This window comes from Lepisma saccharinum, unplaced genomic scaffold (assembly GCF_977018435.1).
Source record: "Lepisma saccharinum unplaced genomic scaffold, izLepSacc3.1 HAP1_SCAFFOLD_376, whole genome shotgun sequence".
NCBI classification, from domain to species: Eukaryota; Metazoa; Arthropoda; class Insecta; order Zygentoma; family Lepismatidae; genus Lepisma; species Lepisma saccharinum.
The window spans coordinates 238,463-310,551 of NW_028143086.1; the positions used below are offsets into that span (position 1 = coordinate 238,463).

Below are 72,089 nucleotides of genomic sequence, written 5' to 3' on the forward strand. Positions count from 1 at the left end.
TACATTCAAAAAAAGAGGACAGAGCGTGGCGAAAAAGGAGGACAAAGTCATAAAAAAGAGGACACCGCAAAAAATGGCTATACATTTGCCATTACTCATAATTGAATCAATATACAAAAATCTTAGCAACATTTTTCTCACAGATGCTTTTCGGAAGATCTCTTTCAAGAACTTCATCTTATCTTTAAGCAAAGAAAGCAATCTCCTAGTCTATTTTTTTTAACAAATTACAAAGAATTTTCCAATTTTTGGATATTAGACTGAAATATCTCCACAAGTGAATGCAAATGTAACAAGTAAGATTAGCTTAACTTATTTCGAAAAGCCAAATTAAAATTTTAGGTAGTTTGGATTGGGTAGAGAAATATGATTTCAATGCCACGAACATTTCTAGCACTCTTTCAACAGCAGGGGAAAGTGGCAACCACCTTACACTTTACCCCATATTTGTTTCTTCCATCCTTTAAAACTGGATATTTTCTTTCGCTTCGTTATTTCATGAAAGTAAATATTACTTCATAATCAAAATTCTCACTACGCATTTCTGTATCGCGTATGTAGAACTCGAAAAGGAACTGGCCGACCTCTGTGTTGGAGTGGTTAGCACACAGTGCCACAATGCCAGAGGGCTCAGTTTCGAATCCCGGCCTGGGCATGTGGGTCCTTCATCAAAATCATGATATCATCGCGATTAGCCAAAAGTGGCAGAAAAGCGAAGTAAAATAAACCAAATCAATCAACCGAAAAGGAACTGCACAGACTACATGCGTTCGAGCAGTCTCAGCACTTAATACTAATGACTAGGGTGCGGAAATTTGCCTATTTTATTCCTTTGTAGTAAACCATAGGCTTTCATATTTAAACTTTAAAGTTCGTTTCATGGAGTTTCTATTCCAAAAACACATTTTTATAGTGCCTATAAATTCGTATTGTGATGGTTAGTGCCTATTTTGCTTAATCGTGCCAAAAAATGGATATTCTGCAATTTTTGCATACTTCAGCTTTTTCTTACGTGCATTTGGCTTTCCCTATATTGAAAGATGTAAGGCTTCGTTGACGTTGTACTGACTGAAATCTGGAATTCGCAAGATTTGATGGTCTGAATTGGAACATTGTTTTAAATATTTTTTTGTTGCAATAGTGCAAATTGTTTATTCATCATTTGTTCAAATTCGCAGTTGTTAGCACAAGCTCTTTTTGTGAGAATTACTTTAACAGACGATTCCCTGCAAATGTGAATTTCGATCAAAAGAGTATTATAATATGTTAATCGCTATCGCACTTTTATGTATAAACTGAAGTGCTAATACAGTATAACTGTGCATTGTAAGAAGAAAATTTAAATAAGTTCACATCCATTGCCTATTTTAATGTCTTTTTTAATTTTAGGGTGCCTTTTAAGTGCCTATTTTCATGCCTTTTCTTAGTTTATGGGGTTTTTAAGTGCCTATTTTCATCATTTTGGTGCCTATTTGACTGCCTATTTCAGAGGTTTTTAGTGCCTTAAATACGCCCCCCACTGACGACTCAGTCGGGAAAGTGATCGTATTGAGCTCCCAGATGCTAGGTGAGCATTGCTCGAATATTTAACGCTCACCAAATGAAGCATTCTGTATGCAGCACATTTGATATGGTCAATGCTATACTCTTTCCAAAAAAGGAGGACATTTACTAATTTCTAAAAAAAATCCGCCCGGACGCCGGACAGACACCTAAAAAGGAGGACATGTCCGGATAAAAGAGGACGTCTGGTCACCCTAAGCTTGATGCAACCATGCCTTGGCAAGCTTTCTGCAACTTCCAATTGTGGTAACTAGATTGCTTAATGCAAGCTTGCATCCAGCTAATAGCTTGCCATGGCAAGCTTGCTGCTAGCTACTTAGCTTGCCGGTAAGCTTGCTTCATCCTTGCAGCAAGCTGTCTGTGCTATCTGGGTATTTACACTCCATAAGATGCTTAGTGTAACCCGTATCGAACTACAAATTTTATCGCTTTCTAACCAAAATTATAAAATGTGAAACACTATCACATTTTCATCGTGTTTGATAATAATTTGAGTCAGTAAGCTGTCCTACATCTTTCACTAGCCGACCTCCATGGTGGGATGGTTACATGACACACTACGAAGCCAGGGGTTCCAGGTTCGAGCCTGGGCTAGACTGTTCTTTGTGAGCAGAGTCGAAACCACAAATTTTTATCTGGAGATGGAGGTCAAGTACCAGGACAAACGTGCCAATAATAATAATATTAATATAGTGGTGGTAGTGGTAGTAATAATAGTAGCATTAAAATACGTTATTATCGTCGTAAATCATGCAAAAGTGGGTAGAAGTCTGTGCTAAAGCATTTGTGTTTGAACAACTTCTTTGAAATATTTTTCCAACACCTTCAGTTTCATATTAGCTAATAATGGAAAACAAGCACATAAACTATATTTTTGAGATAGAATATGCATGACGAACATTATTCTTTTTGTACATGTGACACGTACAACTTCCATGTACACCGAACGGCGAAAGAAACAGTAGGCAAATTGTCCACCACCATTTTCATTCGGTCTGAACTACACACTGTGATGACAATGAATTGAAATAAATAAGTCAATAAGCAAAGAACAATGTCTGCTTCTAACAAACATGGTTTCACTCCTTAAAACAACACAGGATGTAGAATAAAAAAGTAATGAAAATAGATGTGGACAATTTGCTTACCATTATATCTGCCGTTGACTGTACAACATATATTTTACACATATGCAACATGTTAACGCTAAGTTGTGTACGTATTCAAAGTTTCTTTAATATATATAATTTAAATACATTACATGATCAATTCATCCGTCAAATTGTCTCTCAAACGTGCGTGCTCCTTTTCCTCAAAATAATTGTTCGTGCATTTAAGCAGCAACAATCTGAAGTATGTATCTGGCCTTACTTCTCTCTCGGGTAATTTAGAATGCATTACAGAAAATAATCATATTGGGAACGAAGCGAGCAGGAAAATCTTTAGATCCAAATATTTGCCAACTGAAAACATGATTGAATAGGGCGCAAATAAATTCACGGGGCACTCTCTTTAACCTTTTAATTTTTTATTCGGATCGTTTTGGCCCGTAGGGCTGACTCCCGCCGGCCCCTACCTGTGGCTCTGAACTTGGACTATAAAAATAGCAGACACTTCCGTTGCGAGCGAAGCGAGCAAAAAAAAATATTACGAAATGTACTTTTATTTGTATAAAATTTGAAATCGAGAGAGCAATGGCCCCTCTTGTTTTTCCTGCAAGTTTCTGGAAGAAAAATGCAAGAAAGACTTGGAAACTAATTTCATCTTGAGTAGCCATTTATCCTGCTATTCTTACATTCTGCTAGTCATGTTTCTTTACTTCAATGTTTGCATATCACTCTTTCATCTTCATCGTTGCTGTTAGCCAAAGGTTGCAGAATAGAAACTCTTAATAAAAATTAAACCAAAGAACATAAAAATTTCTCTGTAATATACAGAAGCTGTCATTTATTAGAGTTCAAAACGTGCAAATACTTTTCTCACAAAAACAGCTAAATTTAATAACTTGACCCTCATCATTATCATCTTGCTTCTTACCATGTTAATGAGAAGGGTGACACTCACTTTCAGCCACAATATTTGTTGGTAAATAGTTTGCCACAGATATTGAAACGAGTTGTGCACATGACCATCTATTGGCAAAAGCAGATCTTTCTGATAAAGTTTCACTCAAATATCGCACTCTTATCTGCAGTCTAAGCCAAACTCCTCAAGCAGTGGCAGCGATTAGGGGGGGCAGTTGCCCCCACCCCCAGTTTTCGCCACTTTTGCCCCCAGACGATGCTAAATCTTATCTACAAAGGAAAATATACTGTCTTTGCCCCCTAGTTTTGGGACCCAATTGCCGCCACTGTCCTCAAGAGATACTGGAAATGACCCTGCGAGCTACCGATAGCTCGCGATCGACTGTTTGGAGATCCCAGCACAAAGTCTATAGTGGTACAAGAGTATACTTTATAGCAAATAGGATCTGAGGTATAATCTGAGACCCACGCTTTAGCGAAGTATCTTTCGAATTTTATTTGCACACTCAGCAGAAAATGATGAAACTTGATTCTTTTACTTAATCAGTTCTGCATCCAAAATTGGAATCGCTGTCATTCCTTTTATTGGTTATTCGTATGTTAACATTATCGAGATCCAGAGGTCCTGGGTTCGAATCTCGGCCTGGGCAAGGTCAAGTCTTGAACGCATACTCTAAAGGTGGTTAATGCATTCTCCGAAGCAAACATGAATAGAAGAATTGCACGTCACTAATACATTCGTTGCTTCTAATACTTAAGGAAATTATTTTCTTCAGTGATGGTTATTTTGCAAGAAAATTACTCCTCGAAACATTTGATTTTCGTCATTTATATTATTGAAATTTGAATTATTATATCAATTGTTTCATCTCAAGAAAGACAATGAATTATGAAATTATAAATGGGAAAACTATTTTCGAACATTTTCTGTCTCCCAATACTTACTGAAATAGTCCACTAGAAACAATTACAGCAGTTTACACGAATAAAAAGAACTAATACCTTTAGTAAAACTAATCATATGGAGATAAACTCAAAATCAAGAATTAAATTTACGCATTAAACGCCCACCCTCCATCAAGGACAAAAGAACCTACATGAATAAATCACGTGTGTGTCACACCTTTGCTGCTATAACAGAAGCGACCCTCCGAGACATGTTGTTGACTACGTTGTGGAGGTCCTCTGGAATATTCTGCCATTCTTCATGCAAAATTTCAGACACGTCGACAAGGAACATCTCCAGAGATCTCACTCGTCGGTCCATCTTGTCCCAAAGGTGTTTGATGGGATTGAGGTCAGGGCAATGGGTAGGCCAATCCAAGCGTTGAAGATTGCAGCTTCATCCCACCGCAAAGTGGAAGCTGCAACATGGCACCTGGCAGGCGTGTTTAAAACAAGTGTTTTAAACATTTAAAATGCACGTTTTTTTAACAAATGCTTAAAACAAAGTGCTTTAAACATGTTTTTTTCAGACTTGTTTAAAACACATTTTGATACTTGATAGTTTGTGGTTATTTGAGTGTTTTGTAACTTTGCCTTTTCATTCAATGCGCGTCATTTTGTTTACTGTGCATAGAAATCTGAATTCAGTGGCTGAAAATGTATTGGGCGAGTCTGTTAAAAGAGGCCCCGTGGAAAATGTGCTCGTTGCATGTAGGCAACCCTGGTACACCGAAGAGAAGAGCAGGGTAGAGAACAGTCCAGGATATCGGTGCCAAGTAGTTTCGACAACATGACATAGAAGGGGATTGAAAAGAAAGTGTCTAGTAGTGACCGAGAGGCAGTTGAGTGTAGTTGAGCGGCGAGGAAAGTTGTGAGTGTGCTTCGGTGGGTCAGCATGGTGTTAATGGAGCAGACGCGCGTATCTTTGTTGTCGAGATGTATGCACGCTTCGATTCTTGGAAACAGTGTGCAGATTTGTTTACGATGGAGTTCACAGTGAATGGAGTTCCAGAGAACGCCCCAACCAAATCAGTAACGCAAAAACTGATTGCAAAATGGCGGGAAACCGGATCCGTACTGAATAGGCCAAAAGTGCATCCAAAGACTGTCCGCTCTGAGGCAAAGGTGGGCGACGCACCGCCGCTAATGATATGCAGTCCACGAAAATCATCTCGGCGTTTGGCACAACAGTTGCAGGTGTCCCAGTCAACTGCTATGCGGATCCTGAAGCAGGACTTGAACTTGCACGCATTCAAAGTTAACGTGATGCATCAGGTGTGGGATGTGGACAAGGCAGCTCGCATGCAGTTTTGCGAGTGGTTTCTGTCCAATATTGCTCTGAAGGTGCTGCAGGATGGTTCCTTGTTCATTTCCGATGAAGCATGGTTCCATCTGTCAGGCTACATAAACTCCCAGAACATGCGACACTGGTCAGGTGACAATCCACAAGTGTTCATGGAGGTTCCACTGCACGGCCAGAAACTCTGTGTCTGGTGTGTTGTGCCGTCACGCCGCATCATCCCTGCGTTCTTCCATGAGACTGTGAACTTGGCTCGTTACATCAGTAACATATTCAACGTGTTTGTTGAACAACTGACCGAGGATGAGCAGGATGGAGCCACGGCGCATACAGCATACGCAACGATCACGTGCATTGAGTCAGTGTTCCCAACTGATCGCGTCATCAGCCATGGCACGAACCAACCTTGGCTACCTCGTTCTCCAGATTTACACCCTGTGATTTCTTCTTGTGGCGAGCTCTAAAGGGACAGGTGTATAGCAACAACCCTCACACACTCGAAGAACTCTAGAACAACATTATCACAGCTATCCAGGCCATCCCACAGGATGTCCTCGCCTATGCTTTTCAGAACATGTGGTATCGTCTGCACACGTGCCTCGAGGTCAACGGAGGACATTTCCAGCACCTCCTCTAGGTAGGTTGTTGTCACACTGTACTCTATTTACATTCATTTACGTTTACATCAAGTTGTCTAAACTGCTTGGCACAGATATCCTGGACTGTTCTCTACGCCGCTCTTCGATTCGGTGTACCACGGTTGCCTACATGCAAGGAGCACATTTTCCGCGGGGCCTCTTTTAACAGACTCACCCAGTATATTGAATTAAGATTAACAAAGAAACATATCGTGATGAATACCCGTGGGTCACATTTAAAATGTTTTTTTTATTACAGGTGTTTAAAATATTTCTAAAATTGACTACTACATGGATGAATCCATATTGTTCCTCACTTAACATCCTGCAAAATGTGCACATTGTTGTTAATGTCAATATTTAGTTGCATTCCTGATAAAATGTCGTATTAAAAAAAAAAAAAAAGTAGCTACCACGTGGACTCGCTGAGACCTGGCAACTGTGGATTAGTTGAAGCTTCTTGAACACCCTACATGCGAGATTTAGGACTAACATAAATGTGTATTTTAAGAAGCTTGAGAGTTTACTTTATAATAGGAACACAGTCCATCCTTGGATGAATAACAGATTCCTTATTAATCATTATTCTTAGGAAATAAGTCTTCTTGGCATTATGTTTTAAAAGTTGTTTTTTTGTTGTTGTTCAGGCTTTTTTTCGGTTCTTGTTTAAAACATTTAAAACAAAAAAAGTGTTTATTTCTTTTTTTAAAAAATTGCCAACCCTGGAACAGGGGTCCATTCCATAAAAATGCCACAATGTTGGGAACACCTCATTGTTTAGAATTGTACAGTACAACTGAGTGTCTATACTGCCATGATCATCCACCAGTGGTTCCACACCACAGTATGTGAAAACCCCCCTTGCCATAATGCCACCACTACACAATTCTTGTGGACACTATGCGCTCCAGTAGATCATGTACTCTGGGTAGCCTCCATGCTCATACTCACTTGTCAAGACTGAAAGAGGGTGAACCTTGACCTGTCACTCCAGAAAACCAACTGCCACTGCTAGCATCCAGTTCCGACGGTCCAAACACCACTTGAGCCTCCGAGCTTCATTAATCATCTTGATATGGGGATTTTGTGCAGCTGCTCTGCCTGAATATCAGAGGTGATATGGCCTCTGTTTGCAATGTGCCAATGGAAATGGACACATTTAACTTAGTGGCTATTGCCCTGATGGACAATCCACCAAGGTGGAATCCGACACAGTCTAGCAATTAAGTAATGAGTCATTGTATATTGTCCCATGTATTCTATCTGTGAAGTAATGTATTCATGGTGTAGTGTGGTCCATAATCTACAACCTGGCAGCATCTCCTGAACTTGCGATGGGCATGCTGGGAATTATGGAGTAGCGAGTGAACGTCAAGTATCATGAAGACATTCTGAAAACTGCTTCAAGAAGAATATTTCTCGAATTCCATTGTTGTGGAGGATGAAACAGAGTATTTTCGTAACGAAGCTACAAATTGCAGAAAAGAAGTCGCTAAATTTACCAGGAGGCAAAAAAATTGCAGCTTCAAAAATCAAAGGTGAAGACAATGTGATTTTTTATGACAGCAAAGTCATTATTCATCATGTATTTGTCCCAGAGGGTGAAACTGTAATTGGATGTTACTATCTGAATGACTATGAAAGAACCGACTGTTTCTGACCTCAGTATCCTGAAATGGGCAGTTGTTCCCTGCTGCACGATGCCAGCAACAGCAAGTAGTGGTTGTCTAGATATTCCTGGGCCAAAAACTTGGCAAGCTGTGTATGTGGTGCAGACAGCTCTGAACAACATGCCATCTGGTTCTCTTGATTACGCACACACACGACGGCCAAATGAGTCAAATAACCTACAGTCACAGGGTGCCTATCAGGGTGGCCACTCTAGGACCATCATAAAATTGAAGTATAATTCCCAGTTTTCAAGGCGAACTTTCCAAAAATTCAAGGGTAATACAAGCAGATGATTTCTCTATTTCAACCTTACGTATTACTGCCTCTCACCACCCACACATATGCAAATATATTAACAAAACAAAGAGTCTATGCGATTTCAATGTGTCCAAAAATTCTAATTCAATTGAATAGTATATATATATATATATATATATATATATATATATATATATATATATATATATATATACACACACACATACATACACACACACTGGGTGTTTCAAAAAATTTGATATTTTGTAATCTAATAACATTACCAATTCTCGGGCAAATGATCTGAAAATTTAACAGTATGTGTAGAAACACCTCAAAAGTCAATGTGTAATGTGGTATGAAGACAACTTTGATGCATGTCTTGTTTTTAGTGATGAGGCCACATTCCACACAAAGGCAAAGTCAACAAGCATAATGTTCGCATTTGGGGCAAAGAAAATCCCCATATCACACACTAGCAACTGAGAGACTCGCCAAAATTGGCAGTCTTCTGTGCAATCTCCAAGAATCATCTTCATGACCAGTTTTTATTTGCGGGAAATGTGACGTGCAATGATTATCTGCAAATGCTTCAGACCTGGCTCATGAATACACTCATTGCAAACGAACATGAACACTTCATTTTGGAACAGGATAGGGCACCACATCACTGTGCAGGTGTATCTCAATGAGAGACTGCCAGGGCGTTGGATTGGGCATGCTAGAGATGAAGATACTGTGCTTTTGAAATGGCTGCCACTCTCACCAGACCTGACCCCTTCTAATTTTTATCTAGGGCTACGTGAAAGGCCTCTTCTATGTGCCCCCTCTTCCTACAAGCCTAGAGGAACTCCAGTAGAGAATCACCGTCCCACTGCAGACTGTTACCACAGACATGCTGCAGTGTGTTTGACAGGAGCTGGACTACAGACTTGACGTGTGCCATATCACAGGTGGTGTTTTGAACACTTGTGAACAATCATTTGTGACATCCACAAACCTTTGAATTTCTTATTCAAATTTTTAGGCATAAATCTTATTGAGTTGAGGATTACACATGTGTGGTTTCCTTTACCTTCACTATGTACTTACAGAGATATTTAAATCTGTAATGATATCAATTCTTTTTAAACACACTGTATATTTAAGATGTGTAGTTTAAATTTGCCATTTGGCATACTCAGACTAGAATAATAATAAAAGTATATTAAAAACTTATGTTTTGCGAGTATCTATGTTGCTTCTGCTACGTTTCGGGATGCAACTGCTCTCTTCTTCAGGCTGTTCACTTTTAGGTTATACTCGATTCATAACCGCGTCGACCTTTTATTAGGTATAGGATATGGGATTGGTTAAGTGTGTGTGGTTAAAAACAGTAAAAACCTAACACCCATAACAGGTGCACGTCATATTACCATGCTGTTTTCCTGATTAAAAACGGCTCCTTGAAACGTTAAAACTTTAAAACTAAATAGCCACGGCCCGCGTGTGCTGCAATTGCAATACTCCAAGGTTTCCTCGTAGAGCGTGAGGTCGGGTGCCTCCCCTCTCCTTCCCCTCCTCCTTTTCAGTTCACGGAAAGTCAAGTGAGAATTCCTCTTCCATTTGAGCTTGGCGTGCTACTTCCGGGGTTATGTTAAAACCTATTTCTAAGTATTCCTTCCCATCCCACTTCTTGAACATCTTCCCCCACATTTCGTCGATATTCCCATCGTCTCTGTTTAATTTATTCCCTCTTCCCTTGCATATATACGACCCTTCATATACATTCCTTCTTATAGGTTTTTCCTCTTCCATAAGCACTTTCCATTTGGCGATAACGTGGCCTTCGTCAAGGATATGTTCAGAGAGCCCCATCTTGGGAATCCCCTCCCTTATATCTTTGTCATGCTCTCCCCACCGAACATTCATGCTTCTTCCTGTTTGACCCATATATTCCTTCCCGCATTGGCAAACTATTCCATACACCCCCTTCATCCCTCCCTCATTTATTTCTTCCTCTTTTCCATCTTTCTTATACCCGGTAAAATGCTTTCCAAAGTTGGAGTATTGCAATTGCAGCACATGCGGGCCGTGGCTATTTAGTTTTAAAGTTTTAACGTTTCAAGGAGCCGTTTTTAATCAGGAAAACAGCGTGGTAATATGACGTGCACCTGTTATGGGTGTTAGGTTTTTACTGTTTTAATCACACACACTTAACCAATCCCATATCCTATACCTAATAAAAGGTCGACGCGGTTATGAATCGAGTATAACATAAAAGTGAACAGCCTGAAGAAGGGAGCAGTTGCGTCCCGAAACGTAGCAGTAGCAACATAGATACTCGCAAAACGTAAGTTTTTAATATACTTTTATTATTATAATTGTGAGTAATTCGCACAACTCTCATCATGAATCAGACTAGTAATACATCTACAAACACTTCACAAATGTTACAGGATGTAGTAATCTACGTTAAATTGTTAATTGTATAAGAATTTCAAATTTACCTAATCAACTTCAAGATAACTTATCTTGCAATAATCTTCTGAATGTCAGATAGATTGTTCTGCAAAGACACTAACAAACCAAATTGATTGAGAGAAATCTGTTTTGCTTTCCACACAGCTTTTTCTTTTCCTTCAATAAAAATTAAAGCTAAACTGTAAAAAACTTGCCTCAGGGCATTAACAAATATGAATAAATTCAATGGGATTCCCTGTGAGTAGCCACTCTGCTAAATGCTTTTTGGTACATAGTGTGTATTCTATTTGGCATTCACAATGAGTTTTAACCAGGTTAGAACATTAATTGTACAATCTTTCTCTCAACACAGAAATTAAATTTGAGGAAGAAAAAAAAAGGGGGGTTATACAATAATCTATTCTACAGAAGTACAGAAAGTAATGTGTAATAAAAATAATAATTAAACTATTTTTTATTCTCCCAAACACTTTGAAAAAGGGAATCCTCCTTTTCTGCACCAGTGAATTAAAAAAAAATGGGAGAGATTTAAAAAATCACACTTACCATCAAGAAAGGAAATATTTATTGATGAACTGTTACTTTGGATCCAGAAAAATCTCAATGGAAATACAGAATGCTTTGGTAAGGAAGTTACAATTCACAATCTACATCATTTGAATATAGTACTGAAAATAAATTACAATAGGAAAATAGTTCTATTTTTTCTTTGCACCTCATGACTTTGCAAAAGAAAGTACTTTGGGAATGCAGATTCATTTGTTTCCATATTATTGCATTAATTTGAATAAGATACCAACTAACTTACAACAGGATCCTCATGTAGAATTTAATACCTGCATTCCAAACAGGTAACTGTATTGTCATTCATTCAATCTATGAAAAAAAAAATCACACCAATATATTTTCTATTTTTTTTTTTTTTTAAATTTATGGATATGCTCAAGCTTCATTTCATACAAATAGTAACTAACATTCAACATGCACACACATACACATACTTTGAGATCAGTGTTCATTCATTTTTTTTTTTTTTTAGTATTCTCTCACGCAATAATTTCCTCTCTTGTATAAACTTCCCTATCTGACTGGTGCTCACAAAATGAAGGCAGAATTCTATTGAAATGATCTGCAAAAAATTAATTTTAACATTTTTGTGTACAATTTTATGGCAACCACTATGTAACATACCCGAAATTCCAAAAGGATCAATTTGCACCTTATTTACTTTCAATTACACCAGTTGCTTAGTTTCCTACTTTCCTGCTGATGGCAATGTTGGCTGTTACAAATAGTAATAAAATATATTACTCACGAGGTATTCAAGTAAAATTAGCAAATTTATACTACACCTATGCACTGAAAATAAACATGTTCAAAAAAGCTCAATACATTTTCAATTACAGAGTGGAAATATTAATGAATTCCTTCACCACACTGCATTTTTCATTCATATATTATTAATAATTATAATTGATTAAACATAAAATATCTGATAATATAAATTCTTGGAAGGAAAACTGAGTTTGCATTGATATGGAAATTACTAGTACAATATTTACAGGTATTGGTAGCTAATATTACAGTCAAATGAAATTCAATAAAATAACTATGTAAAACCATTCTTTAACATAACTCAAGATTAACTTCATGATATACATTCCACCTAAATTTTCTGGGTTAATATTTTTTAATGCTCACAGGTCAGCATAAAACATAATAAAATAGAGAATAGAGAAAAATGACTTTTATCTGTACCAAAATGATACACCAGTATTATTACAAATACATTTATAATAAAATGAAATTAATAAACATGCACTTTGTTCCCAGAGATGATCAAAATTAATTACTTAAGAGAAATGCCACATTTGAAACAATGCATTTCTCTGCTGAAGTGATTATTGCACTGCGGCACTGGGTAATATTTTGATAGAAACCAAGCTGGTTGGCTGGATGCCTGCAAGTCACTACAGTATACACTAGTGGAAAAGCCTGCGCTAGGTTTTATATCTTCATTAGAAGATAACATCCGCACAACTGATCAAAAATATTGTTTTTGTAAATGAAAAACTAGCAACCAATCTTAAATAACCAGTGAACTGTGATTTATATCATATTGATTTTCTTGGTGAACAACAGAACTAAAGTCCTTGATTCTCACATGAATATGATTCTATTTAAAGTATATTAAAGAAAATTTTCATGTACCAAGAGCGCTTAGAAAATATTTGAGAGTTTTTCTGCTGTGTATAGGATAATTCTTTTGAGGGGGACATCCCAATTATTTAGGTCTGAACAACAGGGTGCGTCTTATATGCCGATACTGTTTTTTATTAGTGAAAACCCAATTTTACGTTCCCAGATATTACATTTTCCTGCATTATACATTCAATCTTGATGGTCCCAACATACAAAATGCTATAAAATTTTCCTCTCATATTTTTTCAGCTCAGTCCCCTGAAAAACGTAAAATCGAGGTTTCACTGTACCTTCATTTCTGGAAACTATCTCTTGAGTTAGATGATTTTTCTTGCTTCCTTGTGGTGTGTGTGTGACGAAGATTAGAATGATTCTTTCCTAGATAGATTATATAAGTTATCTGTTGAAAGTAGACCTACATATTATTTTTTATTTGAAATACTGTAAATTAATTATAAATTCAGTGATAAAACTTTTTGCTCAAAAATGTGTAAAAAAAATGGGGTGTGTGTTATACACTGGCAAATACGGTACTTGTTATAATTTACATGTGGACATAAAAAACAAAAAATAGACAATCCATGGCCATATTAGCTACCAATCCTTCCATGCTCTAGTAAATTACGGCTGATTATTATATTCAGATTTCTTGATTTTATTATACATTTTTACAATAGAAAATTCTGTCCTCATTCATACTTAACATCATACTCTTAAAAAAGGATGTGAAAAAAAAAAGTCCAACATCTGCAGGTACACCTTGTTCAGATACAATATCAGTCTTTACCTATTACGGATGCCTCATCTGCTTCCGAGAAGTGGCATCAATGTTACAGTAACTATTTGTTGCTGCTTCTTTTCACAGAAAGTAAAATAAATGAATTCTTTTTATACCATTACTTAGGACGGAAGAGGGAACATGGGGATTTATGTTTTGCATTTCACTATCAGATACGACCATTGTACGGGATCTAATGTTAACATTACATAATCGGTATGACCTGTTCACACCATTAAAAAAACGAGGAAGTTTTAGGAGGGTAAAAATTTATCAGATTTTGAGCTAAAATTCTTCTGCACGTTAAAAAATGCCCTGCATATTTTCTAAGCTGTACATTAGTCTTTGCGTAAGACATACAATATTCAAAACATAGCAGTTAAACCACTTAATACTAACAAACATGGCACACATGTATGTATAGAAGGACTGGCTAGGTAAATTTTAAACAAGAGCAATGCATTTATCTATTTGCATTATCAATACACTGTATAGTATACTCGACTATGTCATCTTTTTTGTTAAAATTGGCAATAAACTAATACCAGTATACATAGCTACCTAAATGATAGCTAACATACCTCTTCTTTATACTAATAACCGTTAGTAAAGTTGTATTTTTATTAAGAATGCACAATCTAGATACAAAATTGTCACTAATCAATACAATAAAATTAAACTTGTATTACAAGAATATAACCAGGGTGGTATTTGAAGAAGGGGATGTTCCTCTCCTCTCTAGGTGTTAAGTTTTGGTACTGGCGGTATATACACATTTTATACAATATCTCAATGCTTCAAGAGGAGTCATTCAAATCTGCTCCCCCCAATGGATTTTGTTTCAAATACCACACTGAATATAACTATGGAAAATACAACGTTGTTGCACATGTGATATGTAAGATAATTTATCCTTCACACACTTCCATTCCTTTTTTCTAAAACGAAAGAAAATATGAAACAGAACACCTTGGCAAGGGAGTAAACAGTATACAAGTTCAATGCAGCCATAACATAATAATTCAAAGGGCAAACTTTGACACTCATTACAAAATTAAAGAATATATTGTCTATCTCCTACTTATACACTACATGTTACGCTGAGACACATTATTCAGACTTGCTTGTGAGTATAAGGTATGAATGCAAGCTTTGAAATAGAATAAGCACAACTTCGACCACGCACATGTGCGTCCATGTTTGTTCCACACTACTTAAAGGCATAGCAGCGACATGAATAATGTCCTCAACTATCATATCAAAAACAAATATGAGCGATTTTCTTTCAATACATTAGTTCAGCATTGAAATTAGATGAGTAATATGAAAACTCCATATGTAAGAATAACTAATTTTTTTATAAAGACGAGATATCCTATTTTTGAAAACAGTCCATTAACTTTTCTCAATGAAAAAAAATTGTTACATTGAGTAAATAGTTCTGAATAGCTTCAGAGGTTGATACTAGATTCAGAACAATTATTTGCTTTTCCAAACTGTAGCAAAATCACATTCTCACAACAAATTCTCATTCATAATCACATTTTTGACTGTATTGAGCATTCATTTGGTTGTATTTGATGATGAATAACCAACCACACATGATTGCAAACCTCAAATTTCAACAGGTGGTGGATCAAGTTGAAATATTGTGATGTAAATGAAAATTTGTGCGAAAAATGTGAAAGTATAAAATTTTGAATTTAAAGAAAAATTACAATCTGACAAAAAAAAGCTGGAACTAAACATTTGAAGTTATAAAAATACAGAGAATATAAATGGCAAAAAGAATTTGTGAACTCGTGAGAAAAGAGTTAATGTGTCAAGAAAATTTCTCTTTTCTCACTAACCAGGTGACAAGGTTACATTTGCAAATTTGAAACCATAAAATGCTGCTACCAACTTAATATAATCATAGAATTTTTGAGTCTCATTAATAACCAAGCTAGATTTTATTTTCAAATTTCATTTTCGAAAGTTTTAAATTTATCCTTTAAAGACACTATATTTTAAAAAATAAATTTTCAAGGTTCTTTCCTCTGTTTACACCAGCTTCACCATAGCACAAAAGAACAGACGTAAATAATATAAAAATGCGTAACCCCCTTTCAAAAATCCTGGGCATGCCATTGGTCACATCTAAATTACAAGTTATGCAATATCCAAAAGAGCACAGTAATAGGGCAGCAGAAAGAGATATCAGTCACCACCAATGCAGAAAATAACAAACATGCCTTGTCCGTTAAAGTTAGTCGAGAATAAAGTGCGACCCAATTTTTATTCTAAATTTTCATCTCAAAATTAAGCATGCATCTTATGGGCCAAAAAATATGGTAACAAATCTTAAGTTGTACAATATCATCCACCATCCATATTGTAAAAAAGAAATTACAGCAGTTCTTATAACAGGAAGCACCGATTTGTCCTTATGATAAAACAGATGTTCTTCAAAGTGATGGAAAGAAAAATATACTCAATGTTTATTTACCAATTACTAGTGCACTCCTGTTCAGATAAAGTGACAAGTCACATGTTTGCAAGTGAAAAGGAGTGTACGTAGATAATATCCTGTACGAGAAAAAGTATAAAAAAGTATTGAGCATTAGGAAGAGGAAGGGAAATGCTTATTTTATTGTTGCAGAGATTATTCTGAATTGATCACAGTGGTGGAAAAAAAATCATACCCTACAATATTTTTCTATTACAACACACCTAAGTTCAAAATTGTACATTTCTTTCAAAGCATGAAATTCTAGGTTTTGCATCTAATAATGAAAGTATCATAATTTACATGAACCCATATAATACACATACATGCATAGCATTCAAAAGTTTCCCTGTTTCTTACTTTGTGCTATGTTAAGTTGAAATTTTGGTTCTTAAGTAATGTCCGTAGCTTATATATCGTACATCTACTGTGGCTGCAACTTATACATAGCTTACTTATTTAAAACAAAACTTGGCTCATGTAAATGCACACAAGGTTCCAACTATGTTTTTTTTTTTAAGTAAAACGAAATGGCTCATGATTACACATCAAAGATGTCAACTCGAAATTTAGTTTTCTGTAATTGAAATATGCCTTTCCTAATTTGTAATTGAAACCTACACATATAAGTAACATGTGCGATAAGTCTTGGACATTTTCTGCTAATCATCTTGCTACACAAACATCAACACACATTGCAATTTGCAGTAAAGGAGAGTGAAAAATAAAAATAAAATGTTTCAGGAGTGTTGCTATGCTATATATAAAAAGGGGAGATCACTGCAGTCATATATTGTCATAACATCTGACATACAGTTTGGGAAAGATGTAACAGAACAACTACCATGGCTGAAGCTTAAAGTTTTGAACTTTTCAAATATCATGTCAATATTGATAAACTGCTAAAACTATCACCATTGATCCTACACATTATCTGGCTTATCTCATGAACAATCAGACATAAAATGAAATCAAAATTCTCTTAATATGTATTAAAATATTCATATATTTACACATTTCCTTTAAAAACTCAAGTAAAGGTACTATGATTCTTTTCCTATTAGCCGATGTACATCCAAGTTTAAAAGAAAAGTGAAAAATACAGAAAAACCCACTTACAAGAGAACCATCACCTGTACTATAACATTATAAAAAAATGCAAAAAAATATATATATATATATGTATCAGATAATCATGAAAAGTGAATTAACCTCCACAGATCAGAAACTGATATTGAATCAAAAATACACAATCAAATCCAAACAAGAATCAACACAATCAAATCTAAACAAGAATCAATCTTAGGGCTCATTGTTATCTATCACTAGCTAATGAGACTCTCCCCTCCTTGTCTGCAAATGTTCACAATAGCAGAATTTTATCATGCAGTCGAGGATAACATCCAACTCTATCTAGTATTTGATGTACACTCCTGTTCACAAAGTGGCGCATAGTAGAGTTCATCCCTTTAAAATGTGCCATTTTATGTGAACAGGAGTGGACAATACATTTTACAAATCTTAGTGTAAATACGAGGGTTATCCAGAAAAAAGGGAACGTTTTGGTGTAAATGACAAATGATGTGTGCAAAAAATGAATGGTACAGAAACTACATACCATATTTACTCATGTATAATGAACACTTTTTTCCAAAATTTTTGTCCCCAAAAACTGTGGTGCATATTATGCACAGAATAATTCGAACAGCCAACATGAAAACATACAGGGTCATTCATGATTTTATGACACTTGCATTGATTTTTCATGTTTACGAATCCCTATCATGTTATATATCGTTGGAACGCTTAAATTCTGCAGTTTCTGAATATGGCAACAGTATTCCATTCAAGATGGAATGGATGAGACACTAATGTACAATGCGGTTGAAATAAGCTCATTACAAAATGAAGGAACGTTCTGCTTTTTATGGTACTTTGGATAAAACAAAAGATAAGAAAAAAAAATAAAATGTATTACTGGCCAAATAATATGACATATACGGAGTGTGTAAATGCCTAATAGAAGAAATCTTGTGCTGCTAACTACTACTTTGAGGGTCCTGAATGTGCCTCATATAAATGTTACGTTAATCATGGACATTTCCCCCGATTTTTCACTTTGTAATGCAATCTTCTGTGACACCAAGAAAAGTAGCGCCGTTCTGGCAGAATTCGAGCATGCACCTCCCATCACATAGGATGGACATCAGCAGTATTTGTTGGGCGATAAATAATAGAAAATAACTTCCTGGGTACTGGAAATCCATAAGGTAATTTTGATCTCACTTTCTACTATTACAGAATAACGAAGGTGGTAAAGAGTGAAAGCTTTGGGATGCAAAACACAGTGGGGGGAGAGGGGGGTGGTGACTTTTTTACACAAAAGGATATTCTCGTCTTGGTCCACATACCAACAGGTGACTCATTGAATAGGGATGAGGTCATTCACTCTTGATCGGTATAGCAACAGCTTTACAAACTACTAATAAGAAAGCAATTTCTTCAACTGGGATCGTACTGTAAATTATATAAGAGATATAATTTTTTTGTCACTTTTTCGCATAAAAAACAAGGGTGCACATTATAAAGGGTCTTCCAATAAGGGCGGGTCGATGTTGGCAGCCTGTGGCGGCCATGTTTTTTTGGTGGCGTTTGTCTAATCTGCTGTTTCTTTTTCAGGCACTGATGCAAAATCACCATGACAAGTTACACGATTGAGCAGCGCATCCAAATGATAAAACTTTATTATCAAAATGAGTGTAGTCGTTGCACCCATTTTACGGCAGACACGGTGGCCCTTCAAAGTTGACTCTGCAACGTTTGGTGGCCAAATTCGAGACAACCGGTTCGGTAAACAATCAGCCAACACCCGTACGTCAAAGGAATGCCAGATCGACTGAGAACATCGCCGCGGTCTGTGAAAGTGTGCAGGAGAACCCGAGGCAGTCAATTCCTCGCCGTGCACAAGAACTTGGCCTTTCGCAGATTTCAACTTGGCGAATTTTGCATTGGGACTTGGGCCTACACCCGTACAAGATCCAACTGACCCAGGAGCTCAAAGTTAATGACCATAGACAACACCGTTTGTTCGCTGACTGGGCTTCGGAGCATTTGGAAGAGGACCCCAATTTTGGCCGAAAAATAATCTTTAGCGACGAGGCGCATTTTTGGATGAATGGCTATGTTAATAAGCAAAATTGCCGTATATGGGACGACGCCAACCCACACGAGGTTCACCAGGTGGCATTGCATCCACAAAAAGTTACTGTTTGGTGCGGATTTTGGGCCGGCGGCATCATTGTTCCGTACTTTTTTGAAAACGACGTTGGTGAGGCCATCACCGTCAACGGTGACCGCTACAGAACGATGATAACCAATTTCTCTTGGCCCAAATTGAACGATATGGACGTAGATGACATGTGGTTCCAGCAGGACGGCGCTACGTGCCACACAGCGGATGCCACGATGGACATTCTGCATGAACGATTTGAGGGTATGGTTATCTCTCGCAGAGGTGACGTGAATTGGCCAACAAGATCGTGCGATTTGACCCTGCTAGACTTTTTTATGTGGGGTTTCCTGAAGTCGCAGGTCTATGCCAATAAGCTGCAATCGACCGATGCCCTTAAAGTCAACATCACCCAGGCCATCGCTCAAATTCAGCTGGATCTATGCGGCAGAGTCATTGAAAATTGGACCACTCGGATACGTGCAACCGTGAGAAGCCACAGTGGACATTTGAATGATGTAATATTCCATACATAATGGCATATATGGGTCTTTCAAATAAAAAAAATAATTTCGTTCATACCTCACACACAGCTTGTTTTATTCCATTTCAATATCGACCCGCCCTTATTGGAAAACCCTTTACAAGCATGTGCATTACACCAGTGACGTGCAGTGACGTCGACACTTGGGGTAGCAGTCAGTGGCGTGCTCAAATTGAGCAATCAATCAATGATTTGATTTCATTTTTGTTACTTAGCGTCGCTTTTTTGTCACATTTGGTTAATTGTAAAGATGATACGATGAAACTGATGAAGGGACGAGCACAGGGAACGCCCATGCCCGGGTCGGGGTTCGAACCCGGAATTCCTGGTGTCGTAGCGCACTGTGATAACCACTCCCCCACGCTTGGTTGAATTGGTGACAGGTAACAAAACACAACACACTTTTTTGTAGTTTCTTCAATGATATTCATTTGACTTTTTGAGTTCTGAGATACATTTTTCATTTCAAATTATTTCATTATTCACTGCAACACATAGGACAAGAATGCGCACTCATCACGGGTTCGAATCCTGGCCTGGATTGTTCATATGAGGTCCCTTCACCAATTTCATCATATCATCACTTAATCCTCATTTTCGCGATAACCAAATGTGGCAGAAAAGCGAAGTAAAATAAACCAAACCAACAACAATATGAACACGCGTTCTCTTGCCCAAATAAATACATCCGTATTTATGACTGTTAGAGACCAAGAGTAGTATATTTAAATAAAACACTACTAAAACGAGAGTCAGAGAGAGCCTAAGCACATATTTGTAATTTAATCATTATATATTCCATATTTGAAAAAGAAAAAGAAAGAAAGCATAACATTATTGTCTGCACATAACACATTCCCATTTCATAAATAATAAAAACTACATCCCATATTATACATACACACATATTGTACAACGTGTAAAAGGTTGTGTAAATACAGAGAACATAAGTACTGCAGAAAATTTTACCCTGTGTTCTTTAGAGGATTTACAAAAAAAATATGAGAAACCAATCCCATATCTGTCCTATAGGAGATAGACTGGGGGACCTGAAAGCCTGGGCTTTCAACCATTGCAGCGAGGGGCGAGGGGACAAGAGAGGTAGAAGTAGAAATCTTCCTTTTTCATTCGGGGGCCGTTTCTACCTGGAAACTGGTCTGGCGGAAGAAGAGCGAGCTAGGGTATCCAGCCAGCTTTGCCCGCGGAGAACACCGATGGACGAGAAGAGCGTGGAAAAGAAGGTGTTGCATATGAGCTGTGGTGGTTTTAACAAGACAATAAATATTGTGATTTGAATATAATTCGAGATGTGAGATTGATTGATCTATCTCTGCTAGACTAGCTACTCCTCAGTGCACGTCACTGCATTACACACATGTAAATACAGTATTTGCCATAACCATTTAAGTATTTATCTTAGCGTGACGATACCATCATTGTACTCGGTTGCTGCCAATGTATTTAACCATGTAGTGACATAGTGTTTTGAGTTCATCAGCTGTGGCAAATTGGCATTCATCATGTTACTACCATATACTTCCGTTATTTGCTCATGAATGTCACTGGCACGAACTTTTCTCGCATTCAGAAACCTTATCACACTCTGCACCTCACATGTAGCAGGATTCTCAATTTTGTCACACATGTTTAAGGCTCACAGCTAGATACTATACATGTATGCATACACATCAGCATCACCTTGCTGCTTGGCTCAAACTTTTTCCGGAAAGCACTTTGCCACGGCAGATGAACTCAAAGATGCTGCTGTCACTACATGGTTGAAATATTGGCGGAAACCGAGTACAGCGATGATTGAGTACAATGATGTAAATTGTTTGGATAAATCATTTGTCGATTGTTTTTTTACACCAAAATATTCATTTTTTTCTGGATGACCCTCATAGCATTAACACTAACCATGGACAGGTTAGGTTAGCTGCTTCTACATTAATATTTCTTCTTCCCAGGTCGAGGGGGTGTGATGTCTTGGTGATCATAATTTTTACAGGCCACCATAAATTATTTCCATCATGGAGTGCCAGCGAAACACGGTTTAAGTTGACGAGGTGAAGGACTTTCTGACAACGTAGACATGAAGGGATTGATACAAGGCCTGGAGTTTGAAGAAGCCAGATATCTATTTTATAGATAAGATGCTCAACTTGACTGTCATTCAGAGCTGTGTTGCTGCACAGAAAGAAGCTGACTTGAAAGAACCGAAATTTCAGATCAGATAAAACAAACCGCTCTTGCAATATGTGCTCAGTCAGCAAGATCTTCAGTTGAATTCTGATTTGCTTTTGAAGTAGTAATGAGTCAGGAGTCTTCAGTATTGAGTCTTCAAGATCTATACCAGCAGAAAGGTCAAGAGGAAAAAAAACTGCTTCTCATAAGGCAAGACAGAAAACAGCTATACCTTGATCTCCTGTATTCCGGAGCTTTAATATGTGGTAATTTGCCTTTTGGCAATAATGCACTGGACAAGACTTTCAGGGTTCTGGAGGATCCAGATTCAACTCTGATGCCTAATCATCCAGCACCAGAGTGCTCCTGGATCCTTGAAAAATATGGTCAGCAAACCATGGCAGTTTATATGTATGTCACATTTGTTGCATCAACTTTTATTTAAATTGCAGTATAGAGGTGAGCATGTCTTCTGACCAGAGCTTATTCAGTGATGTGTTCAATGCTACTTGCTAGTCATCCTTAATTTGCTGTACCCTTTGACTATCATTGCACTCACATGTCTATACTCTGTCCCTTTTATCTCTGGAGCAAGGCAGTGCATAGTGGCAGAAAGGAGGGGGGATCAAGAGTGCAGAGCAGAGCAGTACACACTGCCATGAAGGCTGGTAACTGCAGTCGCTTCCCCTCCATGCAATCCCATTCCCTCTCACGTGTTCATTGGTGGAGCCATCTTGCATCACTACTTCCAGACTTGTTTTCGTTCACTTGCTCCAGAGATAACAACACGGTGTTGCCTACATTAGCTCCATCTAGCTACACTTTCTGACACTATGTGTAGTGTAGGTGTATCCCAGGGTCAGGCTGCTGGTGCAAGCTCCTGAACATAGTGCAAATGGTGCAGACACCAAGTCAATGATGTAGACAACAGTGTTGCACTCTGTAACCAACTAGACACAAGAGTGTGCAAAGAAAGCCAAACAGTGAAGGGAACTAGATGGTACAGTGTGGTGTACTGCAGTTTTTTGTAAAAAAAATATGGCTACTGATTCAAGGAAACTACAGGCTTATGAAATGACATTGAAGATGATGAAATAAAAAAATAAAACAGAAAAAGGAAACCAAGAAGGAAAACTAGATTTAAAAAAAGTGAAATAAAGATCAAAATCTTTATTCTTGTTTCTTAAATTATTTATAATCTGCCCATTCTAATTATTATTATTTAAATAACTCTTCATGAACAGGAATGTTTTTTTAAAATATTTCTCATGAATTATGTAAAAGCAGGAGATCTGCAACAACATAATCTGACAAATCTGTAATGTTATTCTACTAAAAAACTACCCAACACTGAGTGTACTTGGTTGAATGGAAATTCCTTGCACTAGGTTGCCACTGAGGTGCACCTGCAAAAGGCTAGAATGGGCTACTTTGTTGGTGCCTAATTTTTGTTCCTTCAATTATTTTTTTTTTGGATACTATAGTATCTAATGACTGTGCCTTCCCTTGCAGTGCAGACTTCTTTAACGGAATATTCTCATAAGAGTTGAGAAATAGTTTCCAAATTAGCAAATTCTGTTGGAACAAAATCTGTACCATTTTAACATCTGCCTTAACATTATTTAATTGTTGAATTGAGCATTATCTATTCATTCGGAACCTCAGGTTACTCTAAAACCTGATTCTGAACAACGAAGCTTTCATTATATGTTTGACTCAATAATAAAGATCTATCAGATGATCTGTTTGAGATATTAGAAAAAGAAAACCAATTGTATACAAACAGGTAACGTATATACTATCTCCGAGCTGGAAGGATGTCCCTGTAGGGTGACGAGAGGGTCTATAGTTGGTTCTGCTGTGTTGCAATGCTACCTCATGAGAGGTAAACATGGCAGTAAATTCCCTGGACTTGACACTTCCAAACTTCTCCATGTGGGGATTTTTGTAATTTTGTGGACGGACATAGACCACAGAATAAAGCTGATATCCAACAAAAGATCACCGTGGCCTGTGCACAGATCAATCAGAAATGGAGCAACTTGTCTGCTAAATATGAACTGTGCCACATATGGATAATGACAAAGCGTTACCAGCAATGTGTACCGATTTACGGAAAAAGTGGTGTCCCTCCTACATATTACCAACAACTGTGGATTCTTGTCTGCAATGTTTCGGTTTCTTTTTGCGACATCTCAAGTGGATCACACTGTAATTTAGGAACAAAAGTTCCTGTAAGAACATTTATATTCAACAAGTTATTTTTGTTTTCAAATTATAAGTGGGTTTTTCTGTCCAAACACATCTTTACCTTATATAATACACCTATGATTACATATCCTATGAACAAAAAAGGGGGAAAATATATATTTTACAAGACAGGAGAAGAAAATAAAATACAAATGCTTACTTCTATAACCTAACTTATCAAAATGACAAATGCTATGGAACAGAAGGGAACATCAGATAAGCATTTTCTTTAAAACATCAAAATAATAAAGCTGTAGGTTAATTTGTTTAAAAAAAAATTAAGGCAAGTAACACAAACACTACATCTCTGTTGCTTCACTGCTGCGGTCCACAGCGTCACCAAATGAGGTTCCTGCCATTAAAGGCAAGTCTTTAGTTTCACCTGAATCGATGGCAGGACTGGTCCTTCCATCCTCTATTACTAAAGTCTTTGGTAATGGATAAAAGGCAGAGCCTAGACTTGGTTTCAATTCAAATTTTACACAAGGCTTGAGGGGGCAGTAGTCTATCTTACTCAGATCAATCATTGGTCTCCTACAAAAACAAATTTAAAAAATTACACCTACAATTAATCATTATGAATTCCGAAACATTTTCCTAATTCTATTAGGAAGATTTCACACCGAAGCAACAAATAACATGTGTCGTTGAGGATTTCACTGACTGAACACAGGCCTGTGCGGTCTCATACTGCTACGGTGTAAAAACGTTGTTGACTGGCTCGTTCTGAAACAACATGTCGCGCTTCAGTATGAAATCCCCCTTACAGCTAACAACATAACTGCAATTATATAAAAGTTGTCCCTATAATTTTCAGTTGCAGAAGCTTTCATATTTTATTAAAATGTTTATAGTATATGTATTATTAAGTCAACTTCTTCAGGTGAAAAACCTCTGGGCCACAGCAAAAAAAAATATCATCCCTGGCAGTTTATATAAAAAAACAAGTCTTACCAAAACCACACGATGACATAAATAAATAATAATCATCCCAGGCACTCGGTTATATTACAGCTTACACTATAATCATTCATATTGACACACACTGGATGTGTTTGGGGACTACTGAGAGATGACAAGTTAGAGACAAATACATCACCCTGAGGATGGAGTCACTAAAACGTCGATACAAACAGAAACAAAAAAAAACAAAATAGTGGTTGAAAGTCGAACAATTCAATATGCATCAATCACAGCACTGATCAGATACAAAGAAGCTCTAATTTACTGCATTTCCATTATGTTGTCAAGTGCTTTTTGAAACCCTATATTATACCATCTCTGTTGACAAGCACATTAAACGACTGATTTTCAATCTCACCACCAAAGGTCCCAGACTGGGCAGGGATGTTCTTTGTTAATGTTCCTTCATGGACTTCATCTAACCAATCAGTCTCATCAATGCAATTATCCAAATGTCAGATAATCATCATAAATAATAATAAGAAAAATGAGCTGTATGAATTGTACCAATGACAACGAATGATAAACAGACAACAAATCCAGCAAAATAACATCCAAATAATACAAGAATTGCAGAGCACACCAGTATCAAAGTCCAGAGTGATGTTGGAGATAATGCTTCGGACATCATCTCCTTGCTGTCAAATAATCACACTTTACCTTATAGTTGAACCACAAGTAAAAGAACCTGCGCAGAATCCCAAGTCCTGTGCATTGTACTTGCACCTGGAGGAGGGGGGGGGGGGGGCAGATGCAGGAAGGTATCTGCCCAAAGGATTTTTGTTTGTGATCGCTCTATAACAATAAGCTAATGCTTTTATCAATATATAACAATATACCCTATAGACAGATGCAGATCTATGGAGTGGGCAATAGGTGTGATCACCCCTCCCAACTGCCACGATTTGGATATATTATTATGCCTAATATTTTTGAAGAATCAAATGTTTTGTCTTTTATCACCAAGTTTAATATGTATAGAACATATTTATTTAAAGTTTGATCAAGCCGGACCCTGTGGCCGAGTGGTTAGCACATCATGCTGCGATGCCAAGGGTCCCGGGGTCAAATCCCACTTGGGCTTGGTTGCTTGTGAATGTCCATTCATCAATTTCATCATTTCATCACTCATCCCCCTCTTCGCAAATTAGTCAAGAGGCACAAAACGCAAAATGAAATAAACTAAATCAATCAATTAAAGTTTGATCAAAGTCCACTTTATGCTCACATTAGGTTGATCGGAATTTGACTTGCAGTCTAAATATGGATCCGAAACACTGTACAATGTGTCTCAAATGGGGATCGAACCAGAGACCCCTTGAGAGAATAAGTTTTTGTCTCCATTTATTCACATTACTTTTCATCTTACAGTTCAGTTTACTGTGGCAATGGAACTGTGATAAGACATCTATTCCAGCCCTGAAACCTTATTCTTGGAAGACAATATTGTAATGCCTGGAAAATGGAAGTCAGCTTTGTTCCTGTCAAAAGTATTGTTAACACAAAAAAATGCCAGTGTATGTTACACCTGCCTGTTAGTGAAATGAGGTACCCAACTGAAATTCACCCTTCCCAACTGTTAACTTCTGGATCCACCACTGCCTAAAGAAGAAGGTGTCTCCAGTATATTTGGCTTGCCACATTCTCCATCCTCCTGGAAATATGAAAGGCACACACGATTCAGGATAAATTCAATAATATCAAACTATGCAAAACATATTACCTTGTCTCTTCCACAAATTTTAGGTTTACTTTCTCGCATCCATCAGGAGGTTCCCGGGCTAGAAATTTGTTAATATGAGGAGAAGTTCCTAGTTTTCCTGGTTCTTGGTCTGGTGAAGGGCTACGGCTTCCTACTGAAAATCATGAAGAGTGACAATTATTTATGAGCAACATTAATAACACCTAATATTAGGTTGAAGCAAGTACCAACGCACTAGTATCAATACTAGAAAGTATAATTACAGAGAAACTTAGTCCTTATGTTTTCCGCGAAGCTGTTTTTAGTTTGTTTTATTGCATTGTTGCTTGGCAGGTTTCTGTTTTTTTTATTCCTAGATTGCCTCAACAGCGCACCTAGCAGCAATCAAGAAACAAAAGCCAACTAAAACGTGCCAAGTAAGAAACTTCTAACAAGTATGGAGGCAATAGACAATGAAATTAATAGAACAAAGTATAAAACAGATTCTTGGAAAACATGAGTACTAAGTTTCTCTGTAATTATTTACTACATCTCTCATTTCTCAAAATATGAATAGAAAGTATAGTTTCAAATATGATTACTGATAATAGTTAGTCTCCAGGCACATATCTACAGGGAGGTTATTACAGCATGCCACCGCTTCAGCGTCGGCCGCTTGCCGGCCCAGTCATGCAACAGGTGCCGGCAAATTGCGTAACAGATAGCCCGTTACACAAACCGCTTGTTTTGTAATGTTTCCACTTTTCACAATTATAGTTACAATTACAACTTAAATAAGCACGTACCTTGCCGCAAGGATGCTGGAAAAGGTGTCCTCTAAAATACAAATATTTCTGGCACTTTATTTCTGCCCATATCGCTTCTGACAGCAATAACTCATCCAACATAAAGGATTCAATTTTTCATTCTTGTCTTGCCTTCGAATAAACAAAACCGTGACTCTTATTTTGCAGATAACACAAGATTAATCCTTTTGAACACTAGAGTCAGTGGCGTGCCCAAGATTTTCGAGGGGGGAGGTTACGTATACATTATTATGCAAAACGAAAGCGCAGATAAACGAATTATTTAACAGTGTCACTTAATTTTAACGTGTGAATATTTTTGAAGTAAAGTAGCGATCATACACTGTGTGCGTTTTTCTTTCTGAGAGCGCCATTTGAAATAAGCACTTTTCCCCTTTTGCTACTATGGGATAAACTGAATATAAAAGGCTATAACTGCTCAACAACTGCATCTTTTTAAGAAATTTAAATTCTAAATGTAAGAATGAACAAAAAGCAACATTTTATGTAAATTCCGACAATTGTGAGTCCAGGGGGAAACGGGGGCCAAATCCCAAAGTTCTATTTTCCCCGTAATTACGCAAAATTTCTGAACGTCGTAATTTCCATATTTTTTTTTTTTTTCAAAGTTGCGGCAGGAGCATTACATATCCTCATAGAGTAGTCTTTTGTTGTGCTTCCCTCAAAATTTGGTCCATCCAGTGTCTATAGAGCCGACGCTAGAAGCGAAATTCCTCAGATGTCGCAAGAGCGTCAGCGGCTTATCGGAGTAGTGGTAAGCCGCGAGAAGCCTCTCGATACTACGCGAATGCGACAGCTGTCGGCTACCAGTTGTTTAGACGTGTTCACTTCGGTTTGCGTTTATCAGTACTCGTGTTGTTCAGTGCTAGTGCTTTATCGTGTGTTAATTGTTATTCATTCATTAGTTATGCCGCCAAACAAATATAGTCTTGAACAAAGAGTTTTTATGTACGATACTTACGTGAAAACGAACTCTTGCAGAAAAGTTGTCAGGCGATTCGCAAGAAAATTTCCTGGCAATCCTGTTCCGGACAGACATACTGTTTACAACCTCGTTAAAAGATTACGAGAGACAGGATCTCTTGAACCTAAGAAACGTGTTTCCAGACGACGTGTTCTTACGGAAGAAAAGCTAGACGAAATTAGTGAACGACTTGAACATACTCCAAAAAAATCCCTCCGTCGGCTTGCTCAGGAAACAGGCATTTCAAAATCCTCAGCACGAAATGCCACTAAATTACTTAGATTAAAACCCTACAAAATTACAGTGGTTCATGAATTGCAACCGCGCGATCACGCGACTAGAGTTCGATTCTGTAACTGGATGCTGGATAATATTGTTGCTGGCAGAGTAAATCCAGAATTAATCATATTTTCAGACGAAGCTTGGTTCGAATTGAATGGCCGAGTTATTTCACAAAACAATCGCTATTGGAGCGCAGAAAAACCTGACCTTGTGCATGAAGTTCCGCTCCATCCTGCAAAAATTGGTGTGTGGTGTGGTTTGAATGCGCACAGAATAATAGGGCCTATTTTTTATGAAGGTACTATCAATGGTGAAAGGTATCGAAGAGACATACTACAACCATTTTTTGAACAATTAACGGACATTGAATGCCAGCAGTCATTTTTTCAGCAGGACTCTGCTACTGCTCACACTGCTTATGAATCACTTAATTTTATTGCCGAGATTTTTGAGGACAGAATTATCAGTACTGAGTTGTGGCCCTCTCGTAGCCCCGATCTTACTCCTTGTGATTATTATTTATGGGGAACATTAAAAAACAAAGTGTATCAGAATAACCCGCATACAATAGAGGATTTAAAAGAAAATATAAGAAGAGAAATTGCCAGAATCACACCTGAGGAGCTTATGGATGTTCAGAGGAATTTCATACGCAGATGCCGGAAATGTATTGGTGTTGAAGGAGGTCATTTTCAACATCATTTATAACACAGAAGGTTAGTGATCATCATTATTATTAGTTTTAAATATAATTTTACACTTTCGGTTTGCTTTATGCGCCGCGATGCTGTTTCTGTTACGGACTATCTGTTACGCAATTTGGCGGCACCTGATGCATGACAAGGCCGGTAAGCGGCCGACGCTGAAGCGGTGTCTAAGAAAGATTACATGTCAAAAATAAAGTGCCAGAAATATTTGTATTTTAGAGGACACCTTTTCCAGCATCCTTGCGGCAAGGTACGTGCTTATTTAAGTTGTAATTGTAACTATAATTGTGAAAAGTGGAAACATTACAAAACAAGCGGTTTGTGTAACGGGCTATCTGTTACGCAATTTGCCGGCACCTGTTGCATGACTGGGCCGGCAAGCGGCCGACGCTGAAGCGGTGGCATGCTGCAAGAACCTCCCTGTAGAAATATATTTCAGGAAGGCGAAAGGTCTGAACCAAGTGACTCAGAAATGATAATATAAATGTTTAAATCAATATGTTAACAGGTCTATTCATCGTAATATGTAAATTAATTAATACTGCATGTTTATTATTACATGAATAGGTAAAAAGACAGTATAAGAATAGATATATTATATATTTTACATGTACTTAAGGTCAGCAAAATTTGTACAAAAACAGCTGTCCTGGCAAGGAAAATTAATGTCAAAAAGATAAATTAAATATTTACTGAATAACAAAAAGGGATGATAGTTTCAGTTGACGAAAAGCATAATTCCTGATTAATATTTAATGCATAATATTACAACAAGGTGTCTTCAATTTCACAAAAACAAAATTACCTGACTTTTCCAGAACAAGAACAAAAATTTTCCAGACCGTCATTTGGGCAATTAATGTAAGAAAGTCATTTAATTTTACCAAAACACCATTCTTAGAGTTCCACGCATGGCCGTATTTAGAGGGGGGGTTTCTAGGGTTCAAACTCCCCCCGAAACTTCTGACATGTTGGATTAATGGAAGTTCAGAAACCAAAATCTGTAACAAATTTTCAATTTTTTTTCGAAGCATCACAAAAATACATGGAGACAATGTTGAAACGATCGAGCTAGAATTTTCATACATTTGGAATTCTGAAACTTGAGTGAAACAGGATTCATTCTCAGAATCGTAGCCCACCCGCGACCCCTCCATTATCACTTCTGTTGTCAACTTTCCAGTGTTGCTCCTGCGTCACAAAGAATATAGACTGAAGATTCCCTTATGATTGTCCCAAAATTCCCTGTCCAATAAAGTCGAAAATCCCTCTTGATAGGAGTTCAAACCTAGGATCTCCAGTTTTGTAGCGCATTACGTTCGCGATTGAGGTTACAATCCATGCACCAGGCTAAGTTTTTAAAAAGAATAACTGGTTTCACACTTTTCAAAATTCCAAAAATTTAGTTTTAAAGTCAAACAACAAAAACTTTCCATCTAACTTTTAAAGCTTTTCTCTTGAAGGTATCTAAAGTTTAATGATGAAGTATAATAATTGTGCATTTCAATACACACTGTATGAAACGTAAAAGAAACAAAAAGAAACTTGTGCTGGATATTCACTCATCTGCTGGATTGAGTAAGCCCCCTCAAGGATATAACAATAATATAATAATAATTATTATTAGTATTATTATTATGGAATAAAATTGTTTTATTATGAAATTTTAATTATTATTGTACAATTATTGTTATTATTTCTATTATTCAAATTTCTGGCGACACCCATGGGAACAATTATGAATGAACCCCCCCCCCCCCCCGAAATTTTTTCCTGCCTACGGCCATGGTTCCACGTAACCAAGTTATTAGAATATACGTACACTTCACACGTTAAAAGTAATTATGAGAAGAAAAACTGAACAGAAATTGAGTTTTAACTATCTAATGGTTGGTTAGTTACATTAACTAATGGTTAACAAATAATGTTTTTTTTTAAATAAGAAAATCAAAATTATACAGTGCATTTTTCTGTCCCTTGTGCGCCTGTCGGCAGCCCGCTTGGTGGCCGCCCAGATGGCAACTTCCTTCCAATTGCGTGTGATATCTCTGCTATGAAAACAGTTTGCTTCAAAACTTTCAGATAGGAATTTAGCTATCCTGGCCATGTGATTCGAACAAGTGTTCTGAAGTTACCAGCCAGGTAAATTGGTGTTAGCAACGTTTGGAGTGCATACCTCTAAAGGGATTACATACTTGAATTACAAAACAATATATCCATTGTTACTATTATTAACAAGGGCGTTTAAAAAAAGTAATTTTCTTCCAGTTTTTTACTGTGGTTTACATTTTAGGAAAAGGGCTATAACTCCTCAACTACTGTATTTCTTTTGAAAAATTTAAATTTTACATGTAATAATGAGTAAAAAGCAATAATTTAAGCAATGTGTGACAAATAATGGTCAAGAAGGGATGCGGGGGCAAAGGCCCAAAGTTCAAGATTTGATGGGACACAGACATTACATTCCTCAAAGGGTGGTCTCTTGTCGTACGTTCCTCCGAATATGGTCCATTAAGCATCCATAGAGCGGACGCTAGAAGCGAAATTCTGGAAATTGTTCTGAAAGCTAACAAAACTGCCGCTCTTATATATTATTAATCAGTCTATTCTCAACGAAACTTTGCATGGTTGTGGGAATGTACTACTACTACATAGTACATTTTTCATTCACTTCCGCCTATTGGAAGGGGAAGGCACAGGGGCATGCCATATGGGTCATTCCACGCCATTTCAACGAGGTCATGTCACCCATTTCATTTTACAGCACTTTGAAATGTCATTAAATCAGTGTTGTCTGTCACTCTTGAGACCCACGACACAAGATACCCTTGCTTACATTTTATTTCTTTTCTCCTTAACCAATGATCAGATATCTCTGAAATTTTACACAAAGTTCAATGAAATAATGAGGATTTCAGAAAAAAAATACATCAGCACTCAAAAATTTTTACAAATGCCCATAAAAAGACTAATAATGGACTTGTAGCCTAATTTTTGTGGTGGAAAAACTAGGTTACGAAAATGCGAATTTTCATCATGTGGGTATGATGGAACCAAAAGATCTTGATGTTGAAAATCATTGCCAAGACATGCTCTTTCTCTACACAAAATATTTTTTTTTGTTTTTTTAATCCTTCTAATAAAAATTTTACATTTTTTGGACATTGCGTAAAACTTCAGGGTCAATCCGTACCAAATAGTCCAGCACTGGTCATTTGAACATTTTTAAAATTATGTTTCACTGTTTTGTGATATTATTCAATATATATCCCGTTTTGTTGGATTCTTCTTGATATCTAAGAATAGTGCAATGTCATTGTAAACTTATGTTAACTTGTGCGAAACCAGTAATAAGTCAGGATGATGAAAGAAAACCTTCGTAAGCACTGCTACATTAAATAAGGTGAAGTGAGCCAGAAGAGTAATTAAATTTCAGTAGCATATTTGCAGTCTAAAGATCTTCTTAATGCATGCGATTTTTGTTGGATCTTGCAGTCCGAAGACATCCAACAAGAATCAATTCCATACGAGTGCCATGCATGCAATTCCTGTTGCATGTTGTAGTGAGATACTTTGTCGGGTGGCGATATTCGACAAAAATCGTATGTATCAATGGAGCCTATTCGTTTCCATGTTCCTTCAGTTTGTCCAACAAAATGCCTTACTACGACGTCCGACAACTATCGGATGGCGCCACCCACTCCCATCCCCTCCATCTGTTGACAGTTCTATCTCCTTACTACTCCCATATGAACAAGAAAAAATGATAATTTATTTTCCACATAATATTTAGAGGCTTAACACATTTTTCTGCCCCTCTGGAAATTTCTCTCTCTCTCTCTCTCTCTTCTCCTACAATCACTGGTTTCTGGTGCAGTGGCTGTGTTGTGCATAAAAGGGACCTAAAAGTTTGAGGCCGAAACTTAGCAACAAGATTTCCTGTTCCCGTGCAGAGTTCCATAACGAAAGATGATTGGGGGGGGGGGGGGAAGAAGAAAAAAAAGTCAAGTCAAGACAAAATTCCCGGACATTTCCCTGACTTTTCCCAGGTCTGTTGCCACCCTGTTTTGGTTCTCCATCATACGCACATGATGAAAATTCAGATTTTGTAACCTAGTTTTTCCATCACAAAAATTAGGCTACAAGTCCATTATTAGTCTTTTTATAGGCATTTGTAAAAATATTTGAGTGCTGATGTATTTTCTTCTGAAATCCTCATTATTTCATTGAACTTTGTGTAAAATTTCAAAGAGATCTGATGATTGGTTAAGGAGAAAAGAAATAAAAAAGAAATAAAATGTAAGCAAGGGTATCTTGTGTCGAGCGTCTCAAGAGTGAGACAATGCTGATTTAATGACATTTCAAAGTGCTGTAAAATGAAAACCGTTTGAGATAGAGTGAAAAAAAATTTAGGGGGTTTCTTTCAGCTATAAATCTCATCGAAATCTGAGTTGGTGGTTGTCAAAATCTTAGTTTTTTGCATTGATTTGATGTGGAATGACCCATATGTCAATTTTTTTAAATGTCAGTTTTCTTCTTTTAACATTACTTATTGGGAGGCACAATTTTACCTCCACTAAAATCTCTGTATTTAAGAAAGAAAACGAATTTCATCTCTCTACCATTACTTCTCAAACTATGATTTTTTTGTACTTTGTGGCACGTTTGAAAGCATGCGCTTGAAAAAATCCCGTCTGCAGAGGCTTTCCAAGCATGCGAGACTCCATCCACTAAAGGACAACCTCCAGGAACACAGAAGCAGCAAAGAGGTTCCTAAAGGCATTTGCCTGGAGGAAAGTATAGAGACGCAAAACGTAAGACAGCCGAAAGGTAGCCATCAAAATCTGATGCTAGAAGAGAATGTTAAAAATCAAATGGACAGAGAAACAAACTAAACTGTTTTGAGACATTCACATTGCAAGAGAAGGCTGCAGAAATACATCATCCAGGAAGAAAAGAATGGCAATACCAGGACAGAGTATATCAAATAAATTGTTAAGATGTGAATTGCGAAAGCTTCAGACAAAATGAAGATAGGAATGAAACAAGTGATACAATAAAGTAAAAGCATAAGAGCTCAAACCTCGTGTTGGTTTCCTCAAGATATTTTTTTTCATTTAAAAAAATTCTTCCCCTGTTCACTTCTTACCTTCTTCCCATGCAACTGGTTTAAGAAGTGCAGTAAATTAAAGATTTTTTTAAATATGGAATAATATATCCGGTGGCTGAAAAAAAATTCAAAAATATAAATAAAAGCTAGTAAATTTATCTCATTTCATTCGTTCCTCTTGCATTGTAAACATTAAATGCATAGTCTGCATATCACTACTGTACCTTGTAAATCACTGGGAGGTCGTGAAGTGTCCATTATCCCAGGTATAGGTGGAGAAACTGATTCACGAGATGGGGGTCCTATAAAAAAATATAAATATGTACCAACATGAAGTTATTGCAGGATTCACTCAAATACATAATGGTTAACATTCCATGAAGTCATGAGTAATGCATTTGGTTCATTCCATGTGAAGTCAACCAATGAAGAAGCACTTTTCAACCTCACATATTTTAGTTAGTTTGGAATTTGAACAGGCCACCTGAGATAGGATAATTTGCAAAATTACAGATCCATATACTGTATTTTATATTTCCGAAATTACAGGGGTGCAAAATGTATGATTTTGACCATTTTTTCAACATCCTGTTAACTTTAAATTGCAATATTTGGGCAATCAGGGCATCTATAGAAGTGATTCAGAAGGCAATCTGTCAGGGTTAAAAACAATTGCAGGTGGTGTAATCAACATTTTGGTAGCCATTTTCTCAAAAATGAGTCTTAATATCTTTTAAAAAATTATGTCCTACCTACATTTTTACTCCAAAACTGTAAAATTTAAAAAAGGGATGCCAATGGGATTCGGAGTTACGATAGATTTAGGTTTGGTTATGGTAGGTTAGGTAAAGCATGCTAACATATTTTGATAGTCAAATTAATATAATTCAAAAGTAAAAGTATAACAGAAATGGAAAATTAAATATAACCGCAATATTGTTTGAACCGTACATGAAGCCAATATTTATATTCATAGTTCTTAGAAATATAAGGTAATTCGAAGTCCGTTCCCATGAGCAACTCTGTTATTAGTGCACATAGCGAAAAATGGAAACAGGGGAAAGTTGTTGGAAATAGGCAAGTTGCGATGTAAAGTGCTTGGATTTTCAACGTAGCATATGCAGTTCAAGATATACACAGGTATGAGACTTATTGGCACCCAAAAATGCTCGATGCTTGTCCTGGAATGCTGGATGTCATCGCAATACCATACAGTACTGGGTATGTATACAGTATGCATGTCACACAGTCATGCAATCTTAAAAATTATGCTGTCTTCCCACATTTACCATTAATAATGTTTGCAGTTTTATTAATGAGTAAATAAATGAATGAGTAAGCATTATGAAGCATATCCAAAAAGTAGATACATTCCACGTAGATCAAAGGGAAATTTTTGTTTTCCAAATGTGGCCACACTGGCTTTCACCTGAACCCTTAGGCTTTCTCTGAATGTTTGTTCGGCAATGCTACACCAAGTAACAAGTGTATGTTTGAAATGGCAGCACCAATCCACAATCCTACCAAACGCACGATGCATTCCATCGTACACTTTCTCAATGCAAAAGTTGAGCATCCGCAGAAATTCACATAAAAAATTGTTGATGTTTATGGGTACATTATGAACCAACAAAATGTGAGGAACTGGCACTGAGTTCTCAGGAGACAGGGCTGGTGTTCAAGATAAAGAAAGGGGGGGGGGGGCTCAGCTATCTCTGATGACCTTCACAAAATTGAAGAAATTTGCACAAATCTGCATTTGACAATAAGAGAATTGGACCTTGTTACCAAAGTGTCTAAGACCACAGGGTACAATGCATGCTGGGTGTCCAAAATGTTAATGGACAGAAACAAAATGAAATGGATGGGCTCTGCACTGAACTTTCTCATGTGCCATGCAGAGCAGAGGACTGAGATCAGTGTCTGAACCACTATTAATGGAAATGAACTGGGATTACCACCACATGCTTCAATAAAAAAAAACAGGACTTGTTTTTTTTGGACATACAAGGCATTCTCCTGGCACAACAATTAATGCTACTACTTTTTGTCAGACCTTGGAATGGCATTGAGAGGCCAAAAAGGAGGGGAATGTTGGCACATGGGGTCTGTCTGCTTCACAACAATGTTCGGGTCCTCACCACAAATGTCACCAAAGAAACATCTCAGTGGGAAATGCTTCGAAGAAAGAAGAAGTCATGATGTGGTTCAACAGGCAGACAGACATCTATGCCTCTGCAATACTGAAGTTAGTTCCCAGACATAATAAATATTTGGCTAATGGTAGCAACTATCTTGAAAAGTGAACTATGTATAAAATTTGTAAAATAAAAATTATGTGAATGCCTATTGGTTTTTCTATCTTTTACTTTCAACACACACTTACTACATATTTTTCCCCCTCACCTTCTTAATATTATGACAATTACCAATCTCATGCATAGGCATACACATCAAGAGAGGGAGGAGGGGGGACAGTTGCCTCCCTCTTACTGTGGAATTCAGTGTAGATGAATCTTGTAGCTGTTAATCAACAAGATTAACAGCTACTCTAAAAAAAATGAAGCTTTTACAAGCCAATGGAAGTTCCAAGCAATGTAGGGGGGGGGATGAATTATATTTTATGTAACATTGTAGGCTACAATATTTTCGTAAGACTACAGAAGTTCATTCTAATGATGAACCAACAGCATTTCATGTGCTATCAAATATTTGCAAAAATATATGTCCATTAAATTCGCAAGCATGTGTAGTAAAAATTTTAGTTTAAGAAGAGCAGTGAATGTTGTTTTGTTTCAGCTTTCTTTTACTCAAGAGTAAACAGCAGTTCCATTTCCGCATGAGAGGGATGACATGTGTGTAATTAAGTCTAAAATGATGATAAATGTACACACAAATGGGAAATTAGGGCCAGACTGACCAGATATGCACCCAATATAGTCTGTAAACAGCAAGATGGAATGAGTTTTCTTTCTCCGACTGAACTTTCAAGATTTTGAGAGGGGGTGCCCACATGTACAACTTCTCCTCTTCCTCAAACTCTAGCCAGCATGATCATCTGTTCTTGTTTAACAACCCTCTTTGCTTGTCCCATGTACAGCTAAATTTCATTTGAGATTCCTGCACCTTTTAATGGGTATACAAAGAATGCTTATAGGTTGAAATAATACTGTATGTTTGTGATCCTAGTTTCATTTCCAGTTAAATATGGTGTTTTCTATTAATTCTTCTATTTCTTTTTGTGTTAATCCTGGCATAAAATGAAAACTACTCATCTATTCTTCAACCACACACTCCCCTTTTTTTTATTATGATTTGTAAATTTTTTGACTACAGAGTCAGGTGATCTAGTTGGTAGGACATTCAACCACACTGGAGACATGGATTGAATTCTATGTTTGTCAGTGGTCTCAGATAGGAATATTTTTCTCACATTCGTACAGCTCTGTACATCTGTACAGACTGTACATCTATAATTATGTTGATTTGTTAAAATGTTAACTTGGTATATGTGACAAACCTGAGGATTGTGAGCTTTCCGTGAAGTCCCGACCAGCACCTGGCGTTTGTGTATTGACTGACCGAGTTGACCTGAGGAGATCCGCTAATGGTGCCCTATGCCCCTCAGGAGTTGGCTGACATGTCTGAGAAAAGACACATAAATCAGAATATGAAAGATATGAAAGAGAAACCATGAACATTACAACTACATACACTAAAAATATTAATCTCTGCAATGTTGTTCCCACAACTTTAGTTGAAATGATTATGTTTATTTTCTCAACATTTTGACACTCTGCAGGCATTTCTCCTAGATTAAAACTGTAACCAGAATAACAGTTCAACAGGCATGCCATATTTATTCTAGAACCCCATGAACTTTTTTTTTTACTGGAAATGTGGTAGAAAATGATTATGCAGCTTACATGGGCATAGCCAACTGAAGGCAAAGTGCTGAAGAAACATTATCATCTTATATCATGAATCAGCCTTGCTTGTATTTATGCCATTTAACATTAGTTAATAAAATGAGTTAAATAAATTTTATTGTATGAATTGTTGCATGTGAAATGCAGTGACAAAACTCACAGCTGCCTCAATTAACAATAACATCTTGATTACAATACAAGGGTGCAGCTTATTCACAAGGTGGTCAAGTAAATACAGTATATTTATAGTGTTGAAACTTTTTTCCCCAAATGCACTAATGTTGATCTACTCGAAAGCTTCCTGTAAGTAAAAATCCAAAAAGGCACTATCAGAATGACACCACATACACACACCGGTTCACAAATTAAAGATAAGCAACAAAGACAAAATGAGATACACACCAAAATGGGCACACATTTTATCAATCATTCATATTCAGATACAAATAACCTAAAAGAGGTAGAGATGTTAAAAACTAGTTTCCTTTACATAACACTGAATATAATTTGTTTTTGGCACAGACGGATGGAGAGGGGGGGGGGGGGGTGAGAGAATACTTGTGCTCTTTGTTACATAGTGCCTGGATGAAACAAACGAAAGTCTCGTCTCTGTACCTCCTGGATGGATAAGATTTCATAGACATTGCTTCCAGGGTTACTACAATATTAATGACAATATTCTTACCGATTTCAACTGATACTTGAACACTGAAAAGATTTATGCTTTAGAATATTCATAAATGTCAATAAAAAAATGCCACTGCAACTTTTTCACATCAATCTACAAGAGTTTGGCTTTAAAATATGCAGGTTCACATAGCTTGAAATGGCTGTTATATTCTCATGAAATCCACTCTTAATTCAAAATATAAAATAGGCAATTTGCAGTGATTTATTGCACTTTGTGGAACCTGCAAGATGCACAGACACTTGCAGGTATTTTAAAAATTCAAATTGATATTATCCCATATATATGGTTGCGAAGGTTGTTGAACAAATGTTGAAAAAATGACCTAAAAATAATATTCGCTGTTAAAATCAAAACATTAATATTTCATAAATTACAAGAAAGTGGTTGAATAATTCTACAAAATCCTTTGTTTGGTGGTTCAAACTAATGAAGCAAAGGGGGAAAACAAATAAGTGCTACTGTGTTTTTTTTTACTTCAAGGTTACATAAAATACATCGAGATTTTTCTGTGCAAGTCATTCACCTCCTTTCAGAGTGGGACTTGCACGATACAGTGGTCGGCCAGGATCTGAAAATACAGTTGAGTTTCGAGTACAGTAGATTATATTTTTTCTTGTTCTGACCAATCTCTCTTCAAAACCACAGATTAAAGCGATAATACTGGTCACGAAGGAGAACCCAACGTAGGCTTCACAAAAACTATTTTAAATTTGCTGCAGGAAAATAAATTTACCACAAATAATTATTTAATCCATTGACAAAGATTCCAGTTAAAAATAATGTGCTTTTCGATTGTACGTATTTTCGAATAATCGCAAAACTGCTAAAAAAGATCATGTCAGGAAATTTAAATATATGTAACTTATTACACCAAATTATTTAAAATTCACGAAACAACAGGGAAAGAGAAAAATAAACCTCAAACCTGAAGAAAAATGCAATAAAAACTGCAAAAAGTACTGAAAAATGCAAAATGTTTTCTGGTTTCAACTGAAGGGAAATGGACTGATATCAGCTTTAGCATTGTTTCCAAAGCTCAGAAAAAAAATATGATATTTTATCAACTTCCAAGCCCTATATATGATACTGTCTGACTCAGCCCAACCCAAAACAAAATTTTACCCACATTCCTCGTTGAACAGCTTTACTACAGGGACTAAATTTTAAAGCATTCCACTCAACTTTACCCTTTACTAAATGAGTAAGATATCATGCAACACAGATCTAATATACAGACAAAAAGTAATTTTTGTATCCTATTACCTTTTCTTCTTCTCTGTCGACATCCTGTGAAGAGGCCCCTTTCAAAACTAGCCTCTCGATTTCCTGATTCAAACCTTCTATTGAATTCCTCATGCGAGGCACTAAAGGCTTTGGAACGTTGGGAATGGGAATACCTTTTGGATGTGAGGACGTGGGAGTACATAGTGAAGTAATTTGTGAGCTAGATAAAACTGAGTGGTCACCATGCACAGGATTTGGCTGCATTAAAGCTGTACGCTCCCTACTATTTTCCTTGTTTGTTCTCTGTAATCTGGAATGAAGAGAAAAACAAAGAGCATTAGAAAGTAGTTTTGTTATTAGAATAAAGTATTGCTATGTTATTAGAATAAATTATTGCTATGTAGCCCATTACTGTTCAAGCAATCCAGTTAACCTGTAGCATACGGAAATATAATTTTTCATCAGAACTGTGTACTAACAATTTACTACTTTAAAGATAACTGGTATAAAAAAAAAAAAAAAATTCTGAAAAGTTACCACCAGTAAAACTACTTTTAACTCTTATTGTATTGCTTTATATTAGGGCTGAGCCGGTACAACTTTGAACCAATGCTGATACTTTCACCGATTCAGATGCCGATACTTGTATAATTACAATTTAAAACAACAAAGGCTAGTTAACTGAGTTACATCACATTTCTTTAATGACTTTAAATAACTTCCAAATTATTCTTATGCAGCAGTATAACACTACAATGTCGTGTGGTATTTGCTATTTTTTTTTCATGTGAACTTCTCTCTAGACCCAGAGGATGCAAAGAATTTTTTTTGAAATGTTGCAAGACTTTTTAAATGTTGCAATTACACCAAAAAAATCGGTGGATTGTCTCTTCTTTAATTTCATGTAAACACTATTTATTCTTGTTGTTTGGGTTAACCTGGAGAGGGAGAAAAGCAACGTAAAAATACACGGTTACCTAAAACTTTACGTATTCCTCTGAAGGCATGATAGGACAGCAAATTTGCAAAAAATTTAACCCTAATGTACCTTATACCAAGTCGGTCCATTTTCGACATATTCCACATTTATTGATTTTGTTGAAAAACTCCAGATTTCCAGATTCAAAATTAAAATAAGAAAAAAGTGGTGATCGATATGCCAACATGTTGACAATGTTTTATGAACAGTAAAACAAAACAATCAAAAGGTCCGAACATTTTCAAAGAGCAGGTCAAAACGTACTCTATGTTTAAATTTTCAATGAAGTTGCTTACCAAAAAACAGCAAATATCTCAAAATATCAATAAGACACTAAGCGTACAAATCACGAGAAAAACTTCCTTGTTTTATCAGCTGTCCAACGACATATTATAATGTTCACAAGAAATTAAAAAATCTGGAAAAAAGTTTAATAACAACGGGACAAGTAGAGTGGAAGTGGAAATTGAAAGAACAATGAAATGAAAGAACGTTTGTATGGCAATAATGGATTTAGTTAACAAGTATTTCTCAAAATGTTTTCCTCTGTGTTGAATCCATGCCCGAACCTTCTTCCTTACTTCTGTTCTAGTTACTCTTCAAGTGAAAGAGCGTCGCATTTCTTCAGTCGCATCAATGATTCTTTGTTTGGGATTTTCCACGGAAAGCACTGATGTTGCGTAAACTAAGGCTTTCATGTACCCCACACATCAAAATTGACAGGAAACAAGTCGGGACACCTTGCAGGCCACGGGATTGGCCCTTCTCTACTGAACCAGATCCTTCGAAACGTTGCATCCGGTACGGTGACTCCATAGTATTACCAACTACCACAATCTCTATTTTTGTGCGAGCAGGAATTGGAAATGGATGATTTCTTTTATTTCCACGCATGCCTTCGAGAAATTTGGTCACAGCTTTCACTTTGTCTATGCCTTTGATCTCATCAATCATCTGCTTTCCAGGAGAGAGAGGGGGGGGGGGGGATTTGTCCGGAAAACTACAGAACTTCTTGTGCTGGCCTTCCAACTTGTCACAAGGAAGGGTGAACCAACTTTTCTTGAAAAGAACAAATGCTGCTCTTGGCCGCAGATCTAGTGACTCAAGAACAATGGTATCTGTAGAAAAAGTTCAGCTGATGGTTACCGATATCAGTGACCACTGGTATCAGCTGATACCAATACATTAGCATCAGTATCGGCTTAACCCTACTTTATATCTGATTTACATGATCCAGGCCGGCGGTTTATTTTTTATCTAGGGGTTTCTAATATGTAGTCGAACCATCAACATACTTTACACTCCTTAGTGATTAGCATGATTGATTGATTTGGTGTTTTAAGTCCATTTTATGCATAGTAAGGCTAATCGGAACTAGACCTACAGTTTAAAGTGCGATCTGAACCACTATGTGAGTACACCAGGTATCGAACACCTTGATTACAAGGCAATAACGCCACCACTGCGGCATCAGACAGGCCTTACTGATTAGCATGCACATACAACCTATCCGAATTACACAATGACAGTTCACGGAGTATAACGAACAATTTATTTACATGTTTCTCCCCTTCTCCATTTATACAAACTTCCAGTACCTCATGCTCTAGATTCTCTCTTTCTTGATTACAAGAAATGCACTATTATGGATGTTGTTCTACGAGCACACTATATATCATAGCGATAACCCACTCCCGCAATTTATCACACAGGAGTCTGTATGCAGTCCTCTCTCTCATCAAGTGTTGTATGTTTAATTAGTGCTGCGGGCATTTAACATAGCACTAACCCTCTTCCACAGTTAATCATATGGGAGTCCCTACACATGGCACTAAGAAGCAAAAACTAGCCACAATGCTCTCTCCAACTGTATGCTGAACTTGACTCTACCCTTTAAGAGTAGGAACCAGATATTTAAAACTCATCCCCCCACACCCTACTGGGGTGAAGGCCCTATTGTAAACTGTAAGAAAAAAGCCATGGAGCGAAAACTAACCTTAGACTTCTTGGCTACAGAGCAAAAAGCAATCTTGGCCAGAACATTTACAACGTATATGTTATAAAGTGGTTTTTCAAATTTCACAACTGTGTATGCTAAAAACCACACAACAGTATGAAATGATTGTGTCTATTACTGGGGCAAACCATGGCAATTACTGACATACCAAATATCTATTCACCATAATAAGGCATGTAATATATAAGTTGGTTGTTAAAAACTGAATGTATGGTATTACCTGCACAAAGACTAAAAATATATCATCTCCTAGGAATCCACTGTGCTATGAAGGAGCACCTGTGTAGATAGATATCAGCCATAGTGTAGGTGTGTGATTAGCACCACAATCGAACTGCTTGTTATTGCTTTCATTTAATGTACACTATGATCTTCTTCAGGAACTCTTACCTGGCGTAGAGGTGTGGGCTAATATGAAGACCATCAACAGTTAGTATGATGTGAATGACAAAAGTTAGTCAGGATTCTAGTTTTTAACCTGTTTAACACTGAATGTTTTGAACTAGCACTTCTCAAAATACCTGCTGACAATCATCATCATGACCAAAATAAGATCATAAAACCTTCACTTCTACTACTGCCATCATTATATGAGGGCCATTTTTCTTGTAGTGGCAACACTGTTGGTATACACTTGCCAGTTGTCGCTGGGACAAATGACAATCGGGTCTTGTTTAGTCTTGTACTACGGATCGTGTCTAGGTGTTTGGTGCTGAATAGTACTGTTGTGTGGTAGTTTGAAGACATTAAAGTGAAGCGAGTGTATAATACCGCCCTGAACAATGTTCCCGCGTGAAGAACAGCGAATATTCATCAAATTTCAGGTTGCATGTGGAAGGAATGCATGGCAAATTCACAAGGGCTTACGTGAGGCATATGGGGACCATGTACCGTTACAAGATGGGCCAAGGAATTTGAAAGTGGTAGTGAATCAGCTGCGAAAGAACATGGTGGCAGGTATCCTCGCATGGCAACAGATCCACACCACCTTGATGCACTTTGAACATTGCTGGAGAATGAACGGCATTGGACATGTAGTGAATTAGCAAATAAACTGAAGATTTCACCATCCTCTTTATACCAGATGCTAACTCAGGACCTCTGTCTGCGTAAGTTATCGGCAAAATGGGTACTGCATATCCTGAAATGGCAATGGCACAGAAGTTCTGCAGTTCAGCAATGGCACAGATGGGAATGTGCACGCTTGCACCTTGCACGTTGGCGATTGGCAGGTAACACATTTCTTCCTCGCATTATTGCCACTGACAAGATATGGGCCGGATCGTACGAGCCACAATTGAAGTGGCAGTCGAACGAGTGGATTCATCCGGCTTCACCACATTCAAAAAAAAGTCAGACAGGAACTGGCGAATTTGACGGTGGTGATGATTGTGGCATGTGACCATGAAGGGGTTATCCTTGCACATTGTGTTCGACAAGGCGTTACGTTACAGTGAATGCAGACTATCACGTCAGTTAGCTTCGTGACCATTTGCGCCCTGCTCTTAGGTGCAAAAGACCACATCTCCTGCAATCAGGACCCATCATTCTCCATGATAACGCACAATGTCATACAGCACAAGTGGTGCAGTACGTACTGCAACAATGGGGTTGGGAGGTGTTGGAGCACCCACCTTATTCTCCTGACATCAATCCCTGTGACTTTGATTTGTTTCCCAAGATGAAGGAACCGCTGAGGAGGAAACGCTTTTCAGATGTTCCGAGCATCATTTCAGCCACAGGGCAGTCTCTGCACACACTGGCACGAACGGGAGCTATCAAAGGCATCCAACGACTGCCAGATGTTTGGAAGTGTTCATACAGCAGCAGGAGATTACATTGAAGGATTGTAAATGATTCCATGTATGTATCTTCTTTCATGTCTCTTTCTCATACATGTTGTCACTACAAGTATCCATATGGTAATTTAAAATTTTAATAATTTTGCTCAAGAGACATGCACTTCAAAAGGAACCAGGACTAACAAACTGCATGTCCAATTGGAAAAGGGTTGAACCTAGCTCACCAATTCAATCATCATCATTCATTGCTGGGAAAGCTCTGTGACACACAACTCTTTTTTGGTGGGATCAATATGACATATTTGAATTCTTTTGTTATTTAGCGTTGCTTTTCTCCCACTTTTGGCTAATCGTGAAGATGAGGATGAGTGGTGATATGATGAAGTCAATGGACACTCAAGAACACACCTACGCAGGCTGAGATTCGAACCCTGGGGCCCCTGGCATCGTAGCATGAAGTGCTAAACACTCTGCCATGGATGTTGGCTAAAAGGCAATTAAGAGTGAGGCAAAAAACATACCTATGTCTTATGTACTTGTCCAGTTTATCTTCAGTTCCACATGATTCCAGGTACCTATGGGATTTCTTTGGCTCAGCTAACCATTCTTCAGGTGTCTGCAAGGTAAATTAGACCAGTACAAATAACACTATAAAACAACTACTGTCCGTCTACCTTAACTGAGACCATGCACAATGAAATAAAAGTCATCCATATACTATATCAGAAAATAGAACATATCAGGAAAGTATTCATCACGTCACATTAGTAGATCAACTTAGTTGTAAATGAGTAACTTTATTTTAGATCATTAACTTAAATTGATCTCATTAGTAAATATTATAATTAAAACAAATGTACACAGCATTAATCAGGGTAGTATTGAACCTGGGTCTCCCTTCTAACCCGACCACTGAGGATGACTAACACAAAGTCAGCAAAGAAGATTCTCTCTCTCAAAGCAACGTAAGTAAAAAATATATATACATTATAGACGTAGAAAATGGTCCCAGAATATTCATGAGAACAGTGCGCATGAGTTTGGCATGGGTGAGTGTGACTTACTCAAGTGAAGAAGGTATAACTGGTAAACCTGTCCGTCTGACCAGGTCCAGGCCTCTACATGCCAGAGCATCATAGTCAAAATTGATTGATTGATTTGCTTTATTTTACTTTGCTTTTTGTCCCACTTTTGGCTAATTTGCGAAGATGGGAATGAGTGATGACATCATGAAATTGATGAATGGATACTCGCAAACATCCATGCCCAGGCCGAGATTCGAATCTGGGACCCCTGGCATTGTAGCACAATGTGCTAACCCCCCCGCCACTGGGGCCAGCCATAGTCAAAATTGATCTATTATCATATGATAATGGGAATTGGCACATAGGTTCACAATCTCAAACAGGAGTGCACTGCTCTTCCTTCACAAGATTATAGGCTCAACATAATTTCCGTACAGTGGTTGTTGTACACCCAATACATACTGATGCACTAAAAGCTCATGAATCGAGTCACAGACAGACACTTAAGATGATAAAGCAGCTAAGGATGGACCAATATGAAATTATTTGCCAACATCGGATACAGTACCAATATAAAATTTGCTGACCCAGGTAACTAATGTTCTACCTATCTAATATAAAATTAGAACGTGAATGGTTATTTCACCTCGATTATTACTCCATGAACTCATTTTCTTCATTTTTATGTAAAAAAAAGGTAAAGTGCTCCCCTGTGCTTAGCACCATGGCATGAAGGCGTATAGGAGGTGTGGGTGTAACGCCCCACACTTTCTTGATCCGGTCGTGAGTGGGGGTGATGTGATCAGCATCACACCCCTGACCGCCTTTACCCCCCAGGGTTTCCCCCAGGTACCCATGTCATTTGATGCTGGGTGGGCGCCGGAGTCGCTTTCAACGTTAGAAAAGTTCCCAGATTTGAACCGGCCGGGGATCGAACCCGGGACCTTGAGCATGGTAGTCAGACACGTTACCGACTGAGCCACCGCGGCCACCATTTTTATGTAATTTTCACTATTTTTATTTCTATGATTTTAGCCATATTATATGCATAACAAATATAGGCTATGATCAATAGTAGGAATCTGTTACTAAATCGTAAATTTTATATTATACTCTATTACTACTGTAACGGCATCAGAAATTAAGCTTAAATGTGCTCCATGACACGGGCTAGGAGGCAGAACAGCCTCAGGATGAACCTCGCGCACAGAAATAAAGAATTTGAATTTGAAGTGTAGCTTTGAAAGAGAAACTGCATATTATAACAGCTCTATATTCATAAAAATAACAAAATGGCACAATTTTTCCGGAAGCAAACTGTGGCTTTTAAGGTAACTTGTAAAACTCTGACAATGGCTTACTACAGTAAAACAACTTTGTAAGTAGTTTGTTCATATATATTTCAAATAAATATTTACTGCAGGCATACCTAAAGATTGCTAAGCCATACCTGAGTATATTTGTCAACCAAAAGTTGACCACAGTACATGTAAAAACTTTCCCTTGGCCACTGGCCTTTTACATATATGGTATCAAGTGATGCAGTTCTTCGAATGCAGCTCACACTGCTGTAACTGCTACTTTGCCTCGAGTTCAACGTTTTCGACTTTGCTACAAGATAAAAAAAGAAATATAAGTACAAGTGAAAAATTAAGTACAAGTACATTTATCTATTTTGATCACTGTTCAACTCTAGCATACAAGAACAAAAAAAGACTAAGAATAAAGAATACAGAGAATGTCTCCAATTTCTTTCCTACTTCTTACACTCAGTAAATATGCAGTCCTGGTAACGTATCTGGAGTTAAGATTTGGGGGTCACGTGAAAAAATTGTACACTTACAACTACACTGCTCACCATTAAAATTGCAACACCCAGAAGGAAATGAGATAGAAACACGAAACTTGGCAAATATGTAGTTCATAGTAAGATAAGAAAATGATTACAGTTGGAGCTCGGTTGTGTGACATGTGACACGTAGAACATGGTTGCATAACCCCAAGGAGCTAGTAGCGTGTACAGCCTCCACAGGCGGCAATAACTGCTGCAACACGGCGAGGCATGAACAGGAGGAGTCTATCGATGTCTGCTTGCGGTATGGCGTCCCAAGCGGCTTCCACACGGTGCCAGAGGTCTTCAACATTACGTGCCGGAAACCTGAGTTGGGCCAGCCGGCGACCCACCATGGACCAGACATGTTCAATTGGCGACATATCCGGCGAACGTGCTGGCCAAGGAAGCAGGGGCACGTGGTTAGCTTCCATAAATGCGAGGACATTCCTTGCAACATGGGGGCGCGTGTTATCCTGTTGAAAAGTGGCATTATGCAGTGCATGGATTAATGGTACAGCAACAGGGGTGAGAACCTGTGTGATGTACCGTTGGCTGTTCAATGTCCCTTGAATGCGTACGAGATGCGAACGAACACCTATGGCGATGGAACCCCATACCATGATACCCAATGAAGGCCCTGTGTGATGATGCATGATGCAGGCGTCATGAAGCCTAGTGCCACGGTGCCGCACACACGTGTGTACGTCAATCATGATGTATACAGAAGCGGGATTCATCAGAGAACACTACAGCATTCCACTCCGCCATTCATGCACGACGGTCTTTGTACCATCTCAGACGCAAACGCCTATGCTCTAGTGTCAGAGGAATCCGCAACAGTGGGCGCCGGGAAAAAATTCCCCGGTTCGCCAAACGACGAAGCACGGTTCGTGGGGACACTGGACGTTGTAAAACATCCCTTACTTCATGCACAATCCTCGTTGACGTGGCCATTCTGTCTGTAAGCGCCATGCGTATCAGACGTCTGTCCTCTCGTTCCGTCGTCCAACACGGATGTTGTGAACCTCTACGTCGCTCTACAGTGCCTTCCTGGACCCCCTGGTTCCATACACGGATCACTGTTCATGCATTCCGTCCTACACGGGCACCGATCTCACGGTAGGATAATCCGCATTCACGGTATGCAACAATTCGGCCGCGATCGAACTGGGAAACCTGCTGGAATCAGTGCCGTATTCGACGACGTGGCATTGCTGACCGATTTTAACACACTACACTCACGACCATGCACTTTCACTGCTCTTCTGCACCTATCTGACCTGCTACAGGTACCACTTACCAGATGGCGTGGCAGGCACACATGATGCATGACGGCCTTGAACACCTAATCATTTCCTTCTCCACCTCTCCTCTACACACTGTGCACATTTCGTCCGATTCCGATTACTCCTTCTGGGTGTTGCATTTTTAATGGCGAGCAGTTTATATATGTTGCAAAATTACGTTCTTCATTACCGCGATCATTCTCCATACAGAAACATAGGAACCATCTTTGATGATATGAATAAGTGACAGCATTCGTTGCACTGTTTACAGCGTTGCCACACTGTTCCTTTGTTACTTGCAGAGCATTAATTGTTGCTTTGTTACTTGAAGATCATTAATCGTTGAAGCATGGCGGAACAGAGGATGAACTTTGATTAGGGGTGTTTGGCAACAGTGTTCGAGCGTTCTTCTACAACAATGGCATCTTGCACAGTGAGGAAGCATTTTAACAACAGATTCATGATTAGAAGGCCTAATTTATTTAGTATACCAAAAATTAACAAAATTGGAGACATTTTCTATATTCTTCATTCGCTCCAAAAAGACTAACAAACAGTGTAATAAATGAGAACACACATCTACCATGTTATTTACTGTTGATGAGAATGATTGGAATGCTTTTTTTTTTATTGCACAATCAAAATATCTGTAATGATAGCAGAAATATTCCAATTTCTCTTAAAAAATGGCCTGGGATAAAAATATATTTTGAAGTAAAACCCCAATTTTACATTCCTGGATTTTACATTTTTTCCACTTTATACAATTAATTTTTCTGGTCCAAGTGAGGCAAAAGATTATAATTTTCTTGCAGATTACACTTTAGCTAGTGCCGTTAAAAATGTATAACAGAGATTTCACAGTATTTATGTATGTACAAGGGTTGTTCAATGTTGACAGACATTTACGAATAAAAAAGTGGTAAATAGCTGGATAAAATTGCCAGAGGATGTACCTTCATCCTTTGTTATTGCATGCCCCGATATAGTTGTAAGTAGTGCCAGTAAAAATGGTGGCAAGTATTGTCTCTGTAGCTGTAGAGCAGTGGTGTTATGATCAAATTCCTTGTGAAGGAGAACCTGAAGCAAACTGAAATTTTGAGAATATTTCAAGCACCGTATGGGGAGCAGGCAATGTCACAGGCAAGAGTGTACAAATGCTGTCATCAGTTTGGCAAAGGATAGTTGCTGACGAATGAACCACATGGACACATCCAACTGGGATATACAAGGTGTTATTTGTTATTTACGTGGATTTTTTTTGGGAAAAAGTCTAATGCCCAGTATTACTGCATATTTATGAAGGGTGCCATACGTAATGCCATTCTCAAGAAAAGACCGGGCATGTTGTCAGCAAATGTCATTCTTCACCATGACAATGCATGGCACCACACAGTCAATTTAGCAGCAACAACTCTTACCGAAATAAAAAAAAAAGTAAAGTGTTCCCCTGTGCATAGCACCATGCCATGAAGGCGTATAGGGGGTGTGGGGGTAACGCCCCACACTTTCTTGATCCGGTCGTGAGTGGGGGTGATGTGATCAGCATCACGCCCCTGACCGCCTTTACCCCCCAGGGTTTCCCCCCAGGTACCCATGTTATTCGACGCTGGGTAGGCGCCGGGGCCGCTTCCACCGTTAGAAAAGTTCCCGGATTTGAACCGGCCGGGGATCGAACCCGGGACCTTTAGCATGGTAGTCAGACGCGTTACCGACTGAGGCACTGGGAAATTGTGCTGCATGCTCATACACTACGTACATAGCCCTCAGTGATTATCATATTTGTTTGAGTTAATTAAAGAGCATATGGGAGGAAATAAATTGAAGACAGATGGAGCAAAGAGAAAAGATGTAATGCAGTGGCTACAACAGCAGTTAATTGCCATCTAGCCACAGGAATCAGGGAACTGCCAGAATGATGGCATTGGTGCATGGATGCTCAGGGGAATACTTTGGAAAACTGGTATAGTCTGGTGCTTGTGGTACTATATTTTATTTTATTTCCTAGAAATAAAAGTCTTGGTCAACCTTGCACAATACTTGTATTAACATTCAAAACTAAACTATCAACCATAAGGTTTGGCAGATACAAGAGGTGTAGTACGTAGAAAATTTAATGAAAAATGCAGGCTCGACCAGTACTTGAACCTGTCTGGCATACTGTGAAATTTCTCTCTCTCAACACAGCTGACAAGCTGCCCTGTTTCACCTGATTTTTAATTTTAACTGCTTTTCCTGTTGGAATTGTCAGTCGTACCACAATGTTGCATACAAAACTACAGTTAGCTTGGTAGCTCAGTTGGTAGAGCAACGGCATTGTATGTCAGAGATCCATGTTTGAGTCCTTGTCAAGCCTGTATTTTTAACTTAAATTTCAGTGCAAATTTATCTAATATTAATGAACACACTTGCTCCCAGTATCTAGACAGCATGTTGAGCTTCAGGTCCAACAATTTGGTAAATAAAACCAACTTTGTACAAACAAATGTTAAGGTGTAGTTATCACATTTACATATAACATATATTGTATTTCACTGATGTATTGTACGACATATTTCAGGAATCAATGGGATCCAACACTTGATAAAATGCACAGTTCTCTCATTTTGCTTTTCTTAAGCAAACACTGGAAGATATTGGATTACTGTATGATTTCTTCCTCTCTAACAGTTTGATTATGAAGAATCAGATGGACATAGCGAAGCATTGGCTAAATTCACCCACGGCCTCTCTCAAAATTTTGCCACATTGTTAGAAATATTGATAAAGGAATTGAAGTTAATTGCAAAAGACTGTGAAACATACAGCACACATCTGGAAAATATTAATTTGCAAGCAACCAACAATGGGGAAGAATTACAATTGGAGTAGCCAACTAATCTGATGCTAAAACTTGTTCATTGCAACAAATAATTTTAGACCACAATTCTGTGTACTACAGATCACCATTAAGAGATTTAAATCCACCCTTTAGCCTTCAAGGGCTAAACGTAAGAACTGTGTAGGAGGTCTTAGACCACAACAGATGAAGTGTCTGGAAGTTTTCAGACTAAAGAAACAAGCAACAACATTAACTTGCAATCTTTCGTACCAAATTAACATGACAAGCTTCAGACATCGACATTCGCTCAGTTTGGTAGTCTCCAGTCACAGTGAATGTTACATGTTGTAAGGGTCTATGTGGCTTGCCACCTGGTCTGAAATGTCCCGAGTGTTTCAAGAAAGCCAAGACATACCACTGCAGGAGCTGCTTTAGAGAGAAGCATTTCCTTTAAACATTTTTCATACCATAAATGTTTGAAAAAATCTTACAGCATTTTTGAGAGCAGACAATACTTTACAAGGAAGCATTTCATGTAACAATTTGGTTAGCATTTGTGACTGTGATGAAAGGTATGCAGAAAACAATAAAAAATATATACATCATAAAAAGCATACCAAGTTATGCAGTTTTCATCTAATAATTAATCAATTTAAAGAGGAAGAGATGTAATTTAGAAGGGTAAATGGTTATTTAACTCGTGAGATATTGTATTATCTCAACTCAAACTCTAACGGCTTTCAATTGAAACAGCTAATGTATTCTTCCACATGCATACTGTATGCACTATAAAGTATATACTTAAGCAGTACCATTAATTTCTACCTGAAACCATTTTGTAGAAAATGTTTCTCATCGGTTAAATAGTTATTGGCTTTCAAAAATGTGATGTGATACACTGTGTACATCACACTCAGCTGTCATTATATCTGCTCCTGTGAAGTGGAGCTCTCTTCTGATTGATTGATTTGGTTTATTTTACTTCACTTTTTTGAGCCACTTTTGGCTAGTTTGGTGAAGATGGGGATGAGTGATGATATAATGAAATTGATGAATGGACACTTGTAAATATCCATGCCCAGGTCAGGATTCAAACCCGAGACCCTTGGCATCGTAGCACAATGCACTAACCACTCCACCACGGGGGCCGGAGTGGAGCTCTCCTTCTGATTAGCAGAGTCACATATTTGTGGTAAATAAGAGATCAATATTTCGGTACAAAAACTAGGCCCATTTCAGGATAAAAAGCGGAATATACAATGGCACTTTGGTGTTTCAATGGTGAATAAAGTCTCCAATCTGACTTTCAAAACCACACTCATTGCACAAAATAAACATTTCCTTTCCAATTATTAATCAACTATCTGTGATTTGCATAACTCACAGGATAATTTAGACTTCAGAAAGTGTCACTTCAGTAAATAAACTCTAAATTTCATGTTTAAGAGTTTATCTTGCATCACTTTGTGACAAAACATGGTAGGAAAATGCCCCTCATACATTTCAGACAAATGAAAAACTAACATTACAGCATGTTACTTCACATCTTGTGTTGCCGTCAAAAACTAAATATGCATGCCTCTCTACCGATTAGTTATGTTACGCAAGATGCTAAGAAAATTAGGACCAATTCTATGAAATATTACATGGCATCAAAATGTTATAAGATTTCTTCACTTTGCACAGTAGAATTTGATCATAACAGAAATTTTAAGAATGTCAAAGAAACTGCATTCATCTAAAGGAAGCCTAAACTGCATAATTTCAAAAAATCAAATTGTATTAATGGTTAGTTCACGAGTAGTACATTATGAATACCGTAACTACAACTAATATACACATTGATAGGTGTACTGCAAGTTATTTTGTAATTGATTTCCTCTAACAATTTTCCAACAACATCATTACTATACTGTTTGAAGCAGACATCAATGACATGTTTTATTTTGTTGTGGACGAACTTCAGGAAAACATGAGCAGACATAGTTACGGTGAATACGAGATCAAGATATAAGTACAAAAACTGAGCACATTTTGGGATCAAAAGCAGTGTATGAAATGGCATTTAAAACACAGTAAGGAAACTAAAGATGCCTGCTTAAACACTACTTTAGCCAAGGCCCCCGCAATGTTGATGGTGTAATGATCCACCAAGAGCTCTGGTGCTCAACTTCTATTGGAGACATGGCACAGTGATAACATAGCAATAATCAAGAACAGGTTAATATTTCAATGTCATGTACAATTATACGGACGCAACTGAATGTGTTACCTTTCACCACACAATGCAAATGGGTCATTTGCAGAGGCACAATAGGGCTAACTGAAGCATAGGTATTGTTACAATGCAAGAGTGGTGTTGCTGCCACCCTGCAGTTAAAGGGAGGCCAGAGGAGTACGGGCCTTGCAATGTTCTCTCTTTGTTCCTGAAATTCTATACAATCCGAGAAATTCTACAGATAGTGCTTGCTACTCATGCAAAAAAATGATTTTAGAAACTAAATAGAAAGCCTTACTCTTGTTGTTTACTGTCAGTGAACCTGCAAGACATGTCAACAAAATAACAGCAGCTCTATTGTAGATTAGGCACACACAGGAGATGTACTACGTAGAAATTTTCAGCAAAAATGCAGGGTCGACCAGGACTCGAACCCGGGTCTCTGGCATACCTTGCCATTGCTCTAACCACTGAGCTACCGAGCCAGCCTGGCCTCGCCTGAGTGTCAGCTCGGTAGCTCATTGGATAGAGCAATGGCACGGTATGCCAGAGACCCGGGTTCGAGTCCTGGTCGACCCTGCATTTTTTGCTGAAAATTTCTACGTAATAGCTCTATTATATGAGTCAACGAGCAACACAAAGATCTTCACTACTCAGTGTTTATTATTATTTTTTAATATGTGGGCAGGAGGTCGAGTGGATTCCCAGTAAAGCAAAGTGCTCTCCTGTGCTTTGTACCATGCCATGAAGGTGTATAGGGGGTGTGGAGTTAAGGCTCCACACTTTCATGCACTTGGTTGCCCCCCCCCCCCCCCCAGTTTCCTCCAGGTACCCACTTTATACAATGCCGGGTGGGTGCCATAGCCACTTAAGGTGAAACAATCCCAGTTCTCCCCCACCGAGGATCGAACCCAAGTCCTTCTCACATGGTAGTCAGACACTATACCACGTTTGTAAGAACCTGTCCCGTTTCCCGCGCTAGCGATCGCTCGACAGTTTCGGTGCCAATGAGAAACGAGGAAAAAATCGTCTGCTGGGCAGTGAGGAGCGAATGGAAGCCAGAAGAGAGGAGCTTACGTAGACGCTGTTGAGTATTTTAATTGGCTGCCTGGCTTTGACTTTCCCCAGCATGGAGAAAAGCCAGCGATCAGCTAGCGTGGGAACCGGGACAGGTTGTAACAAATGCGGTATAATGACTGAGCTACCATGGCACCAAATATATATAAAAAAATAGGGAGGTACTGGCTCCTTGGCATGAGAGTCTCATCTGAAATGTCAAATTAACTTACTTGCAGATGACCATGTCTCATAGGGTACACGGGTTAGTGTCACCAGTATTTGGGCAATTTTGTGGTTCATTATTCTTCCATTTTGAAGCTCGGTGGGCATTTTTGTCGAAACAGTTTATCTTTTCCAGTGTATGACGAGTATTTTGATATGATATTTTTTTTAGATATTGTTTCATGATAGTCAGTCTAAAAAAAGAAGTATGTTCAATGTTATACTGAAAAAAATGGCTAAGCAAATTCCAACCTTTTGAGGATTCAATCCTTCCAAATGGCGTTCTATTGAATAACACATGATCAGTGAAACCAGTTGCATCACAGCTCTATTACTCTCTAATAGATGCTAGGTCAACAGAACCATGGTTGAACTGCAGTTCAACACCCAGAACTGAAATGAACATTTGCTTCAATATATTAATCACTGCAAGGGTCAGTAGGTCAATGCGAGTGACTTTCCGTTAAATCTTGGTATGGTGCAGTCAAGGGTTGAAGTCCCACCCCTCTCAAAGTAGAACACAGGAGCATTTACTATCCTTAAATAATTTCTCCTAATAGTATTTTTTTAATGTTTGTGTATGCATATGTGTAACCTAATTGTTCTTTTCAATGTATCATCAGTGCTTGAAGTGGAAAATGCTAGCCAGGGGTGTGTTTGGTCAGGCCTTGCAGTTAGCTGCGGGGATGCTTTGCGAAAATGTTGCTAGCTGGGGGGATACCATCCACCTGCACTCCCCCTCACTTCAAGCACTGCATATCATGCAAAATTACGAAAGATCACATACTAAATAAGTGAATATGAAGAGGGGGTGATCATATTTGGGGGAGGGTAAAAGTTACTTTCTTGTCCATTGTGGCTGGGGAGGAGGTACTAGCTAAGCATTATACTTCAGTCCACACATCTAGCATAATCAATACATATGCATGTTGCATTATTCTTTACTTGTAGTCAATTATTGACAAGGTCTTGCAATTCTGAAGAAACATTAAGAACCTCTAACTTGTTCTATTTTGATATCTGCTATTCCATGTTTGCAGGAAACCATAAAATATGACATGTAATGCCACTGACTAATTCAGAACTGCAATACTCTGAATTTTAAGTTTATGATAAAAAATAGGGTATGACCACATTTAAATTCAATTCTGCACTTCCAATGCTGGTAGTACTTTGACATAACCAGATATTTCAACACAAGCGTGTTATTTAATTCAGTATCAAAGAGCAATGAACAAAATAAAGAATCATAAGCTTCATGTTGTACCCTTATTCAATGAACATGGCAGTTTTCAGATAGGCCTGAATTAACATAGTCAAGTTCCACGAGCAATCCCACAGAAAATCTTTTTTTGGGCCTCCATCCAAAAATGTTTGCATACCAGTCGCTGGAAACCATTATTATAATGTTTAAATGTTCAAATTGCAAAGGAGAATATTTATTTTTACTGTAAAGCACTCAGAACAGAAGATATTCATTATTCAGTATACATTGGTGATAAAGACATTATTTGTCAGATGCAGGATAATACAGAACATGGTTGTTCTGTTAACATAGATCTTCTTACTACAGATGATAAACACTTCACAATTGGAACTTCCTACTATTTTTCTACTTTCGGAAAAATTGCCACCATGTGAAAATTTTGTAATCAAAACACGTGATTTATCCACATGATCATTGAGAGTTAAAATTCACCACAATCACAAAGCTCCAACACTCATTCATTAGACACTCCATAATCAGTATGAAAAACTAAATATGCTGACCAAGGCAGTAATTTATTTTATTAAAAACATAAACTAAAACGTAACGTTTCAACCTTCTAGCAAGGTCTTCATCAGACTCTGTATCAAGTACAAAAGACTTTGAGTCTGATGAAGACCTTGCTAGAAGGTTGAAACGTTACGTTTTAGTTTATGTTTTTAATAAAATAAATTACTGCCTTGGTCAGCATATTTAGTTTTTCATAATCATGGAAACAAGGCTTAATGGTGTTATAATTGTCCATAATCAGGTGCTTTGTTCAAAGAAGTGTAGCATGTTGTTACTTCAGATTTCATTAATACACTTCCACTTTGAATACCTGATATATGGTTATTCGACACAGATTTCTGAATTGTTTATAATGAAGCTTGAAGTCCTTAAATATACTTGAAACCACCACTAACAATAGGATTCAGAATGGAACAAATCAAATGTGAAGGCAAGAATACTTCCTCACAATCCTAGTTTATTATTTATTATTCACTGATAGGTAGTCACGGTCAATTACTTAATACTTATTGACTACTATTATTCAGAATTCTCATTAGTGATAACTGTAAGCAATATTTTTATTATTTCAATTTTTTTTCAAAACATTTTAAGTCTCCACAGAGTGCATTTATTATTATAATTTTACAGTAATGAGTCTGTCTTAAAAATGAAACTTCGTTTCCAAATTTTTATTGAGAAATATTAAAATCCATAAAAATCCTGGGTAAGAATTTACAATACCGGAAGTATCTCCAAATTCTTTCCTACTTCTTATACTCACTAAATATTGAGTCCTGATGACGTATCTGCAGTTAAAATTTGTGGGTGACATGTAGAAATTGTACAAGTTGTAAAATAAAGTTCCGCTCTAGTGCTACAAAACTAACATTTCGTTAATGTATGTGCCCGCAATTGGCCCTCAAACCATTCTCTGATATCCCCAGGAACCATTTTTGGTAAGGTTAGGTTAGGCAAGCACAGTTAAAATTTAGTTCTTAAAACAATGCACATATAGCTCCAAAAAACTTAAGCGTAAACCAATTAATTTTCCAATTTCCTGACGTGGCCTTTAGTTTAACTTCAGATTCGTGATTACGAAGCCAAAATTACTTAGTATACCAAATATGAAAAAAAATTGGAGATGCTTCCTGTATTGTAAATTTGCTCCAAATCCTGCTACGTTCGCTTGATATGTATTAGCAATTTATGTAGAATTCACAATGCTAAATTTCAAGTCTGAAAGATCTTATGCAATCTGATAGAAGAAAACTTACTATGAACTTCCTTGCATTTACTGTCATGTGAGTTACTCTAAACACCTTAAGCTGCTTTTCATTTCACTTTCTTAATTAAGATTACATACTGAAAATTATAAAATTAGAATACAATGCACAATAAGGCAAATGAGTCAATATGCAAAGAATGATTTATTTTAGATTTGAAGTAGCTTCAGCAATTTGGCGCAAGCATTTATTTTTGATAGTATTTAAATTGCTATTTTTATCATTTAAACTGGCTTAAAATTTTGAGTCCCTAACTACACTACTGTATAAAAAAATGGACTTTAAAAAATGAACAGGGATAATAGAAACCGGACGACAAAAATTAGATTCTAGCCTTGGACCTACTTGATTCCAGATATGCGAATTCAATGACTTCCAAACCATTTTTGACTTCTCGGGTCAATTTCCTACTTTGGTAATCAGTAATACTAGTCAAAGAGATCATGTTGGAGCATGACTTTTTCTTTACATGTTATTGTACTTTTACTTCCATGATCGCAAAATACCAAATAATAGTTCACTGATAAATATCGTTATCGTTATTTGCTACAGTTATCAGCTGTATCGTTAATTATTTCAATTAACTGTCATTAAGAGATGAAGTTTACCGGTCGAGACAAGCAAGCGATTCAAGTAATGGTTCTTGCATTCAGCACAGCAAAAGTTCACAAACCATCATCATTCTAATACAGTTACGTTTGAAGCTCCCAGTATTTTGATACACCTTAAAACTATATAAATGCATGCACTTTACGTACGACTATTTTTTGTAGCCATGACCTTGGTTTCCTACCACTTTCGATGTCATGTACTACATTCTTGCAACTTCCATTCTTAATATGCAATTAAACTTGAAGAAAAGGATTTTAGTTGCATTATTTACAGCTTGAAGTGAAGGCTTCTATTGTTCTTCAGGATCACAAACTGCTATAGACAGTCAGCTAACCCCAAACCAAGATTCGACAAATTTAAGGATAAAAATGTCCCTCATACCTCTATAGCTTAAAGAACCCGGACTCCTTTGACCTGATAAAGTAGCATCTGGAGAAGTCCTTGATTTCCAAGCAGATGGCGGAGATATGGTTGGGCTGTTGCTTTTACTCTTTCTTATATTACTCCCTTGTCTCATCAATGAAGACATAGGAAGCGTAGCTCTCATAGGGCCTTGCTTAGAAGGGCAGGGAGAGGATTTTCGTACCCGTTGTGATCCCTGTCCCGACATTTTGTCATGTGTTGTACAGAAATATGTTTCGCGAAAAATGCAGAATGATATGTCGTTAAAATGACACATTCAAACAATATTACACAGCCATTAACGTACACGAGCACTCTTGTCTCTACACAACTACTCTACTACTCTGCTTGTGCTGCCAAGATACTTTCACGCACGTCTTGTCACTTACGATCTTCTGCTGTTCTCAGCGGGTCTCTTGATATCACGTGCTCATCGTTTCGTTTTCTTATTGGTTAAAAGAAGGAACCGTGTCCAGAGCAAGTAAATGCAGATGACGGTCCTAGTTGGTTGAGATGTTTACATGTATATATTTGAATTGCCTCTACACAATTCACAATCACTTTAATTAAAATCTCTTCTTCAAGGTTAACTGTTCGACTCGATGATACAGCTTTATTTCAGCATAATACTTACTTTATGCACCTTCGATCTTTCAATCCAGTACTACCCGTTTCGTAAGAAACTAATTTATGTTGCATACAGGACTGACTTCCTGTTTGGAAATTTTACACATAACAAGAAAAAAGTAATCACCATACCACTCAAACACACGAGACAAGATGAAAATATTCACATTTTATTTCCTTGTTCAAGGATCTGATGTTGGTTACGGTTGTCACCACGTAGGTAAATCATCCTGGTTTCGATTCTCGGTGTAGTTACGGAACAGATCAGCGATTATGAACGCATATGAAACATTTCGATTCCATTACGAATAGCAAGTGGTAGAGAAAAAGTGCTTATAACTTATAAAGTAAATAATTTGAAGCTTAATCAATTATTTTCCTTATCAGAGTTTCATTTAGAAGATAAGAATCGATATTGAGTATCTTTCTTTCCATCAGAATTTTTTCAACGTCTCACATTATTCACCTCTTAATTTTTCATAGAGGAGGATGGAGAAAATACAAGAGGACCACGCGCATGAACTCTAAGTTATAGTTGATTTATTTCTTGTTTGCAATACAAACTCAACATTAATTCCATATCAGATAATTAATTAAAGCTAAGCATCATATTAAGATGAATAAGACATAATAAGCCGGCGTATAAGAATTGAGACCAATGATTTGTCACATTAGTTTGATAAAAATACCACAATGCTGTGTTTGAAGAAATGAGGGAAGCATCGGAAAAATGACATTAAATAATGTGATTATTGCTGGTTCAGTCTGTAGACTGCCATAAGGAGATCTCGATTCTTGTCTGGGTAGGCGATCTCATGCGATTCTTTTTACATAATATCGCTGTATAAAGCAGCTCGGCAGCCTCCAATCAATAAGGGCCTTGAGGCAACCCCGAGGATAAAGGTGGCCGAAGCGTGGTACTGATCATACCACCTCCAGTGTTGCCAGTCCGGCCCTGGGGAGGGGCAACTCAGACAGCCGTACGGGGTTCCACTCTTCTGGGGGGGGGGGGCGCCAGATAAAGATAATTGTGTATGGTTTATTACAAGTTTGAAGTTGATGCTTTCAATTAGGCAAATATGCTGCTTTTTCCTGACTTTTGGATTGTTAGACAAACTTAGAAATGTCCAAACTACTGAAATCATATCCTACAAGAAGTACTACCTACAGAAAATCGTGTTCAAATATTTCAATTAAAAGTCATTAATATGAACTGTTCGTTTAGAATTAAATCATGATGTGAAAATAATATTTTACATGAAACAATGTAAATTCACTACAGCGTCAATAATAGTTTGATATTGAACACAAACAGTTTTAAAATTAAATATAATTAACATCGCACCAAGGACACATCGGAAATGAAAAGACACAATAACTTAGAAACTTTTCTTAGCCTCCCATAATTCTCAATTTTAAACTTGAACATGTTCTGTAGTGTTGCTCACGGGACGGGACAGCTTTTGAAAAGTCTCGTCTCGTCTCGAATGTCCCGAAAAAATAAAAGCAAAATATTTAATCACTTGCAAATACTTGTTTGCTTGGAATAAAGTATTTAAATTAGAAACGTTGATAAGCGTGTATTAAGTCAAAAGAAAACTATTCTAGAGAGAGTAATGAATGAATTGAATACCTAAACTTATTTTCAATATTCTTTCGAAACACAGCAAAACTACCCATTTTTTAAAAAAGTTATTCCAGATTAATAATTTTATGTTACGATGGCACTCCAGATACTAAAACAATTCTGAATAACATCAAGTAAAAGGGCAGGTAGAGAAGGGCCAAAACATCGTGGAGTATCTGAGTCCGAGATTTATCTTGTAAACATAGTCTCAGCTCTATAGGTTGGAGAGATAAACGGACCGACTGATAGGGTTTATTATTATTATTATTATTATTATTATTATTATTATTTAATTTTTACATCAAAGGTTATACAGAAGTGAATGTTATTAGGAAGTAGGAAAAACATAGTATAAGTATTTATTTCTCATCTCGTGTGCGAGCCATAGGCTGTGCGCACTACATCTATTCTTATTACATAACTATGATTCCCTACAGACTACACTATCCGTTACATTCCGTATAGATGTTAACATAGCAGTTCTGGTAAATTAACACTTATTCCTCTTCCTTATCCGTCTCTTTACAGCACTTCTTTTGTCCCTAAATGTTTGTAAATACACCCTAACTTTTTCCAATAGTTCCATGCTCCTTTGCACTACAATTGATTCGAACACTCTCTCCAAGCTTATGTTGTGTAGCTTCTCCTCCTGCAGAACGCGCGTGTCCTGACATAAGAATAAATGTTCTGGCCTATCATTACCATTGCGTAATACGCATTTATATCTCCCTTCCTCGTTTTTTATTGTATTGTGTCTCCATCCCCCAGCCTCATCCATGTCAACCACTTTCTTGCCACCATGCTCACCTTCTTGATGTACGCTACTTGTCCCCATTCCCGGAACTCCCCTTCTTTGGAGTTCGAGCGATCTCTTAGTTTCACATTCCGCTATTATTTCCTGCCTATCTATATCCTCTAATCTTTGTTTCACTAATTGCAATGTCCCCTGATCGACGTGTCCCCCTTCCCATATCCATCCCAGTCCAATTTCGCATAGTTTGCCTCTGGTCTCTTTCGCCCATGTTCCCATTTCCTCCCCTTGTACCCGTTGCATCAGCGCTTGCCATTTTACCAAGTTCTCCCTTCTCGATATTATGTCGCCCAGTATTTAACCCTTCTCAACATATCCCACGTATGCTCCCTGACCAGTCCAAGTTCCCGTAGTACGCCGCAGTTTGCAGTGCCCATGCTGATATGCAAAGCCCTCTTGAAAAAAGTGCATTGGATTCTGTTTAGTACATGGCCTCCCTTTGCTCCTCATATCTCCCTCCCGTACCCTATTGACCCGATTAATAATGTACGATACAGTTTTTCCACAAAATGTATATCGTATTTCTCCAATTTCCATACTGTCCGCATTATTTCATTTGTTATTGCCCCAGTCTTTCCTTGTACCGTTTGCATATGTCTTGTCCATGTCCCTGCCATAATGAGAACTGGTCCCAAGTATTTCATTACTTTTACCCTTTCTAATTCTTGCCCTCTGAAAGTCCACCTTTCGTCTTTTCCATATACATATCCGTTTTTGAACACCATAATTTTTGTTTTTGTGAGATTTACTTGCAGTTTGGATTCTGCTGTATTTTTCCAACCCGTCCAGAGCCCTTTGTAGGCCGGTATTTGTCTCCGAGATCAGAACCATGTCATCTGCGAACAGGAGCGCCGGTACCCTTGTCGTCCCCACTTTGGGGATGTCGGCTTGTTCACTCTTTATATACGCCACTATATAATATATATAGAGAGTGAAGAGCAGGGGTGAGAGAACATATCCTTGCTTTACCTCCGCTTCCGATTTTCGTTTCTCTGTCACTGTATCCACTTGACACCGTACACAGAATTCTACCTTCGAGTATTGTACGAAACATGGCAGTACAAATTGATGAGGAGTTGTTGGGAATGTTATTAGGGAATCCAAGATATTAGCAAGAGTAAGAGAAGGAGATAATTAGGAACAAATAATCTTTCATTATCCCACTCCGAGCAGCTGAGAGCTAAAGAGGAGGAGAAAATACGGGAAATTTGGAAAGAACTAATTTGGTGATTTTATTGTTTACAGGGAACCATGACAAGATTTTACCACATGATTATTTGCACGGGTTGCGAAATTATTAGAATGTTATGGAAATTTCGGAAATGTCTTTTTTGAGAAAATTCTTGTTGTTTCCCTGAGGCATTCCACAGGTGGTTGGATTCGATTATTTTACGTCCGTTTGAAGATTATTTCCAATGCTTTTATTTTTATTTAAGGAGAATACTATTCCTTGGAAACTTTGTTCTATGAGGGGACTCCCTGATGGTACAGTGATAGCGTCGTCGCCTTGTAATCAAGGGGTCCCGGGTATGATACCCGGTGAAGGCACATAGTGATTTGGACCCCACTTTAAACTGTGGGTCCAGTCCTGATTAGCCTTTCTGTAAATCAGATGAACGAATGTTGTATCTGTTCTTTTTATTCTGTGAATTTAGTCAAGTTTTTGAGCAAAATACATGTAGTATCTACTGTCTACATTTTCACTCGTTACCAAACAAATTTCCCAAAGTAGTTTTTTATCAAACTTCAGAGGGAAGCTGACAGCAATGTCAGGGAGGGGGGGGGAGCTCAGCGCACCCCCTGCCTGGTTACGGCCAGGGTGTATTCCGAGACTATTTTTCGCCGCTCGCCACTGACAGAGGTTTCGCTTTGAACAATGGACACCGTTGCTTCAGGAGCGATGTTGACCTGCAGTAGCGGGTAAGTGCCATAAATCCAGACCTAGGAGAAGGTTGATGCAAGGGAGGGGCAATAAAAATTCTGTAATTTCCTTTGCTTGCCGACAGGAAGTTTTGCAGGAACAATAATACGAGGGACACTTATATAGGATTCTTTTCAGCTGCTAGGAAAAGCTGAGAGAAATGGAAAACGGCAGACTTTGAATGAAAGAAGGACAGTGAACCCCTTGTAAGATAAACAATTCCTTTGTATTATTCGCCGACACGAAAGCTTCCATTTCGAAGCTGGGGTTATCAGCAGTGAAGTTATTAGAGGGTTGGGGGCAGGGGGCGCCCCAAGTCAGACACTTCGCCCCCCCGTGCCCCCTAACTGAAGATAATTAAATATCGAATAATAAGAGAGTTCATTTATAAGAATATGACAATTTTCACCTTTTCAAAGTGGTGTATTCTGCATGATAACACTTTCCTGCTTATAATACCAACTTGACTTAGTATATATTCGAATGTGTGTGTGCGACTTTCGCTCAAGATTCCAGCGCTGACCTGGGCATAGGTGATTTCTCATTCATTTACGTCCTGTAATCGTCGCGATTAACTTAAGTTTTAACCAGTTTTAAGAAGTAGGAGAAAGCGTTGAATGTGGATGGTTTTAAAACATAACTGATATTTTGAGGACCACAAAACGTCATCTGTAGTACGGGCAGATTATTCTAATCGTGGATCGTTAGTGACAAAGCTAATTAGTAAAATACATTCAATGTTGATTCAAGATTTGGCTGGTTGGTTGATTTGGTGTTTTAAGTCCACTTTATGCACATAATGGCTAATCGGGACTGGGCCTACAGTTTAAAGTGCCTCCACTTTAAACCCGGGACCAAAGGTGATCAGAGAAAAACCGACACTACATGTCAGTTGTTGTGTTTTCATCGCGGTTTCTTACTATTCAGGGACTTGAATTTCGAGATGATGAGCCTGAGGCAAACCTTAACAAAGGGAGTTTCTTCGATACTCTTGAAGTCAAAATGAGGGGATATCATTCGGAAATGTATTGAACTTGAACCTTAAAATGCAAATTACACTTAAAATTCGATTCAAAACACATCGCGGGCAGGTTCGCTCTTTCTCGTACATATCAAAGTCGAAGAACTTCTTCCATAGAACTCAATAGGTGCCTGTAATTGTGTAGCACAGACGTACGTTGGAGTGGTAGAGCAAGAGAAAGTAATGCCAGGGTCAGAATATTTCTTTTTCAGATTTTTTATCCTGTGATAACATTTCCCTGAAATGTGAAACACAAATTTTGCCCAAAACTCTTCTGCGTTACGAAGATGGCACTGAAATACTCCACTTAATGGATTTCTTTGAAATCCTAGGAAAATATAAATTGGAATTTCACAAGGTTCACACTCTAGTTGTATTCTCTGTAACAATTCCAGTTTCCAATGCAGCGTGTGATGTGAAAGAACCGTTTCGTCCTTAAAATATTTGAAAGCCTTGCTCGAAACAGGATGCTGGATGCAAACTGTCTCATTTGGCTCTCCTTGCCATTGAGAAGAAATGTCAAGTCCTGGACGTACCAAAGGTGGGCAATGTGTTCTCCGAAGCACATAGTGCAGAATTCTCCTACAGGAGAATTGCACTTCACTAAATGACTTTCATTGTTTCTAATACTTAAGAAGATTAATTTCTTCCAAGGTCACGTTCATTTTGCAAGAAATTAAACTCTTCGAAGCACATTTTTTCGTCATTTATATTATTATCTTTATAACTTGAATATTTTCAGTAGTTTCATCTCATGAAAGACGATGAATTATAAAATTATTAATGTCTTCCAATACTGAAATAGGCCACTCGAGACAACGCAACTTACGAATAAAAAAGAATTAATGCCTTTATTAAATAGAATCATATGGAGATAAACTCGTAATCAAGAAAATGTAAACGTCCACTCTAAACAAGGGACAAACACAAAACATCATACATGCATATAATAATAATAATTATTATTATTATTATAACTATTATTATATATGTATATATATGTTATATATGTTATATATGTAGTGTTTTCGGGCGTTTTAATGTGACTGCACCCCAACAATATTTTGTTGCCCCCTTCCGCCCCCCCCCCCTGCCTCCCGCACATTTCCCTGGCGCCGTCACTGGTTGGAAGTAAATTTATAAGGACGAGTAAAGTAACATAAGCTGTTGACAGTGTTGCACCAAAGAACATGATATGTGCTACTGTTTGTATAAATGATAGGAAATTTAAGCATAAATGTATAATTGTTGAAAGTTGAGAGTTGTTTCCGTCATTTGATCATAGGAAGAGGTTTTCTGAGACAGAGTGGGATTATTTTACACATACATGAGAAAGGGTGGTTGTTTAAAGATAGAGAAGTATTTTGCACGTTTTTTAAAAGTTCAGATAAAACGAGAATTCAGCCTTACTCTTATGAAAAGAAAGAACGCAGTACAGGGAAAGAATAACTCTTCACAATTCTCACATTTGGTGGGATGCAACACACATGCACAAGAGTTTTAAAGGAAGTCTATGAACAAGGATGAAGAGGGATATGTGAAATTTGACTTACCTGCGGTTGAATTAGTCGATTCTAATATTCTTAACGTTGATATTGTATTTTTTTTTAAGTCCACTTGATTTACAAATAGGCTAAATTGCGAACCGACCTACAGTTTAAAGTGCGATCCGATCCACTTTGTGCCTCCATTGGGTATCGAACGCGAGGACCCTTAATTACAAGACCTCGGCGTTATTACTACGCCATCGGGGAGGCATCCAATTTACACAAATAGGTTGATTCCAATAACACGTTATATGCATAATCTGATAATTATGCACTTTTGGTGCATCTAAACATATTTTTTTCAACTGTAGCATGTCTAAAAAAGTCATTGAAGTTTGGATTTTTATAACTTCAGGAGACACGGATCTGAAAATGTGCGATATAAAATAAATGCAGGTTTGCCTTCCATACGTGGTGGTTTTGTCACGTTTCTTCGCTTCGTGAAACATACACTTTTGCAGGAATGGCTTCTTGCATCCGCCTGGGGTCTTGCTCTAGCTTAACAAGAAATATATTTGTTTAGCATAATCGAGGGTTACTTATTCCTGCCGAACAAGGATTCTATTGCGACCACACAGCTTTGCATGACAGTATCAATGAAGATTTATGTACAGAAATATTAATTAGGAACTTTCTTTTTCTTCAACTGGATTTAACATCCTTTTTTAATTATTCAGCATATATTCAATTCCTCACCTTTTTTTAACATTAATTTTCTTGCCAGGACAGCTGTTTTTATGCACATTTTGGCGATCTTAACTACACGTAAGCTAGATATTAGCTAATATTCGTGTTGTTATATTACCATTCTTGTACCGTCTTTGTAACATTTCATGTAATAATAATAATAATTTAGAATTTAAAGAAAGAAAGTAAATTTTCATAGTGCACGAAAGTTCGACATTCAGATAGAAAGATGGTCTAGGGGAAAACATTTCAAAAGGATAGACAGTTGTATGGAAGCGAGAAAAAACACAAGGTAGATTTCATAAGATACGTAGCAATCAGTAACAAAAAATCTGCATTTTTAATATTAATGTCTTCATGATTAATGAACTTTATTTATTCTCACCACGCAATGGGTAAACTATTTGGAGCATTATCCCACTTTCCGGAAAAATATTGTGTTTCTGCTACTTTTGACATTTGTTGGCATGATATCCCGGATCAATTTTACGAGACGAGACGAGACAAAACGAGACGGGACGAGACGAGACGGGACAGAACCCTTCGAGACGGGACACGAGACGGGACAAACGAATATTTTCGAGACGAGACAGCATTTTCACGAGACGAGACGAGACAGACCAAAGTCTCGTCTCGTGGGCAACACTAATGTTCTGCTTATTGGTCTTAGATAATAATGCGAAATATATAAAGTAAATGTAATAATGTTTCCATTATGATTATATAGGATACATGTATTTAAGGCTAATGAACAAGAAACTGATTTCTTCAGACTTCCCGAAAAATTGGTTATACGTCCCGCGAATACTGTATGCCCCAGGCCCCGAACCCACCTAGGGTGGACCCAGAGTGTGGTCCAGTACGAGCTTTTAAAAACTGTTTTTAATAGCTTGCTATTTTTGTCTCGATATGTTAGAGCACTAATCAATAAGAGCTGAAAAAAGGGGGATGCTCATGCCTGTCTGTTCGTCTGTGCCAAATATCGATATCTCAGCAATTCGCGATTAAAATTACCACCTGAGCGCTAGTGTCGCTTCCAATATGGCCGCTCTAAGTAGGATAGATCTTTGTTTACATTCAGCAGTAGTACAAAAGAGCAGCGTGTTGTCATGACTGGTATGGTAGAAAACGTTTAAATTACGCATTATTTTTAAATATTGCGAATGCGATGTGAATTCCAGGTACTCTAACAAACGTGAAGCTGTACTGAGAACGAAGCATTTAATTATGATAGGCAAAAATAACACGGAAAATGCAGACGAAACTATGTATACGCACTGGTTGTCCAAAGCAGTGCTGTATCATCTGCACGTCATGTAACTGGGGTTCTCGGAAATTATTTGAAAATAAAGGAATTGAAATTGACCTGTACTTGAAAAGCTGGGACAGGAGAAAATTGCGAACATATCGTTGCAGTTCTTTCTCGGAAGAGAAAGGCTGGTTTAATAATAATATTCACGATTTCATGACCAGGCTATACTCACTGAAAAAGGACATCGTACTGAATGAAACAGTAACATTAGCATATTCACTTTTCTTCTGGTTACATTTGACATTAATTCATTCTCAAACTATTTTCATCTTCCCTCTTAATCGACTTGCACCTGTTCCAAATTTCACACATACGTAACACCGGTAATACATGGACGCATTGGTTAAGATGCTTCATGATTTTTCGAAAAAAAAAGCTTTATTTATAAAGTACAATTTAAAACTTTACTTTCATGGAAATATATATTTATCTCTCGATAAATAAAGTAAGCAGACTCGTGCATTCTTCGTAATTTCCTTGCCGAATTACAGTGTTATATCCTCCATACCAATCTTCTGTCAATTACGTTTTCCCTGATTTATTTACAAATTTCATTTTGTTGATTCCACGGGGTGGAAACACATGAAAACTTTTAATTTGCTCTGACCCATAAAACTATTTAGAGCAAAAAAAAAAAAAACCTGAACAGTAGACCTTACTTTCTCGCATATTCACCATGCTTTAAACGACTTCAACACAACGTATCCTACTTAGAGTACTTCCTGAAAATCCCGGCAGATGGCATATCGGTTAATTTTAATCGCGAATACAAGTTAGACAAAATTTCGTGGACTGATGGATCTACACAGTGTTACCAAATCGGATCCACATAAAAGAGCTAAGTTACACTTTAAAAGAAACTAAGAGAACTTTTCAATGTGCCAGATTTTCGAAAGAGCGATAAAAGGTACAGAGATCAAGTTATCAAGGGGGGTGGGGGGAAGGCTGGTTTACCATTAACTTTAAAGTGATGTCAGTTTAATCTTAGTTTTCACCGCCCAGATCGGGCAGTAACCACCCCCCTCCCCTCAAATCCACAGCTGGTCGTATGAAATCGAAAATAAAGGATTCCCGGCCATCAATGTCGTGTCATCTTCAAATCAGCCATGACTCTGTAAAAAAAAAAGTGTCTGGGAAGGCAATAAGGGGGGGGGTACAGGGATTACACGTGCAAAATGCATATTCAGGGCAAGATTTTTTTGGATTATCAATTCCTTCTTGGTGTATGGACGTCGCATCCAGTGATAGCGCCATAAAGGGGGAGAAGCTGGGTGTTCTCAGCTCAATTTCGAATATTTGCATTTGTGCCGAAACGCTTTAAAACCAATCATATCACTGCAACTCCCAGACTACCATACAATGTTCATTATTCCATAGGCTACCAAACCAATTCAATATCATCTCAAACCAAGTAGATATTTTCAGTTCATATTCGTCTTTTATCACCAACTTAGAAAAAATTGTTAATAAGTAATGCATTGTGAAAGTAATCTGTTTACCTTGGTACTGTCTTGGCTTGTTTCTGTTTATATTTATGTTTATGTTTATATTTGTTTATTTTATTTTATCTTATTTTATCTTGTTACGTGTGTTCTTTTTAACACTAATAGGGTACTGTTTTACTGTTGTGATTTTCCGGTTAAAATTGCTTCAGCTGTACTGGGAATTGCAATAAATAAATAAATAAATATTAGGCAATGACGTGCGGTGACGTCGACACTTGGTGTAGCTCAAGGAGGGGCTGGTGTGGGTCACATCCCTCCCCCCGTTAGGGCCCAGTATTCCTAAAAAATAAGAATGTCAATAACAGGAAAAGATTGCAAAATGATGAATGAGTACTAAAAAACGTAACCCCCCAACCACATTCAAAAATAAAAAACTATTTGATTTGACTCCGAGATCCTGGGTTCGAATCTCGGCTTGGCCATGGGTATTCTTTGTGTGTGTGCCTTCATCAATTTTATCTTATCTTCGCGATTAGCCAAAAGTGGCGGAAAAGCGAAGTAAAATAAACCAAATCGAACAATCAATGATTTGATTTCATTTTTGTTACTTAGCGTCGCTTTTTTGTCACATTTGGTTAATTGCGAAGATGATGCGATAAAATTAATGAAGGGACAAACACAAATAACACCCATGCCCAGGTCGGGGTTCGAACCCAGAACTCCTGGTGTCGTAGCGCGCTGTGATAACCACTCCCCCACGGTTGGTTGATTTGGTGTTTTAAGTACACTTTTTTGAACAGATACAAAACAGGCAGTGGCGTCTCCTGACCCTGAACTTCAGGCGTTGGCAAAGAAGG

The 72,089-nt window shown here is 37.7% G+C and overlaps 1 protein-coding gene across 2 annotated transcripts; it reads right to left on the reverse strand.

The window, feature by feature from the left end:
* Nucleotides 1-11,410: 11,410 nt before the first annotated feature.
* On the reverse strand, nucleotides 11,411-60,603 carry LOC145982728 (protein FAM117B-like). 2 transcript variants are annotated; one of them, XM_083116090.1, is made up of 8 exons: nucleotides 60,214-60,603; nucleotides 48,189-48,349; nucleotides 46,235-46,329; nucleotides 40,955-41,225; nucleotides 38,592-38,715; nucleotides 35,296-35,373; nucleotides 27,224-27,353; nucleotides 11,411-25,071 (listed from the first exon to the last, which is right to left on the reverse strand). In XM_083116090.1, exons 1-8 carry the CDS (start codon nucleotides 60,509-60,511, stop codon nucleotides 24,837-24,839), a joined length of 1,392 nt encoding a protein of 463 aa, XP_082972216.1. In that variant the 5' UTR covers nucleotides 60,512-60,603; the 3' UTR covers nucleotides 11,411-24,836. The 2 variants fall into 2 exon arrangements, with proteins under 2 accessions (XP_082972216.1, XP_082972215.1); XM_083116089.1 differs by having other exon boundaries at nucleotides 27,224-27,356.
* Nucleotides 60,604-72,089: the final 11,486 nt, after the last annotated feature.

Excerpts from the sequence above, each read along its gene's own strand:
- LOC145982728 (XM_083116089.1), bottom strand. The coding sequence starts at position 60,511 with ATGTGTCATTTTAACGACATATCATTCTGCATTTTTCGCGAAACATAT. Across the intron at positions 46,330-48,188 it reads TGGTTGACAAATATACTCAG|ACACCTGAAGAATGGTTAGC; the intron begins GTATGGCTTAGC and ends TTTACCTTGCAG. Across the intron at positions 41,226-46,234 it reads GACAAGTACATAAGACATAG|ATTACAGAGAACAAACAAGG; the intron begins GTATGTTTTTTG and ends TCTTCATTCCAG.